Genomic DNA, 70,697 nt, shown 5'->3' with positions numbered 1-70,697 from the left:
AGTACCAATTTCCCATATAATTACACTACCCAGAAGTATAATTTTATCGGTGGCAAGAGAAAATGAGACGAGAAACAAAGACTGATAGCTGTTCCAAGGCAATAAACCAGCCCTGGGCGTTCAAGGAATGGAAGTGTTCTTCCTTAGGTTTATATGAAGATTATCATGCTTCATGCCAAGCTTCCTAATCAGAGAAAAATGTAAAGAATTAACATTCAAATGAATTGTAGCTCCAAAAGAGTACAAGCAAATTGAAAATCTGAAACAGTTTGTTCTTTTCCTCGTTTGAAATAGACAGAATTGATGACTTCATGATTGCACAAGGCAACCAGTATTACTGTAACCTTGGTAGCCAATCAACCAAATGGAACAACTTTTTGCTCTTTCTTCACGTCAATTTGTATGAAAATAAAGAAATGAGAAGCTTTATCACAAAGACAGTCAACAATAATAAGAGAAAGGAAGGTAAAGAAGGAAACTGTCTCAAATATGAGAAAACTAAGGTGTAAGAGAAATTCTTATATCGCAAATTATACAAGATAAACGTAAATACCAGAGTTTTGCAAAACCCTAAGTACAACAAAAATTTCAAGTACCAAAGCAAACAGAAAAGATTATCCATTTAGCAGTAGACCTTGTCATAAACAGGAATAAAATAGTATCCATTTGGAGCGCATTGTGTTCTGTCCTTCACCAAACCATCCAGAGTGCGAAGTTCAACCTAAAATGTTAAACAAGACAAGTCTCTTAGTTCACATATCAGTGTGCTAACATATAAAGCTAAGATTAAGAATTCACATAATAATGGAAAAGCAAATAACCACAAATGCTAACAAATGGTTTCAGCTACAATGCATCATTTCTTGACATTTATGTGTGTATATATGTGTGTGTGTGTGTGTGTGTTTGTAGATGATGATGATGTTGATAATATGTGGGCAAAGCAAGAATTGCAATATCAAATATGCCACCGTAATAGCACAGACTTGGTGGGTTTGCAGTTTAAATGCATCACACCACCTAAGGACAGTTTAAAGAAAGTAACAAGTTTACAGGTGCCCATAGATGGAAGGTGGAATCACATATACACTTTTATCATCATAATTATAATACAAAAGTTTGCATCGGACGCTTGCTAGCAATAAACCAACCTAAAGCATTTTCAGAAATCTCATTTGAAAAAGAAGAAAACGAAGCAAGTACTATGAATAGAAAAAGCAAATAAAGATGGAATTTGAATATATACCGTAATGTGAGAGTAGTCCAACTTCGGATCAGTGGGCTTCCTCAACTTGATTAGTGCCGCATTCGCCTGAATCAGCCATAATTTTCAACTTTTAAAATGAACCCAAAACTTCAAAAAGCACAAAAAAAAGAACAATAAATCAAAAAGTAATACAGGAGCCGCTACTCAAAAGACCACGATAAGAAATGGATAAATTTGCAGCAGTAGTAAGTGCCCGAGTTCAAAACGCCCATGAGATATTAAAACAATGGTGATAAATTTATATCGACGACTAGTAAAATTACAAATATACCAAAACGCCGGGGGGGGGGGGGGGGGGGGTTGTGTGTGTTGGGTGCAGATTAGAGAGTAAAGGACACCAAAGAAAATTTTTGAAACCTCGACAAATCCACCACAGCCTTGAATGGAATCAGCGAGATTAGCAGAAACTTGTGGGGCGACTGCTGCGGCAAGGAGGATCAGAACCATGCAAGAAGACAAAGCGTGGAAACAAAGCCCGGAAATCATGGTTGGGTGCGATCTGATTGTGGCTGCGATCTTGAAGTTCGGACTTGAGTCTATTTCCCTCCTTCACTAATCACTAATCACTAATCACTGCTACATCAAATTTCTTTCGTCTAATAATACTCCTTCCCTCTTCCCACTGATCTGACCTCACTCGCCCTGTGCAGCAAACCGGAAACTAGCACTGGAAACTACTAATACGGGAAACTGGGAAGGGGTTTTGTTTAAGGTTTTTCTCGTTTGTCGTAGGTGGGAGGGAAAAAAAAAAACTACTCCAGCCTACGGCCTGAAGATGGATAATACCCAAGAAGCAATCCTGAGCCTTAGTAGTTGGAGGGCAAAGGAAAAAATCATGACGACCTCCCTTTTTATTAACCGAATTAAATTAATAATTTTGATACGATAATATGATAATAAATTTTTAAGAAACCTCATCCATATCAAGGTAATAATTTTTTAAAAATCTTATAAAATCATTTGGTCGATTCATATTATAAATTAATAATTCATTGCAATTACATGTTATATTTTCTTGATCCCATTCATGTCACAAATTAATAATCCATTGCAATTACACGTCATGTGTTCCTAAATTATGAGAATTTGTTGATATTTATTTTTCTTAAAACTTACATGTATTTGAATCTCATCCCTCATTTTTTGTATTACATCTAAAAATTTCGAAGCAAAATAAATTATGAAGAGTTAATGAGGTTCTAAGTGATTCCCAGCTTCTCCTTTTATTAATAGAACACTAGGGGGAAAGCCTGCACAACGCGCGGGAGTTTAGTGCCTATAATTAAAGATGATTAATAATTATTATTTGGTATTTTGTAATATAAGAATTGAAGTATGACAATTTTAATATATGATATTAAACATAAAATTCATAAGTTACATATTGAGTTAAAAAATATACTAATATGTAATGAAACAGAATTATAAGATATGATCAACTACTTTGCACCTAACCTAGTAAAATAAAAGACCTACTTATATCTGCTCATGCACTTTATGGATATTAAAATTTGTTGTTTAGTTTAAATTTGATCTTAATATAAGGGCAGTCCATCACATTATCTTGTCATATAAGTGAGATTTGAACAATTAGCATATTTGAAGAAAATTATTGCTAGTGGAATTTCGGTTCTTGCAAGCCAAATTCTTGAATTTATATTGATTCCAATAACATATCATCATGAGACCTCCACATTCACCAATCAATCAATTATGATTTATTGTATAATTTAGAACATATAGTAAAGCATCTCCTTCTCGATAGGGATTACAATCACTACACATCAGTTTTTGATCTAGTTGCAAAGATACACAACAACTAACATGCTAATTTAGAGGAATAACCACATCAAATAAAGTACTAAAACATCTTAGACCACTCAATTCAAGAAAACAATTAAAAGTAATAAAGTACATACTTTAAATTTGCAACCAAATAGTTCTAAGTAGATAGCTAAACCTATTGGCAAATCAAATGAAGTGAAAAATTTGCCTAAATGGAATCATCAATAAAATAAAAAACAATTGAAATTATCATAACTAATAGTTAAAACAACAAAAGTAGATCCAATCTGCAAATGGAAAAATTTATGATGATAAACTTACTTTAAACCACAAATAATAATTAACAAATGTGATCTCCTCCCTATCATGCCTATCTAACATGGACAATTGAATTAAAACACTAAAAAATTATCGCACATACTACCATCAAGATTACAGATTTTTTACAACCAAAAAGTAGATTGGTTAAAGAAAACATACCTATTGAGATTTCTTACAACCAAAAAGTGGATTGGCTAAAGAAAATATACCTATTGAGAAAGGCGTTGCAAAATGGAGAAGAGGAGTAGCTAATGTAGCAACATCCGAATTTAATAGGCTACATGATTGTGGTGGAAAAAAGTTGTAAGTAAATGAAATGAATTTGAACATATGGGGGTAACGGCCAAGAAAGCAAACTTCTCTACTAATTGGCATTAATTGTGTCTTAATATTTATATATCATAAGTTTGCAAATAACTGATGAGAAATGCTTTAGGAAATTAAGAGACTTAGATGTTAATACAATTAAATGATTAGAAGGGTTTTTATGTAATTTCACTAAAACACAAGCTGAATTTAGTTATACCTAGTGTTCAATCGGATGTCTGTTACCCCTAGTTTTAAATGTCTAAAAGGACATCTAAGTAATTACAACAAAACTAAATTAGCTATAATGACTTGTATTCAATACTCCAATTGCACTTCAAATACTTTTACATTCCCAAAATAGCCTTACCCTTACGGTTGAAATCCAAAGAACATCTTTACTCTAAACTCATTCTTATATAGTATAAGGAATTCATATTTTTTGTAAAATAAATCAAAACTTTATTCTATGAAATGAGTGTTTCTTTGAATCATAAATACACTCTACAAATTAATAAACTATTAATTTATCAATTAATTGATACTTCTTTAAATTAATAGAATTTGTACGGTTTCAATGTTATTAATTTATAGAGGTTTTTGTTTACCATGTATGTTTTTTGTTCGACACCCTCGTACTTGTTAATTTGTTAATGACACCCCTTTTCCCAAAAAAAAAAAAAAAAAAGGAACACTCTTCTATTTTGTTGAAGCCATTATACATAATACTAATTCTTCTTTATTCGATTAAACAATGTAAAGTAGGAATTAGGATTGCAAACGAGTCAAATCAAATTTTGAACTTATCGAACCGAGTTGGACTTGTTAATGTACGAGTTCGAGGTCGTTGAGCCCAAAAAATGAAACTCGAGCTTGACTCGATTTAGAAAATGGAAAGTTCGAACTCAGACTCATTTCTGACTCATGAGCTTGGCTCGATTTTTAGCTCGCGAGCAGTTTGAGTTTTGCTCGACATTTTAGTTCGAAAGCAGCTTGAAGTAAGCTTGATTTTAATCAATGTAGGAACATTTTTGTAATTTCACATCAACTTGAGCAGCTCATTGAGCAATCAAACCTAACAAATAACTGTTCGAATTTGATTCGTATATATTAATGCTCGGTTCGAACTCGATATTGATTCAACTCTAACTTGAGCCGCTCGCGGAATGCATCCCTAGTAGGAATAGTTAGTTATATGTGCTTTCTATTCCTTTTTACGTGAAAGATGTAATGCAGCGGTAACGTACCACTCCATTCGGCAGTTAATAAGTAAACTCCTACCAAAGACTCGGACGATTCTAGTCAAACTGTTTTTTTTTTTTTTCAATTTAACCAAGTTTTTTGTAGTACTTGTCTTAACCAATCAAAGTATGGGGTTCGATTTTAACTCTCGCCCACTGATTCCTAACTTCTTCTCGTTTTGCTAGTTGGTGAGTACACAAAACGAATTAAGAGAGAGAAAAAATATATATCTACTTGTAAAATTACAGTACTATGTTTTCTTTCTTGGTTCATCTCTCTGGATAATTGGAACTCGTCTTGTAGAGAGTTTTGAACCCCTCATGGGCGATCAGAAATGGTCTGATCTAAGGACCATATTTGTGCATACTTGATCAGAAGAACGTAAAAAGAAATATTGTTTGTTTAATTAGGCGTACAGGAAACCCGTTTTCTTTTTTTTTTTTTTGGGCTTCGAGTGCTTTGTTTTCCTGTACGCCATTTTGATTTGTATTGCCATCATCATGCAAACCAAAATTCATGTATTGGGATTAGTATTGGCATGCACTTGTCTTCTTTTCCGTTCTTTAGATGCACAAGGCAAAGGCCCGAACGCACTGGTTCTCGATTGTGGCTCTTCTGATGGCGGCACCGATGCAGATGGTCGAAAATGGGAAGCAGATGCAAAATACCTCGTGAACAACAATGATAAATCCATCGCAACCAAGGCAGATAACCAAGACCCTTCGCTTCCTTCCGATGTCCCTTACATGACCGCTAGGATCTTCACGTCAGAAGCAATATACCAGTTTCCAGTTGCAAATGCTACCGATCGCGTTTTGCTCAGACTCCATTTCTACCCAGCTTCCTATCCAAATTTCAACATCTCCGACTCGTATTTCTCAGTCAGCGCAGGAGGAATCCAATTGTTAAGTAATTTTAGCGCGTTTATCACGGCTGAAGCTCTTTCACAAGGCTATCTTATTCGAGAGTACTTCTTGGCTCCCTCAAATTTGCCCACTCTCAACGTCACATTCAAGCCTTCAGATAAATCATTTGCTTTTGTCAATGGAATTGAAGTGATTTCGCCGCCGCAGGTATTCGATAAAGATCCCACGTTGGTAGGGGGTGGCCTCCAAGATGATAGTACCGATTTTGGATCAACCGATAACACCGTGCCCATAAGCACATCCAGCATGCAAACCATGTTCAGAATTAACGTCGGCGGACAATTTGTCTCCGCCAAAAATGATTCAGCCGGTCTAATGCGAAGTTGGTATGACGACACTCCTTACGTTTACGGTGGTGGACTTGGTGTTGCATTGGAGGCCAATGTTACAATTGAGTACAAAAACTTGCCGCCGTATATAGCGCCGTTGGATGTGTATGGTACTGCAAGATCCATGGGGCCTGATCCCAATGTCAATAAAGGATTCAACCTTACATGGGTATTTCAGGTTGAGTCTAATTTCTCATATCTGGTGAGATTCCATTGGTGCGATTGGGAGTTCGATAAGGTTAACCAGAGAATCTTTACAGTGCTTCTGAACAACAAAACCGCAGAGGAGGAAGCAGATATTTTTGGTTGGACGAAAGAAAAAGCTACTCCAATGAAAAGAGATTATGTGATATATGTTGATGGCAAACAAGGGAATGATGAGCTTTGGGTGGCACTTCACCCGCTTACTTCAACAGGATCAGAGTATATTGATGCTCTTCTCAATGGCTTAGAGATTTTCAAGCTCAGTGATGCAAAATCAAACTTGGCAGGCCCGAACCCTACCGTCTCAGATTTGATGAGAAAGCAGATTGAATCTGATCAAGCACCAAGGCCGTTTGCTGCGCCGAAGAAGTCATACTCCACTGCACTCATCGGTGGGGCCGCTGGAGGAGCTGCAGCATTCGGCGTAGCGGCTGCAATCGTTTTTCTTGCTCACAGCAGAAAGAAGAGATTTGTCGGAACGGACGTAGGTGTAACTAGTTGGCTACCAATATACGGGAATTCTCATTCTTCTGGGAGCAAATCGGGACGGAGTCACGGAAGCACTACTATTTCCTCAGATGCTGCGTGTAACTGTCGTTACTTCTCTCTTGCAGAGATCAAACAAGCCACCAAGAACTTCGATGAATCCAATGTGATTGGGGTTGGAGGCTTCGGGAAGGTCTACAAGGGAGTCATCGACAACGATACAAAAGTGGCAATCAAAAGATCGAACCCTTCTTCGGAACAAGGAGTTAATGAATTCCAAACTGAGATTGAGATGCTTTCAAAGCTCAGACACAGGCACTTAGTGTCTTTGATTGGATTCTGTGAAGAAAATAATGAGATGGTGTTGGTTTATGATTACATGGGCCTAGGAACAATGAGGGAGCATCTTTACAAGGGCAGCAAAACAGTAGTGTCCTGGAAGCAGAGATTAGAAATTTGCATTGGTGCGGCCAGAGGGCTTCATTACCTACACACAGGTGCAAAATACACCATCATACATAGAGACGTCAAGACCACAAACATACTTTTGGACGATAAGTGGGTTGCCAAGGTTTCAGACTTTGGGCTGTCAAAAACGGGACCTAACATGAACCAAGGCCATGTCAGCACGGTGGTGAAGGGTAGCTTTGGTTACCTAGATCCAGAATACTTCAGGAGGCAACAGTTGACGGAGAAGTCTGATGTGTATTCGTTTGGGGTGGTTCTGTTCGAAGCATTATGTGCAAGACCAGCCCTGAATCCGAGCCTTCCGAAGGAACAAGTGAGTCTAGCCGACTGGGCTATGCATTGCCACAGGAAAGGAACCCTGGAAGATATCGTCGACCCTCAGATCAAAGGAGAGATCTCCGCTGAATGCTTGAAGAAGTTTGCAGAGACGGCCGGAAAGTGTTTGGCGGACCACGGAGTTGATCGTCCCTCCATGGGTGATGTGTTGTGGAATCTCGAGTATGCGCTTCAGTTGCAAGAGAACCCCGATGGTTGTATCAAATCGTCAACTACTTCAGGAACAATACAAAGCTTGGATTCTGAAAGCAATCAAGTCATTGATCATAACGACTTCTTGGCCATGCATCGAAGCACTTTAAGCCTTGGAAGCGACGTTGACATGACAGAGAAGTCATCGGATGATAACAACGCTGATGACATATTTTCCCAGATCGTCAATCCCAAAGGTCGGTGAGAGAGAGATTTTCCCCACTTCCATGCTTTGTGATGAATCACTGCGTGAGAAATCTACCAACAATATTAGCATTTATAAGCAACAAATACAGTAGATGCAGTTACTACCATATATCACCATTCTTGTATTTTCTATTGCATGTAATGTAATTAATCACTTTATGTCTTTATTTTGTATGCTCTCCCACCCCTTTTCACCTCTAATTGTGAAGCACAAGATTCTAGCTCTGAACCTGCCTGAGAGCAGCAGCAGCAGGTGAGATACTTGAATGCAGTGTACGATATATACTATAGGAATGTATAGCATCTCATAACACGAAGAAGAACCAAGGACCCATTAATACGTGTGTGCTATATATTGAACTTTTCACTAGCTGTTTAATTTGTTTATGATACTCCCTCCTCCGGGTAACTATTCGTTTGGATTGGATTGGCGGATTTGACGAATGATTTGAAATTCACTCGAATCGCTTTAGTCGTTTGAATTACTTAAAAGACATTTGAATTTATAATTAATCAATTATCAAAATACACTTTTAAGTACAGCAATAATTGGGGATTTATAAACTCAAATATCTCTTGACTAATTTAAACAACTAAAGGGGTTTGAAAGGATTTTAAATCCTTCGATCCCAAAGCAGCCAATAATATATTTCTGCCCGATCATTTGCAATACTAGTCTTGCTTTTTATCCCCGGTGAACACGCCAAAAGTTACACGTTCAAAATGAGATATTTCTGTGAAAAGTACAAATAACACAATGGACGTAAGTCAATTTTATAGAACATTATTGGTATTTAGTTTAATTTTACCTAGGCTAAATAATTTCTTTTTAGCGGTACCTGAAAAAACAAACGAAATGACAGCCTCGTAGTTTAAAACCGTAAATTGTTTTAACTTATTTTGAAATTATAAAATTATGATCAGTTTGGTTTATTCATATTAAAGTTTTTCTTGGTTTGTTTCGAGTTTTTCGAGTGGAGCTTAAATACTTAAGGAACTTGAGATATTAATTGTTTATATTCTACTCATTGTATCCAACTGCACGAATTTGCTCAAAGACAAACAAATAACTGAGAATCTTGTGAAAAAGGATGAAGTAATCACGGAACGAGAGGAGTAACAAAATCTAGAGCATGAAGAAGATCCTATCACCAGAATATCATTCGCTTTCGCCTTGGTTTGTTTTGTTCATATATATTATATATATATATGTTAGTATCATTCTGCTCACCGAAATTCCGCCTAAAGAATGCAGACCCAAGGAATGGTGAGGATGCTTGTGCCGTTGGGCCTCTTCTTCTTTACAAATATGTATAAAAGAGGGAATGTCATGCCCGAAGAGTTTGTACTGTTGGTGATGTGGCAAAACGTGATTGGTTGGAGAGTGTTCGTCCAGCTTGATCTCCAATTGCTTTGCTTTCGGGTTTTGTTGTTTGATATTTAGTTCTCAGTAGATTGAGACTATAAGGCCTCGTTTTCATCATCAGCCTTTCTTTCTTGCTTTCTGCTATATATTTATATAATATAATAATAAATAATAATAACAGTATACACATGGACAGGAAGATTAGAAAAGTATTGCTACTGTGAGAGGCAGAGAGTGGTAAGAGTAGTTGTTATGAGCAGTTGTGACATGTCTTCTTGAATGATAAAGGTTAGGTGGTCATCGGCTGAATAAAGGGAAAGTGCAATGACATTTTTACCCTGATTATTATGTTGCTATTACGGATTCTGCACTAGAGGCCATGTTGTATTCAATGGCCTGTTAGTGTAAATTTTGCTTTGAAAACGCTGTGGACTGCTGACAAAGAATGACTTGCCACTCTTTCTTCTTTGCTTTCGGCTGATGATGATGGCGAGATTCATGACAAATTTTACGTACATTCTTGTTAGGTGGTCATCGGCTGAATAAAGGGAGAGTGCAATGACATTTTTACCCTGATTATTATGTTGCTATTACGGATTCTGCACTAGAGGTCATGTTGTATTCAATGGCCTGTTAGTGTAAATTTTGCTTTGAAAACGCTGTGGACTGCTGACAAAGAATGACTTGCCACTCTTTCTTGTTTGCTTTCGGCTGATGATGATCACCAGATTGATGACAAATTTTACGTACATTCTTGGTAAGGTCATCGCCATTTTCCCGTTGCACTTTGGAAGGCCTGCATTATGATCAGTGCTGTTTGTATTAGCCTTACTTGTTCTTCTCTTTTCTTTCATGAGCGATGAAGTAGTCTTTTTCCTGCTTATTTTCCTGACCTTCCTCTGTATTGTTTTGTTGCTGTTGTTTGGAAGCTTGCTTACATCTGTGCAACTTTCGCTTAGGTATTGGTACGTATGCTCTGCTGCATGTTATGAATTTCGTATTGGCTTTTCCTCTTTGTTTTGTTTCCTGTTCACGCTTCTTTTTTTCTCTTTCTCGCCATTTTATATTACGCTTGTATTTCTTTTTGGAATCTTTTTCTTTCTCTTGCTTACAAGATCCTCTGCTGTGCATGCCTTTTGAATCCTTCTGTTGTTTTGTAGCTTTTATTGTCTTCTTCGGATTCTCCTGTCAGTTCCTGCCTTTTTTGTTCAGGTTAACCTCTTTTTTGTTAGCTCCTCTCTAGTGTACTTTGTCTCATGTAACATTGTTGCTCACTTTTTTGTCTCTTGTTTTCACAGCAACCGCTTCTGTGTATCTCGTTGTTGCTACTTTATTAGCTGAGGTGTGGGTGCTTGCCTGTTTGTCTCAGGTGATGTTATTTCCCTTCTTCTCCTTTTTGTTTGACTTTCTCTTACTATGTTCCTGTACTGTTACCTTGCTTGCTTTTAGTGTGTGCTGCAATGTTTTTTTCCCCTCTTCTAATGAACCATGCAGTTCTTTCCTCTTCTCTTTTTGTTGCATGCTGCTGTTTTTGCGCTTCCTTTCGTCCATGATTTCCGTTTGCTTGTGCGCTTTCACTGCCACATTCTTGCTCTATGTTTTTATGCTCACCAGTTGTATGATATTGCGTTTTTGAGCCTTTATTTTTTTATTCCTTATTGCTAATCTTCGTCTTGCCATGTTTGCTTACTTAGTTACTGCTTCCTTCCTTAGTAATTGGAATTAGTTGCTTCTTCCTTACTTAATATCTGGAATTAGATGGATAGAAACGCCTTGCGCCGAAAAAAATATGCAGAAATGGAACCTGCCAAGAAAGCTGCATTTTTACGTTCTCTGCGAGAGGCTAGAGCCGAGAAGAAAAAACAAAAACTTACTCTCTCTCGCGTTCAAAACATTCCGCCTACTTGTGTGGTATCTGCTGTTAGTTTCTCGTATGGTCATGATAGACCTTCTGGTAGTGATGATCGAACTCGTTTGGTTTCTGGTGGCCTGGAACAACGAGATTGCTTGGTTCCAGTTGATAGTGTTATTACAGCCGGTGGAGAGTTGCGCTGCATTCCTCCTGATGTATCTAACTTTCTCAATGATGATACTTCACCATGTTCTTCTAAAAAAAAAAAAAAAACTTCCGTGTCTACACCGTCTCTTAATGAAGGTATTTTTTTTATTATCTTATTCTGCTGCTAGATTTGATTTTTCTCCTTTCGCGTTATTGCTACTTCTCTGCCTTCCTATTCCTATTGATTACTATACGCTCATACGGGTTATGTCCATTTTAGATTATAGCACCTTCGCCTTCTTCAGCTTATATTTCCCACAATTGACAATTCTATTTTCCAAATATTGGCCTCTTAGTAAAAAAACACATCGTGCATTACTAAGTACTTCCAAAGCTTCGACTTCCTTTTGGTGCAATCTGTCTTAAACGTTCCTTGTTCAGCTCTCTCTAGGCTATACCTTGTAGCCTGATTACTTGTTCCTTGGGCTCCTCAGCATATTTCCCCTGTTAGCTAAATGCACGTATATAGATCCCTGCCAACCTTTGCCAGTCGTCTTATTGAATTTTATTATCCACAGAGACCTCTTCTTTTCCAAGAAGGCAATTTAACCAGCCTACAGCGAACTCTGCTCGCCAGGGAAGGAAAAATAATAGGAATACTTCTCTTGATCTGCCATCTAGACTTTCTACACGTACCAAGAAACGTAGTAGTTCTTCCGCTCCGAGAACAGAGAATGCAGGTTCAGCATTGTTTCTTGCTTAACTTTGTCTATGTTTAGCCTGCATTCTACACTATTTATACACAGCCTTAACTCAGCCTGTCCATCGAACGCATGCAAAACTTTACAGGGAGAAAGCGGAGGCGTGGTCAGCCACAGCTTTCGCTCATAAACAAGATTCCTAATGTGTCTTTGCCTTTGCCTGATGCTCCTCATTGTGACCATTGTGGAGCAAAAAGATTCCATTTGGAACCTCCTAATTTTTGCTGCTCTGGAGGAGAAATTTCTGTTGTCGCTCCTCCTATGCCTTATGATTTGAAGCGCTTGTTCATTGGTAGCGATGAGGAAAGCTTCCATTTTAGAAATAATGCTCGCACTTACAACAATAACTTAGGCTTCACATCATTTGCTGCTAAATATGATTCTGAACTAACAAAGAACACAAAAGGTGTTTACACTTTTCGTGTTCAGGGTCAAGTTTATCATTTTCTTAATGGCCTTATTCAGTCAGACAATAGACCATCCGGCATTCAGATGTACTTCTTTGACACTGATGAAGAATTAGCAAAGAGGATTGCTGCCTCTGATAAGTTGCGAGAAAGCACATTAAGACTCCTTATGCGCATTCTTAGTGACAATCCTTATGCTAGGTTCTTCAAAAATCTTAGGCATGTTCCAAACATTGACAGCCTGAACATTGTACTTAATTGTTATCCCACCCTTGATCAGCGAGTCTATAACCTTCCTTGTGCGTCCCAAGTTGCAGCGATATGGACTGAAAATCAAGATGAAACAGGCCATACGGGAGCTCACATTCAGGTTTATACGCATTCAAATAGCAGCTATAGAATTAGACATTACTATGGTTGCTATGACCCATTGCAATACCCTATTCTGTTTCCCCGAGGTGAATGCGGATGGCACCCTGGAATTAAAAGAACTCGAAAAAGAAAGAGAAAAGAGGACTCCTGTGAGGAAAATATTGATATTCATCCTTCTTCGATTGATTCCGCATCAGCTTTAATAAATCGTGAACAAAGAGGCAAGTTTAATATTGCTGCTTCAAAACAGTTGAGTCCAGCCATTAGTTTTACATTGTAAAACATCATCAAACTAAATAATTGCTCACCCTTTTTTTCTAGCTGCTGATCGTGCAAAAACTGAAGAAGACACGGTGTCAGCTAGAGAATACTATTGTTACAGATTTCAGATCAGGGACGATGATCAATCAATGTTGTTACACTCACTTAGATTGCTGCAACAATATGCAGTAGATGCTTATGTTAAGATTGAGACGTCTAGGCTTGATTTTCATCGAAACCGACAAAACAACATTCGTTCTGAGGTTCTTCAAGGAGTTCTGGACAGTATTTCTATAGGCCAGACCAGTGCTTCTAAAGTTGGTCGTAGAACGATATTACCGGCTTCGTTTATAGGTGGCCCGAGGGACATGAGACGACGCTATCTTGATGCAATGTCCCTTGTGCAAAAGTATGGAAAACCAGACATTTTTCTTACTATGACCTGCAACCCAGCGTGGAAGGAAATTCAGGATAATTTACAGTACCACGAAAAACCTCAAGATAGACCGGATCTTCTAGCTAGAGTCTTTAGAGCCAAATTTGAATTGCTTAAATCTGAAGTTTTGAACAAGCAAATCTTTGGAGAAGTTGCAGCATGCGTCTATGTGATTGAGTTCCAAAAACGTGGCTTCCCACATGCGCATTTGCTGTTAATTTTGAAGCCTGAATACAAGCTCCTAAATCCAGAGTCATATGATAGAGTGGTCTGTGCTGAAATACCTGATCGTTCTAAGCATCCTCATCTATATTCCCTTGTTATAAAGCATATGATTCATGGCCCTTGTGGTGCTATGGATAAAACTTGTCCTTGTATGAAAGATGGTCATTGTAAAAGTCGCTATCCAAAGAGTTTTTGTGTCCAAACGAGTCATGCTGAAGATAGTTATCCGCAGTATAGAAGGAGGGATGATGGGAGAAAAATAAAAGTCCGAAGGCATACTCTCGATAACAGATGGGTCGTGTCTTATAGTCCCTATCTGTTAGCTACATTTGACTGCCATATGAATGTAGAAATTTGCTCGACTGTTAAATTGGTGAAGTACATGTATAAGTATGTTTTCAAAGGACATGACTCAATCAGCTTTAAGATCGTCTCGCAGCATGCTCCTGATGACACTGATGAAATAAAGGAATTTCAGCAAGGTAGATGGATTTCACCCCCTGAGGCATTCTGGCGCATTTTTGAATTCCGCTTAAGTGAAATAACTCCAGCGGTCTATACTCTTCAGATCCATCTGCCGGACCAACAGTTTGTTTCTTTCAACAAAAATTCAGACCTGTTGCAATTATTGAGAAAGGTTGATTTTTCCAAAACCATGTTGACTGAATTTTTTCATATGAACACAACAAATGTGGTTGCACAGAATCTTAGATGTCTTTACAGGGATTTCCCTCAATTTTTTGTTTGGTCTCCTAAATATAAGAAGTGGACTGAAAGGAAGCGTCGAAAAGTTATAGGTAGAATGGTTACTGTTAGTCCAGCAGATGGAGAAAGATACTACCTGAGACTTCTTCTAAATCATGTTCATGGTCCAACTTCCTTTGATGACATTTTGACGGTTGCTAATCAAAAGTTGAATTCCTTTAGGGAAGCTGCTCTAGCTTTAGGCCTTTTGCAATCCGATACTTATATAGAGGATACACTTCAGGAAGCTGCGACCTTCCAGATGCCGTCTTCCTTAAGATTGCTATTTGCCACTTTGCTTGTTCATTGTTCTCCAGTAAATCCTCGGTTGCTCTGGGAAAAATTCTGCCATGAACTCTCTGCAGATTATCAGCACCAATACTCATTTTCTACCCTTGCTTCTTCAGAGATCACCACAAGAGTCCTACAAGACATTAACAGCTCGTTGGAGCAGATGGGAAAGAAAATTACTGATTACCAATTACCTTTGAATGATTTCGATTCCCCTTCTCATGAACGATTGACAAAGGAGATCGAAAATGAAAGAGGTTTACATGTTACTTCAGAGGATCTGTTACTCTCTTTCAAATTAAACTGTGAACAGAAAAATGCTTATGACTTGATTCTTACTGCATGTTTTTCTCCTCACGGTGAAGCTTTCTTTATTGATGGCCCAGGAGGCACTGGCAAAACTTTCTTATATCGATCACTACTTGCTACATTAAGATCGCGGGGTTACATTGCCATTGCTGTAGCCACTTCTGGCATTGCAGCATCTATTCTTCCTGGAGGAAGAACAGCACACTCAAGATTTAAGATACCATTAGACTTTTCAAAGAATAAAACTTGCCAACTCAGCAAACAAAGTAGTGTTGCCAAGTTGCTTTTAGAGTGTAAACTTATCCTTTGGGAAGAAGCATCGATGGCTAAGCGAGAGACTATTGAAGCATTTGACGATCTGCTTAAAGACATAATGGATTCTGATTTGTCTTTTGGAGGAAAAGTTGTAGTTTTTGGTGGAGATTTTCGGCAAACTTTGCCAGTTATTGAGCGAGCAACAAAGCAAGTCCTCATAGAATCAAGCTTTCCTAACTCTGTTCTCTGGTCTCAATTACACAAGTTGAAACTCAGTCAAAATATGAGAGCCATGTTAGATCCTGCTTTTTCTGAGTTCTTATTAAGAGTAGGCGAGGGAAGAGAACTCGTAGATGCAAACGGCGAAATCACTTTATCACCTGATATAGTTATTCCATATTATGATAAAGAACAATCTTTAAACAGGTTAACAAGTTACATACACTTGCACCTTATCTATCTAATTCCTCTTTTTCTCTATGCCTTTTACTGATTACAGCTATTTATAATTCTAAGCAGGTTAGTTGAAAGTGTTTTTCCAGATTTGAAGCTATATTCTAGAGATCCTTATAGGATGATAAATAGATGCATCCTTGCTCCAAAAAATAGCTCAGTTGATGAGCTCAATGAGCTATTGATAAACAAATTTCCTGGAAATGTTCATGTTTATATCAGTTCAGATCATACTGTGGAGCAACGACACCAAGGCGACTATGAAGATTTTCTAAATTCTCAAAATCCGAAAGGGCTTCCTCCTCATAAGTTGCTGCTAAAAAAAAACTGTCCTATTATGCTTTTAAGGAATTTAAATCCTAATGAAGGATTGTGTAATGGCACAAGGTTGATATGTAGAGAACTTAGCTTGAATATCATTTCTGCAGAAATTGTGTTTGGCACTCATGCAGGGAAAAAAGTCTTCATCCCAAAAATACCTCTTCAGACCTCTGACAATGAAAGGAATGGGATTCCGTTCATAAGAACTCAATTTCCTGTCCGCCTTTGTTTTGCATTAACTATTAATAAAGCACAAGGACAAACTCTAGACTATGTTGGCCTTTACTTGCGTGAACCTGTTTTCTCCCACGGGCAACTATACGTCGCACTTTCTAGAGCTAGAACTGCTGCTGAACTTAAGGTTCTTCTTGTTCCTGGAACGTTTGATGAGAAAAAGATTGACTGCAAAACTAGGAATGTTGTCTTTAATGAAATTTTCCATTTGACTCAGCAGTAAAGAATCTGCCTCGTTTAACTATATATTGGAATGAGGTGCACATACAAATTTATTTCTCTTTGACCAATATACTGTTACACTTAACTTGCCTATTTGTATTTACTTATGTATATTTTGATCTTCATGCAGAATGACTAACTTACTGCCTATCCGAGATATTGTCCCTTTCATGAAGAATTGGAGTTGCATCATCACTGTTCAAGAAAAACAGCAAATCACTGACTCGAAGGGAACACCAACAAAGAAGCAAAAATTTATCTTCTATGATGCAGAGGTTAGTAAAGCTTTCTATCCATTTTCTCACGTTACCTTGTAATAACAAGATATTCTGTTTTTTAGGTAATTGTGAATTTACCAATTGTATCTCGCAGGGATCAAAAGTCGAAGCAATAATCTTCAATGCTGATATTGCTAAAATGAGTCCACTCTTACGTGTTTATAGAAAGTACAAGATCACAAATGCTGAAGTCAAACCTATCCCAGCAAAATTTCAGACAGCTGAGCTTACTATCCAATGGGTGATCAGCACTAAAACTGTCATTGAAGATATAAATGATGATGCTAATGAAATCATGCCCGTGAAATTCAGCTATACAAAATTTACTGATTTGATGCATTATATGGATGACAGAAATAAATCAGTTGGTAAATATCTGAGCAGATTCATATCGCTGTACTTACAATGTTATTACTGTTTCTTCCATTATACTGATTCTCTATTTACAGATGTGCTAGGAGTTGTGATTGCTGCTCTAGACAGGAAGACATTAAATAGAAACTCAAAAGAATCAAACGTTCAAAAATTTGTCCTTCTTGATGAACAGTGAGTATCTCATTTCTTATCCTTATCGTAAAGCCAAATTAAGTTATTACCTATTTATTACTTATATTAATAATTATTACAGATCACAGACTGTATTGCTGTCTTTATGGGATGATTTTCTTGCTAATGAAGGACAGGAACTACTGTCTAACCTTCACAGCTATCCTGTCATTATTGCACGGAGAATTAAAGTGAATAATTACAATGGTACTTTTTGCTTTTGTATTTTTTTATTATTTGTTCACATTGTCAAATATACCTTTCACAAGGTCTGTCGACATAACATTAATGATTTTTCTATAGGAGTTGCATTGGGTACTTGGTTTGATTCTGTCATACTTGTTGATCCGCCTATACAGGAAGCAAGGGAGCTAAAGAACTGGTATATCGTGCTTCGATATCCTGTCTCTATATCATAAAACATCAGCTGCACATGATTTACCCTTCTTACATTCTTTCTGCAATTTTTCCTTGTACAGGGCACTCAGAAATTCTAAAAAGTTGCAGCGATATGGACTGAAAATCAAGATGAAACAGGCCATACGGGAGCTCACATTCAGGTTTATACGCATTCAAATAGCAGCTATAGAATTAGACATTACTATGGTTGCTATGACCCATTGCAATACCCTATTCTGTTTCCCCGAGGTGAATGCGGATGGCACCCTGGAATTAAAAGAACTCGAAAAAGAAAGAGAAAAGAGGACTCCTGTGAGGAAAATATTGATATTCATCCTTCTTCGATTGATTCCGCATCAGCTTTAATAAATCGTGAACAAAGAGGCAAGTTTAATATTGCTGCTTCAAAACAGTTGAGTCCAGCCATTAGTTTTACATTGTAAAACATCATCAAACTAAATAATTGCTCACCCTTTTTTTCTAGCTGCTGATCGTGCAAAAACTGAAGAAGACACGGTGTCAGCTAGAGAATACTATTGTTACAGATTTCAGATCAGGGACGATGATCAATCAATGTTGTTACACTCACTTAGATTGCTGCAACAATATGCAGTAGATGCTTATGTTAAGATTGAGACGTCTAGGCTTGATTTTCATCGAAACCGACAAAACAACATTCGTTCTGAGGTTCTTCAAGGAGTTCTGGACAGTATTTCTATAGGCCAGACCAGTGCTTCTAAAGTTGGTCGTAGAACGATATTACCGGCTTCGTTTATAGGTGGCCCGAGGGACATGAGACGACGCTATCTTGATGCAATGTCCCTTGTGCAAAAGTATGGAAAACCAGACATTTTTCTTACTATGACCTGCAACCCAGCGTGGAAGGAAATTCAGGATAATTTACAGTACCACGAAAAACCTCAAGATAGACCGGATCTTCTAGCTAGAGTCTTTAGAGCCAAATTTGAATTGCTTAAATCTGAAGTTTTGAACAAGCAAATCTTTGGAGAAGTTGCAGCATGCGTCTATGTGATTGAGTTCCAAAAACGTGGCTTCCCACATGCGCATTTGCTGTTAATTTTGAAGCCTGAATACAAGCTCCTAAATCCAGAGTCATATGATAGAGTGGTCTGTGCTGAAATACCTGATCGTTCTAAGCATCCTCATCTATATTCCCTTGTTATAAAGCATATGATTCATGGCCCTTGTGGTGCTATGGATAAAACTTGTCCTTGTATGAAAGATGGTCATTGTAAAAGTCGCTATCCAAAGAGTTTTTGTGTCCAAACGAGTCATGCTGAAGATAGTTATCCGCAGTATAGAAGGAGGGATGATGGGAGAAAAATAAAAGTCCGAAGGCATACTCTCGATAACAGATGGGTCGTGTCTTATAGTCCCTATCTGTTAGCTACATTTGACTGCCATATGAATGTAGAAATTTGCTCGACTGTTAAATTGGTGAAGTACATGTATAAGTATGTTTTCAAAGGACATGACTCAATCAGCTTTAAGATCGTCTCGCAGCATGCTCCTGATGACACTGATGAAATAAAGGAATTTCAGCAAGGTAGATGGATTTCACCCCCTGAGGCATTCTGGCGCATTTTTGAATTCCGCTTAAGTGAAATAACTCCAGCGGTCTATACTCTTCAGATCCATCTGCCGGACCAACAGTTTGTTTCTTTCAACAAAAATTCAGACCTGTTGCAATTATTGAGAAAGGTTGATTTTTCCAAAACCATGTTGACTGAATTTTTTCATATGAACACAACAAATGTGGTTGCACAGAATCTTAGATGTCTTTACAGGGATTTCCCTCAATTTTTTGTTTGGTCTCCTAAATATAAGAAGTGGACTGAAAGGAAGCGTCGAAAAGTTATAGGTAGAATGGTTACTGTTAGTCCAGCAGATGGAGAAAGATACTACCTGAGACTTCTTCTAAATCATGTTCATGGTCCAACTTCCTTTGATGACATTTTGACGGTTGCTAATCAAAAGTTGAATTCCTTTAGGGAAGCTGCTCTAGCTTTAGGCCTTTTGCAATCCGATACTTATATAGAGGATACACTTCAGGAAGCTGCGACCTTCCAGATGCCGTCTTCCTTAAGATTGCTATTTGCCACTTTGCTTGTTCATTGTTCTCCAGTAAATCCTCGGTTGCTCTGGGAAAAATTCTGCCATGAACTCTCTGCAGATTATCAGCACCAATACTCATTTTCTACCCTTGCTTCTTCAGAGATCACCACAAGAGTCCTACAAGACATTAACAGCTCGTTGGAGCAGATGGGAAAGAAAATTACTGATTACCAATTACCTTTGAATGATTTCGATTCCCCTTCTCATGAACGATTGACAAAGGAGATCGAAAATGAAAGAGGTTTACATGTTACTTCAGAGGATCTGTTACTCTCTTTCAAATTAAACTGTGAACAGAAAAATGCTTATGACTTGATTCTTACTGCATGTTTTTCTCCTCACGGTGAAGCTTTCTTTATTGATGGCCCAGGAGGCACTGGCAAAACTTTCTTATATCGATCACTACTTGCTACATTAAGATCGCGGGGTTACATTGCCATTGCTGTAGCCACTTCTGGCATTGCAGCATCTATTCTTCCTGGAGGAAGAACAGCACACTCAAGATTTAAGATACCATTAGACTTTTCAAAGAATAAAACTTGCCAACTCAGCAAACAAAGTAGTGTTGCCAAGTTGCTTTTAGAGTGTAAACTTATCCTTTGGGACGAAGCATCGATGGCTAAGCGAGAGACTATTGAAGCATTTGACGATCTGCTTAAAGACATAATGGATTCTGATTTGTCTTTTGGAGGAAAAGTTATAGTTTTTGGTGGAGATTTTCGGCAAACTTTGCCAGTTATTGAGCGAGCAACAAAGCAAGTCCTCATAGAATCAAGCTTTCCTAACTCTGTTCTCTGGTCTCAATTACACAAGCTGAAACTCAGTCAAAATATGAGAGCCATGTTAGATCCTGCTTTTTCTGAGTTCTTATTAAGAGTAGGCGAGGGAAGAGAACTCGTAGATGCAAACGGCGAAATCACTTTATCACCTGATATAGTTATTCCATATTATGATAAAGAACAATCTTTAAACAGGTTAACAAGTTACATACACTTGCACCTTATCTATCTAATTCCTCTTTTTCTCTATGCCTTTTACTGATTACAGCTATTTATAATTCTAAGCAGGTTAGTTGAAAGTGTTTTTCCAGATTTGGAGCTATATTCTAGAGATCCTTATAGGATGATAAATAGATGCATCCTTGCTCCAAAAAATAGCTCAGTTGATGAGCTCAATGAGCTATTGATAAACAAATTTCCTGGAAATGTTCATGTTTATATCAGTTCAGATCGTACTGTGGAGCAACGACACCAAGGCGACTATGAAGATTTTCTAAATTCTCAAAATCCGAAAGGGCTTCCTCCTCATAAGTTGCTGCTAAAAAAAAACTGTCCTATTATGCTTTTAAGGAATTTAAATCCTAATGAAGGATTGTGTAATGGCACAAGGTTGATATGTAGAGAACTTAGCTTGAATATCATTTCTGCAGAAATTGTGTTTGGCACTCATGCAGGGAAAAAAGTCTTCATCCCAAAAATACCTCTTCAGACCTCTGACAATGAAAGGAATGGGATTCCGTTCATAAGAACTCAATTTCCTGTCCGCCTTTGTTTTGCATTAACTATTAATAAAGCACAAGGACAAACTCTAGACTATGTTGGCCTTTACTTGCGTGAACCTGTTTTCTCCCACGGGCAACTATACGTCGCACTTTCTAGAGCTAGAACTGCTGCTGAACTTAAGGTTCTTCTTGTTCCTGGAACGTTTGATGAGAAAAAGATTGACTGCAAAACTAGGAATGTTGTCTTTAATGAAATTTTCCATTTGACTCAGCAGTAAAGAATCTGCCTCGTTTAACTATATATTGGAATGAGGTGCACATACAAATTTATTTCTCTTTGACCAATATACTGTCACACTTAACTTGCCTATTTGTATTTACTTATGTATATTTTGATCTTCATGCAGAATGACTAACTTACTGCCTATCCGAGATATTGTCCCTTTCATGAAGAATTGGAGTTGCATCATCACTGTTCAAGAAAAACAGCAAATCACTGACTCGAAGGGAACACCAACAAAGAAGCAAAAATTTATCTTCTATGATGCAGAGGTTAGTAAAGCTTTCTATCCATTTTCTCACGTTACCTTGTAATAACAAGATATTCTGTTTTTTAGGTAATTGTGAATTTACCAATTGTATCTCGCAGGGATCAAAAGTCGAAGCAATAATCTTCAATGCTGATATTGCTAAAATGAGTCCACTCTTACGTGTTTATAGAAAGTACAAGATCACAAATGCTGAAGTCAAACCTATCCCAGCAAAATTTCAGACAGCTGAGCTTACTATCCAATGGGTGATCAGCACTAAAACTGTCATTGAAGATATAAATGATGATGCTAATGAAATCATGCCCGTGAAATTCAGCTATACAAAATTTACTGATTTGATGCATTATATGGATGACAGAAATAAATCAGTTGGTAAATATCTGAGCAGATTCATATCGCTGTACTTACAATGTTATTACTGTTTCTTCCATTATACTGATTCTCTATTTACAGATGTGCTAGGAGTTGTGATTGCTGCTCTAGACAGGAAGACATTAAATAGAAACTCAAAAGAATCAAACGTTCAAAAATTTGTCCTTCTTGATGAACAGTGAGTATCTCATTTCTTATCCTTATCGTAAAGCCAAATTAAGTTATTACCTATTTATTACTTATATTAATAATTATTACAGATCACAGACTGTATTGCTGTCTTTTTATGGGATGATTTTCTTGCTAATGAAGGACAGGAACTACTGTCTAACCTTCACAGCTATCCTGTCATTATTGCACGGAGAATTAAAGTGAATAATTACAATGGTACTTTTTGCTTTTGTATTTTTTTATTATTTGTTCACATTGTCAAATATACCTTTCACAAGGTCTGTCGACATAACATTAATGATTTTTCTATAGGAGTTGCATTGGGTACTTGGTTTGATTCTGTCATACTTGTTGATCCGCCTATACAGGAAGCAAGGGAGCTAAAGAACTGGTATATCGTGCTTCGATATCCTGTCTCTATATCATAAAACATCAGCTGCACATGATTTACCCTTCTTACATTCTTTCTGCAATTTTTCCTTGTACAGGGCACTCAGAAATTCTAAAATAATTGCAGATGTTCTTGACAAAAGAGATTACATGAAGTATAACCCTACAATTTCTCTCAAAGTTGATCAAAAAGCTACCTTGATTTGTAATGTTAATCCTTCACAGAAGGTGTTAAAACAACTTATCCCATTTTTCTTTACAATTTACTGTTGCCGTAGTTATATATTTTTTGCTTCTGGTTATTAATATTGCAGACAACTTGGGTGAGGGCACGCTTCTACTTTGAACACATATTCCAAAAATACTGGTATATGAGTTGTAAGAATTGCTATCGAGCCACTGCAGCAGATTATCAAGTTGAATTTACCTGCAACTCGTGCAAGGAGAAGCAACCAGCTGTACCAAGGTGACAGTTCATAAGTCATCACTGTGTAATTATTTCTGAATCCTCTATAACAATAAATTCGCCCATTACTAATACTTTCTATATTTATTATACTTCCAGATGTCGCTATGATGTTGATTTAGTTGATGACAGTGGAGCTATACCAGCTTCCATATTTGGAGAACTAGCTGAGAAACTTTTAACATTCACCTCCCTTGAAGCATTGCAGCATTTTAATGAGGTTTGTTTTGTTCCATAACACTTGTTCGCAGACCTTTTATAAAGTTGTTGATGTTTTTCCCCCTCCTTCTCAGAATGTTGAGCTCCCTCTTGAGCTTGTTCATGAACAGCTGAAATCAAAGACTTTTCTAATTCATATAAAACCAGTGCAAACGCAGCTAGCAGACGCTAGGCAACGTTACACAGTTATATACTACTATGAAACTGATGATGCTACCAGTTCAGCTCAGGTAACAAGCCAAACAAAGGATGCTTTACCATTGCTTAATGACCAGTCTGCAACAGTGCAGCTGATGGATGCAGGTAAGTACACGCAAACTCTGAACTTAATTTTAATTTCCTGTTTAATTATTTCTTGTTTAACTGTTTAGTTTTGCTGCAATTAATAGTCTTATTTTGCATTTATCTCATGTTTTGATTTTTCTTTAATAAATTGAGAAAAAAACACAAGAAAAGTCCACAAGAATACATGCATGTTAACTTTTTTATATTGTGATCCTTTCTCCCTCCGTATATCTTTACAAACCAAATCCAATTCAATTTTAAAGTTATATTCTGTTTATTGGTTTCACATACTACCTATAAGTATTACTTGTAGCTTTTCTCTTTTAGCTTTACTGTTGCCTTCTTAACATAGTTGATTATCCATTGAGCTTATATATCGTGCAGAGACATCCTCTTTGAATTGTATTTCAAATAGATATCTTTTTTCATTACTTTTCCATTACAATAGCTGTGACTTGTGTAGTTGCATTTACAGGTGTGCTTAACACTTATTACTAAAATCAGTTACGTATATCTCAATTTTGCAGCAGAACCAAAAAAAATTATGCTGTAATTTCCTTCACTACACTATTAAATTTTTTTTTTACCTTCCTGTGTTTCCTATATCAAGCTCCAAAAAGTTCTTGCTTCCAAATTACATTTGTTCAGTGGAAAGAATTCTCTGACACAGTAAAAAAAAAAAATAACTGCTGCAACCTTATATATTTGACCAAACTCTTAACTCTGATTTTTTTTAAACCATCTCACCTTCTATTCAAATTGTTGTATCAATTCCAGATTTTCACTTCTTTCTTTATTTATTTGCCTCAAATATTTTCTACACAATGCATTCAATGGAAAATAATATTGTTTCTTAGTGTTTATGTGGCATCATCCTGTACAAAAAACAAAAGCTTTTTATTTATCCAAGCTGTTCTTATGTTTTTAATACCTATTTTGTGTTCCACTTATTGGTGCTGATAATACAAAGGAAGACACTTAGATCATTCCCACTAGCTTTAACGCTGCTTTACTTTACTTGCTGTTTCTTAGCCAATTCTTTATTATGTAACTTGTTACAGAAGAAAATCCTGTTCCTTCAAAAATTCGAGTTCGACTTTCTGAAAAATTTGATGAACTGGACAAGCTAGCCAGCGACAATTCTCCAGATGAACCTAGCAACTCTGCCAAGAAATCGAAACTGACCTAGATCAGAGCTATTCATTTTTTGTCTTCGTAAGATAAATACGTCTTGCGAATGGTTTACACCGCTACAAACTTTGGCAAGTTTCTTACAGGGATTGTTATTTTGTTCATGAACCCTGTTGTTTTGTACGTATGTGTTAATCAACCAGCTTGTCTTGACTTATGTACTGACCTCAACGGGAAGCTTTATTTAGTATTAGTTGTATGTAAGGCTAATTCTTTTGCTATTATTTTGTAATGCTTCCCTTTTTAGTTCAGATTGCAGCTTCTATTGCTTATAACAATACCTTATTTGGTCACTGCTGTTATATAAAATGCAAGATTTACTTCTTACACAAAAAATTATTCCTCCTTCAAAGATTCGCAAGTGCCTTTCTCAAAAGTTTTATGAAATAGAGGAACTCAATGAAAACACCTTTCCGGATGAAACCAGCAACTCTGCCAAGAAATCAAAACTAGCCTAGATCAGAGCTATTCATTTTTTGTCTTCATCAGATAGGATGCATGTATCTTATGAATCATTCGCGCTGCTGCATTTTGCTAAATTTGTTCCAAGAATCATTAATTCCTTCATGAACTGTCTTCTTTTCTGTTTACGTACTTAATTTGCCAGGTTAAAGTATGAAAATGTGTGGCCAAAGCTAATAACTATAAAACGCATTCAGCTTGTGGTTGGATGATTGAGCTGAGTTTTTTTTTCAATTTTAAGTTGATTACATATCTTCACTTCACAGATATAACAAACAAATGATATCTATGCTTTTAGCTGGAGTGTTCCCGTTGTTTAAATGTCGGATACTCCATGAAAATGTTGTACTCAATAGCAAGAAAATCTTACCTAGTGGATCCTTCATATGATGATTTTCAGTACAGAGCACTTCATGTTTGAGGAGTGATCTGAAATGTGCCTTGATTCACAGAGTTCTTCTGATCAACGATGTCCTCTTTTTTTATGCAGCTTTTAGGACAAGTTTAGTTAACTGATAGCAACCTAATCCGCATAGTCCTCTTGCTCACTTGATTCTTTATCCTCGATCTTTGTAGTGCCTGAATTTCATTCGTGTTATTTATAAAGTAAACTAAACCTTTCAATTTTTCCGGAGCTATCAATATTTATCTTTATCATTTTTTAATAGCGTATTAGTCTACCTTCTGGCAACTGAGTCCTTAATCAGCCTTCACAGTCAACTTGTATACTGTACTGGCTCGAGCTTTGTTAAGCTAATTTGCAATTTACAATTTCCTCCTGTAAATACCTTTCTACTGCTAAGAAGTTAACTTTTCTGTGGGGGACTTATATGATCATTTGGCTAGCTAAAATCGTTTCCATTTTTTTATCACATACCTGTTTTAATGTTTTTTTTGCTATTTGCTTATTTCCTCGCATTGCTACAACTTTTTTTAACTGTTTTTTTCTTACGCAACTGAATGCAGTAAAGTTTTGAATGGAAGGTCCCCAGAAAAAACTGGCAACCAAGTTTCAAATCCTCTGAGGACTCCAGAGTCCCCTTGAATGCCTTTCCCTATGTTGTTTGATGCCATTCATATTACCTACTAGGTTGCAGTAATCCGGATATCAAAATAAACAAAACCATTATCATATGCTCTATTACAAAAAACCTTCTTCCAAAGTTTACATGCATTACAAGTGAAAGGCCAAGTAACTGTTAAGAAAAAAACTTCTCCAACGTAAAACGAAAAGTGCAAATAATATTAAGACATCAGAAAGCCCATCTCTTCAATAAATGCCCTGACACCCTCAACTACTAAAATACTCGTCCAACAAACAACCTATTATATTTCTTGTTGTGTAAACAACAGTAATTACTTAGTAGTATAAATATATAAAGCCTCTTCCACCTTCCATTCATTCTTTATATGTGCACATCAAAGACTACATTTCTCCCTGACTTCACCAATAGGTTTCTGCTACTAATCTCTTTTGTTACCACTCACAGCTCAAACTTTATTACTTCTGCTTCCTAAATAGTAGAACCTTCATGGCCGGAACATCTATGATTTCTGTGGATTCCTCTCACGTCACAGGCAATGCTCCACAAACATATTGCTTTCTTATGACATGCAAGAACAAAGGACAGGTAATAATAGTTGCCTCCCATTTAATATCTTTGTCATGATTCATTCTTGAATCTCCGTTTAAACATGAACTTTCTTTTTATGCAACATACAGCCATTACCTGTTGAATTTCACATATTGCTCACACAACACGATGACAATACGATCACCTTCAGACATGGCTTCCACAGATGGACTATCTCAGTCACAAATAACTCCTTTCAAGAAGGATGGATAGAATATTGTCACCAGAACATTATCAAAGAACATGATATGTTGTTCCTTCGCCATGCCGGAGATCTAATTTTCGATATTATTCATTTCTGTGAGCTGAAAAAACAAGTCTATCTCCCATGGACAGTTTCCCTACCAAATCTTTTGCATCAGCAGACTATAGGTTCACAAATTATGTTTCCCTTTCTAATTTAAAATTCTATATATACCACTTGCTATATCTTACAATATCATTCTTTCGTCTTATCAGATCCCACCTTCTTATCGCTTCATCAGCAACCTGTTTCGTCATCGCTCAGCCTAAATTTCTCTCAGGATTTATGCAATTCAATTTGCTTTTATCAACCATTTGACTCAGCATATCCAACTTCCTTGGTAACGATTTTTTTTACCTACCTTTTCTAAGTAGATTTCATCCAACAAAATAATTTGCTCTCCTTATTAAATGACTTACGTTCTTTTATTTGTAGAAACTCCCTCGATTTGTTAATCACTTTATAAATGGTCAGAGAACTCCAACTATAGTTCTCAAAACTGGCCATAGCATCACTGAGGTTGGAATAAAGGGCAATCGACTAAAACGAAATTGGAGGAAATTTGTTCTGGAGCATCATCTACAACATAATGACATGCTTGTCTTCATTCCAGAATCACAAACAAAGTTTGCCGTTTTAATCTTTGATAGTTATGGAGTTGAAAAACTTTTTCCTTGGTACAATATGTTTTCGCTTTATTTTTATGGTGGACGAATATCCACTTACATATCTAATGCTCAGTCAAATGTATAATCAACTTATTCTTAAAGTGTTTGTCCATAACAAAACTCCTTCGCTTTTCAATAGCATGCACGTACAACATTTTTTTTTGCACAAGAATATATTCCCCTGCTACAAAAGATGCTCAGATTCCTGACAATGAAATGACCTATCTTAACCAAGCATCACGCATGACCTAGCACTGATCAGCCTACCATGCCTTTCTCTACTGTTCATCTCTGCTTGAAAAACTACGGAGTTATTGACCAGGCAATTAAATCAACTCATATGCACTATGATTCAATTCTTAATCAACATTATCAGACATTTATCCTAAGTAACAAATATCAAGAACACCATAAATTTCTATTATAAGGACGCCAAAACTTTCAATAGCTTATCGTCTGAACCATGAAACATTGCCATTTCCTTCTACTCACTCTACCTATTTCGTGCGCTAAAAAAAAATAGCTAACTCCCTAGCTCCATAATGGTCACTAAAAGTTCATCGCAGCTACATCTAAACAGCAAAAAACCTGTTCCAAATAAAACTAATATGGAGAAGAACAAGTGTAACAGTCCAGCCATTTACGAAATATAAAAAAAAAAAGTGCAAAGTGACCAAAGATCGATGCGTGAATTCACGCACAGATGCTATCCAGTGTACTTCTGCAACTCTTACAACATAGTTTGAAAACCTTTACCAAGCTTCGCATCTGCTATTCTGTTACTTTCCTACAAAAAAAATTGCTTAAGGGATCCTCATCTTAGTTCTTCAATTCACATTAAAAAAATTACTCCAGGTACCATGATATCAACTTTAAAATTTATCCATACAAATATTCAAACACTCACGGACAATATTCCTGAACCACGAACAGTATTCAACCTTTTGAAAAAATATTAGAGCAAACAAAATCAACAGCGAATCTCTGAACATATTCCTTATATGAACATTTTGTACTTTTCCCTACCTAACAACGAATGCACGTGAACCTTTCAAATCCTGACCACTTTATTAGCAATAATAGTCCTTGCCACACCTCTCCAACTTTACCTATGGATAAAATTGCTACATGCATATCAATGTTATTTGATTCAATAATTTTATGTTTTACACTTATCTTAATCCGTCTGTGTTGAATTCATAACCATTTACATTTATATGCATTAGACAAATAAATACACAACAAAACAACAACCTTTCCCCTTATTCTCATCTCAAATTTCTTTCCTTTCACTTGAACTTACAAGCTTCCTTGCTGCTCGCCATACATTTACTTACTAACTATTAAACTGATACGCATCAAACTGCATATCCCTGCAGCTCATCTTCATCCATTCCTTATCTTCCAATTATATCCTTTCTGCAGCACTTTTAGATCATGGAACCTGCAATAATCCCTCTTTCCGCTGTTCATCCCGATTCATCAAACTGGACGGTTGCTCTCCAAGTTATCGAAGTTACTCATATAAAAAAGAATTCACATCTCCAGCAAAACTTTCGCACCTTTGTACTTGCCGATCCACAGGTAACACATACTTAATTTTTCTTTTTACCTCATACCTATTTACTTATATCATGATACCTTTTAATGATTGTTGATATCAGGGTGTAAAAGTTAATATGCATGTTATCGGGAACATGATTGATCGACTTGCTGGATTACTGCTACCATTCCAAAAATACTATATTTCCAGAGCTATTGTTTGCCAGTTACAAGATGCTTCTACTCTTACCGAATATCCATTTTACTGGATTGTTACTGAGACTACATCAATTCGCGAAATTCAACAGCTCAATTATCCTTCTCTTCCTTCATATTTTCGATTATATCCATTTACTATGCTACACCCCATCGCTGATACTGAACAATTAATAAGTAAGTTAATACTTATGCTCTACTTATTTTTTCCCACATTTTAATTCATGCACAATCCTTTATAATCTTAACACATTCACTTCTTTCGTTTTCCTAAGGTGTCATGGGAGTTATGCTTCGTGCTCTCCCTAACAAGATTATCCCTCTTGAAGGAGCACCATGTGTGGTTCGAGACTATGTCATAGTCAATGAAGAGTAAGACATTTCGTTACCAATCTAATTTCTGCTTCCACTTTCCTAAATCCTCCGCATTTCTAACAAATGATTCTCTTACTATTCATTTCCACAGCATGAAACCTTTGATACTAACTCTACGGGGTGAAATTGAAGAAAATTATGGCCCCACTATTGCAGCAACAGAAGACCCTTTTCCAATTATCATTGCCATAAGAGTCAAAGCTACAACGAATCATTGTAATCACATACTTCGACTCTATTATTTAAAGCATTTTCTAAACTTTTATCATTCCAAAAACCGCTACCGCCTTTACAATTTTTACCCTCTTCTTACCAATTTATCAGATTTAAGTCTCTCCACTGAATCTTCCTCAACAATTTTGGTAGCTCCGATCGCTGAACAAGCGATGCATTTAAAAAACTGGTAAAGGTTTTAATCACAATATGCATTATTATCGTCCTTATCATATAACAACTTACCTTTTTCCTTTTTATCATAGGCATCATACCCATGCTCATCTGCTAACACAAATGCTTAATGAAAGCAGTTACACTAACCCACGCATTCTTCTTCCTCCTGTAAACAATAATCAAATCACCCATATTGCTACCGTTCTTCAACAAGTAAGATTCCAAATTCAAATTTTAAATTTACATACAATATTCTTTACATTCATTTATCTTATTCCTTCTTTTTTTAAACACTGCCTCTTTTTTTTACCTTTTCTTTCTCAAAGGAACCAAAGACTGCCTGGATTCAAGGTGTTGTGGAGTTAGATTACATACCTCAAAAGTTAACTTATATAGCTTGTTCCCTTTGTCATTATCCAAGTAAACTTACAAGCAATTTGCCAGTTACATGTCCCCATTGCCACTCTACCGTAAACTTGGTTCCTAGGTAAACATTATTATTTACTCATCTTCCTTTCTTTCATGACCGCCTTTAATCAATTTCACTTTCTAACTCCAAAACGACCTACTTATTCATTGCAGAGCTCTCATTCCAATTTCACTCACTGATACAACTGGATCTTTATGTGCTACTGCTATAGATATTGAAGCAGAGAGACTAATTCAATATTCTATCGCCGAGCTATACTATTTACAGCAAGAGGTACCCACAGACACTTTTTTATGCTCAATATTTTCTTCCTTCTTTCTAAATTTTGTTACAATTTTCTTCCATTTATTTTTACAACAGAACATCAATCTTGCCCAATACCTTGCGCGCACTTTACAAGGGAAGCTGCTCATGTGCTATATTAAGCCCTCTCCTTCCAAATTTAAACTCGTCAGGCGTGCAGCCTATGAAATAATCACATCCTACTCAATCGACGAAGTCTTTAATGCTGAAAATATTAACATGAACAATCTTAACATCAATGACTAACCTTTTACTTATTTAACATGCATTCCTATCGACTTTAATCTGCTTTCTACTATGTGTATTTCATCACAATTGCTACAATCAGTAAGTATATTTACTATTTTATTCTGTTTAGCTTTATATTCCTCTTTTATTGCATACTTATTTATTTTACAGTCAAATTTCACCTCTACATTAAATGTCACCGATTATCCACATATTAAAACAAATATAATTGACCAAAACATTCAGATTAAAATATTTTATAGTTTCCAGATCGATTTTTACTCTACAAACAACTTTGCTTAAATGACATACCAACATTTAATAACTGCAAACCAAAAATCAATACATATATAAACATCTAAGTTTTTTTTACACATTTCTCGACAAGCCTCCCAATTACAAAACATTTCTCTGTAGCAAAGACGACTGCTAGCACTAGAACTAGCAGAATATTCCCGGCAGTACAACAAACAATGGACAATCATTTTCGAACTCCACCTCCACATCCACCTCCACCTCCACCGCTTCAAGCTCAAGTCCCTCTTCCACCGAAAGTAAATTGAGTAGGATCACTTGGCCCGGGAAAAGCTAGCACGGGTGGCTGAACAAGCTGCTCTTGATGTCGTGAGCAAAAAATCCAAAAAAAAAATTACCAAGAATGATCAAAAAATCCTACGATGTTATAAAAATCCAACCATATCTTTGATTGTGTTGCTATTCATCAGAGAAATCCAAGGACAAGAGAGAAAAATAACCTTTTACTTATTTAACATGCATTCCTATCGACCTCAATCTCTTTTCTACTATGTATATTTCATCACAATTGCTGCAAGCAGTAACTATATTTACTATTTCATTCTGTTTAGCTTTATATTCCTCTTTTATCGCATACTTATTTATTTTACAGTCAAATTTCACCTCTACATTAAATATCACCGATTATCCACATATTAAAACAAATTTAATTGACCAAAGCATTCAGATTAAAATATTGTATACATTCCAGATCGATTTTTACTCTACAAACAACTTAGCTTAAATGACATACCAGCAATTAATAACTGCAAACCAAAAATCAATACATATATAAACATCTAAATTTTTCTTACACATTTCTGGGCAATCCTTAAACTTCTACCGCGCGTAGCGCGGTACACTCCTCCTAGTTTTTGAATAAAAGGCCAAGTCCAGAGTCCAGACCCAATAATTCGTTTCTTCGCCTGTTGGTGGCGTTTCCAACGGTCACTGCCCGCAAAACTCGGTCCCGACTCAACACCATCATCATCATCATGACCAAGTCCCCAACTGACTCCCCTTCAACCCAAGACACCACCACTCGTACTTGTTCAACCCCTGACATCCCAATTGAGATCATCCCAGACGAAGAAATGGCCCTCATTGAAGCTGCTTTCGCCTCTGCAACTCGGACCATTTCCTCCTTGACTCGATTTCAAAGAAATATTACAGCTCCGCCTAATGATAATATACGGTCTATAAAGTCCATAACTTTATTGTCCAAAAAGCGGATTTCCAGATGTAGCCGAACTGGGTCTGACTCGGTGGCAGATATAGAGGACTCGGGTGGTGATGATGGGCTAACTCAGAAGAAGAAGAAGCAGAATCGAGTTCACGGCTCACTTTTGCATAAATTTAGGAGGAAAAGAGGCTTATCTGTTACTGATATTACTGCCGGGGTACATATCTCATTAATATTTTGTTCCCTTCGTCTTTTATAAATATTGATGCTTTTTTGCTATTCGGATTCGAAGAAGAAGGTTTGTAAAATTTCTGATTTTTTTGGGTGATGTTGATGCTGCATTGCTGCTGTTCTATGAATAGCGATTAACTCCAGTTGGCTTTTTTGGCTGATATTTTTAAGATAGAAGAAATAAACAATGCATTGTCAGTCCAATTTTAAGTAGTATTTAGTAGTACTACGTAGCTCAAATGAAGGCTTTCAATGATTTGGAATTTGGAGATTGTTGAATTTTGCAGCTGAGGAGGGGCAAATGGGATATACCTAGGAGTTTAGGACCTAACAGCTATTTTAGAGATCACAAAATTACTACATTTTAAAATTCATCGTGGGGAAATGTTGTGCTTGTGATGGTCCTGTTGCAACATCTGATTGAATCTGCTACTCGTAGAATCGAAATTGATATCGTGCGTGGACTTTCAGGAATGGTGTGAGAAACAAATGGAGTTTACTCTGAACCTTGGCAGAGCAAAATCAAATAAAGCTATGGAAGCTGGTATTGCTCGCCATGCAGCACTTGAAGAAGAGGTAGTCTACGATCTCCTAATGGACCTTACATATGGATAATGCCCATGACCTGTCAAGCTTCAACTTTTTAACCTTCCTATTCTAAGTTAGCCTTACCATCTTCCTTGTTTATATATGTCCAAACCCTGAAATCAATGTGTTTTTTGTTATGCTTCTGGTTAATTATGTTTGGATTTTAGCTGAATGAAATAGAGCACTATCAATTAGAGAACAGAATATTTTTCGTGGATAATTATCATTTTAGTCTTTATTTATTCAGATTGTTGCCTGACCTTCGATTGTATGGTTGCAGGTTGTCAAAAAGGTCAAAATCCATGCTGCATCCGTTGAAGACACATGGGCTGTGAAGTTTATGAATTTTATACTTGGGGCAAATCAGTTGCTATTTGATGGACTGACGCGTGAATTGCCTTTGTAAGATTCTCGTGTATTTTATGCATTTTATGATTTCTTCTGCCCCTTTCCTCTTGTGTGCATTCTCAGTTTCTTGCACACCAACACGTTTGCACAAACATGCACCTTGTTGTGTGCAAAGCTCATGCTTCCAGACACTGCATTTCATTTATTGGGTGATTCTGGAGTATAATAGGTCTTCTTGTGATCTGATGGCCTGGTAATACCACCAGAGTAAGCTTTGAAGAAGGTCTATGGATGGTGGGAGTAATTGATGAAATTCGAATGCCTGTTACAGAAACTGAAAGATATCCTACATTAGTTGATACAAAAACTCGTGCACGAGCAAAGCTTCCTACTGAAGCACAACAGAGAAATGGAAGGTACTATCAAGTGTGGTTTTTGGTCAGGTTGCTGAGGAAGATACCAGCTAATAGCATTGCTTCTTGAAATTGAAGCAATACATTTTTCTTGGAGATCAAACAAAAATGGTGATGAAGTGCATATTTCTTTTGACAGGCTTCAGTTGATGTGCTACAAGCGTCTGTGGGACAATTTAGTGGCTGATAAATTTCCTTCTGGACAGTTTTTTGATTTCTTTGCTTTGAATCCTCACGTCGTTCTTTCAGATGAGATCAGAGAGCACACAGCCAAATCAGGTTTTCCTGCAGATGTATGATGCTTTTCTTTCTTCGCCTTTGACTTACTTGATTTAGGAGTCCATTACATTGGGCATTTAACTACTTGATCTCACTAATTTAGACGAGAATTTTTCTCCATGCAAGCCTGTATGATGAAGTGACACATGTTGAAATGTTCTCTTCCAGGAACTTTCCTGCTCTATTTCTTGCTGCTGATATAGCATGTATATGAAGTGAGACGTTGATAAATTGGATAGTGTTCTAGTCCTGTAGTAAAATATCAATTTACATATCATTGTGGCTCAGTATAAGGGATTACCTGTAATATACCCATTTATGCACTTTGAGTGCTTATTTTTGTGTTTAATTGAACATCTTATCCTTTGCATTTATGCAGACTCTGAATGATTTGGTGGCATACTATCGAAATACTTGTTGTATGCTGCCTCCAGCTCAGGACCAACTGTTACTAAGGTTGGTTAAGGATTTCCATGTGTGTTGTTAGATAAGCGTTATATGGACTGCCGAATTTTTTCTCCATCTCCTAGCATGGCTTCTGGTGATGAATTTTAACCAATTTCAAAAGAAGACAGCACTGACGTTTCATATGATCTGTGCTCTTCATTTCCTTTTCATGTTTTCTGACCTCCTTCCCTCCACATCTTCCCCAAAATTTTCCACTTTCAGCATGTTTTACAACAATAAAGTCCATAGGTCTAGTTTCTGCCATTTGCCTATATTGATGAGTATTCTGAGCGCTAAGAAAAAAGATTTGAGGCCATGTCCACCCAGTGACCTTAGGCAGACTAAAAGTTTACAAGTGCTTTTCTTTTTCCTAGAAGATATTTCATTTGCCCTTTATCAAGTGCCTACTACTATATAGAAGAAGTTGAGACTAAAAACGAAGAGGGACTTGCAGAAATTAAGCTTGTCACTTATCCTCAACATTGTACAATTGATGTTCACTTGTTCCTTATCCAAAAGTTTGCCTTTTTTTATTTGTCTTTTTGGGTTAACGCTTTTAAAAGACTTTCATTTGGAAAACCACAAATCACTCAGGGCACTCTGCGGTAGTCCATTTTACACTAGCAAGAATATTGTCTTCTACAGGTATGAATACCAAGAAGATCAATCTTTAATCGGTGAAGATCAGTTTGCTTATGATGCTGATTGGCTCAATAATCAACTCAAGTCTTGTCTGGAGTTCTGGCGAGGGGAACGAGAACCCAGTTATGCTGCAGAAGAGGAGCGGTGGAAATGCAACTTCTGTAGTTTTTATTCCCAGTGTCCAGCAAACTCCAAACTTGATCCACCTAGCTAAAGAAGTAGCCGAAATATCAATTTTTTCACAAGGGTTGCATTCGATCAGATTTCAGATTCGAACTGGAATGCTTACTTTGAAGGAGCATGAATTTGCTGATGAGCTTCTTCGTGGTTCATTTGGCAGTTCTTGTCGGTCATCTCAAATTACTGATTTATTCATTCTTGTACTACTGTACTCTCAGTGCTGCTGAGGGATTTGATTATTCATTGTTGTAGCAAGAAAATGTCACTGATCTCCTTGATCGGTTATTTGTCATTGTTGTCCCACCCATTGTAGGATGGTGGGACGGGAATATTAAGCGGTTTGCTAACAGGATGGAATAATCGATGCTTACTGCATCAGAAAACCATTAATACACATATTTGGCTGCTATTTTCATTTCTTCCATTCTTTGTGCACTGAATTTATTTATTTATTTTTTATAGCCACTCTAGCTAAAGGGGCTAAATTTCCAGAAATTTTGGGGATACAAATTTTACCTGTTAGGATTTTATCAGAAGGAAATTTTAGGATCAAGATCAACAACTTTTACCATGATGACATTTTAATATCAAGTAGTACCAGAAAGTTACCTCTTAAAGGATACTTTGCCTTGGTGAGATATCATTAAGAGGTTGAGACTCGGGAAATTTTAATCCTCTTTCTCCTACGCTGTTTATTATAAATCCCCCACCCCTCCCCGTTAAAAAAAATTTTAAAAAAAGTTACCTTAGTATACATACAATTTTCAGTGATTAAGCATTGTTGAATGTAAATCAAATGAATTATCAGTTTCACCTGGAAACAATATTTTAGTCCCTTGGTAATAATAGTGATTTAAAAACTTACTAATACGACTAGTTAATTTTAGATGATCTTAAAACTTACGGATCAACGACGGATCATGAACATCGTCAAGCTTGATGAGTTGAAGTTTATGGGCCTATGGACTATCAAAATATGGACCTCAACATTAAATTTAAGCCCATTTTGCAACTTGTCAATCAAAAGTGCAGTCCAATTCATCACCTCCTCCAGTCTATACTGTCGAACTAAACTACTGGTATGCTACAATTCAGAGGAAGAGAGCTTCATTCCTGTTGTTGTGCAAAATCTGCTTCCTCAGAGGTTTGATCTTTCTTATCGTTACTCATGGTTGCTCCTCCTAATCCGTAGTCGATCTATTTATGCAACCGTGAATTCCACCTGCCTATGTATTGTTATTGAATCATGTTTTGATTCAATTGTTCTCTTTTTCGAAGCTTTGCTGTGAACCCTTCACCTTACCTTGCCACAAATTCAATATGTTTGAGTTTAATTGCTTCCAAGAATCGTATCACGAACTTCTGCTGTAGCTTTTAATATCCATATGTTGTTCATTTTGAGTTGGGCTGTGTTCATTTCACATTTTCATTATGCTTTCAGTACCAAGAAATCATGTCACAAAAATTCGGTCCAAGATGGTATCTTTGTGGCAAAATCTATCTGTTAGGGGATCAGAAGTTCATAGTTCTTACTTAAAGATTGCCCCACGTTTAGCATCCTTTTATAATCATTCAATAGTTACTCATTCTTTTCATCCCATTTCCAGTATATGGAATTTTAGATGCCATTCAGCTCCCATCCAGATTTCAATTGCTTCAAATCAAACACTCCTGGTTGCATTTTCCCTCTCACTTTTTTCTGTATATGGAACTTTCGATGCCATTCAGCTCCCATCCAGATTTCAATTGCTTCAAATCAAACACTCCTGGTTGCATTTTCCCTCTCACTTTTTCTGGTTTCTTTTTATTCAACAAGTCCGTATCCAATTCGACGCCTGAGGGGACCCCCTTCAAGATCTTTAAGGAGGAGAATGAGTAAGAGGGCAAAAGCTGCCGCAAAACCTGTTCTAGATGAAGCCCAATTTGAGAGGGCTATTTCTGGGCTCCCACCTAGGTTCACTCCCGAGGAACTTTGCAATGTCATAGTTTTAGAGAAGGACCCTTTAGTTTGTTTGGAGTTGTTTAATTGGGCTTCAAAACAGCATAGGTTTAGGCACAATGTTTCAAGTTTCCACATTACAATAAAGAAACTTGGTGCTGCGAAAATGTACCAAGAGATGGATGATGTTGTTAATCAAGTGCTTGCTATTCGTTCTATGGGTACGGAAGCTCTTTACAATACAATGATCTATTATTTTACAGAAGCTCGAAAATTGACTAGAGCAGTGAACATATATAATCACATGAGGGATATCGGAAAATTGGACTGCAGGCCTTCAATTACCACATTTAATATCCTTTTTGCAGCTTTATTGAGTAGGGGAAAGAACTCATACATAAATCACATGTATATGGAGACAACTAGATGCCTTTTCAGACAAATGATTGACGATGGGATTGAACCTGATATTTTCTCCTTGAATTCTATGATAAAGGGATATGTGCTTTCACTTCATGTTAATGATGCCCTCAGAGTATTTCATCAGATGGGAGTGGTCTATAAGTGCTTGCCTAATTCCTTTTCATATGATTACTTGATCCATGGGTTGTGTGCACAAGGAAGAACGAATAACGCCAGGGAGTTGTGTATGGAAATGAAGGAGAAAGGATTTGTCCCTAGTAGTAAATCATACAAATCAATTGTGAACTCCTTGGCTCTGAGTGGAGAAGTTGATGAAGCGGTGAAGTACTTGTGGGAGATGACTGAAAACCAAAGATCAGCTGATTTTATCACCTATAGGACCATACTTGATGAAACTTGTCGCCAAAGAGGGGCCGAAGATGCCAAGCATTTATTGCGAGAGTTACAAGAGAAGGGCCTGCTAGACGGGCATACTTGCAGGCAGCTTCTACATGAGGTTGAAGGAAATATCGGAAACTCACATTTCAGAACTCAATTCAGGTACCTCAATTTGTAGATTTTTCATTTTCCCAAGGATCTAAGAGGGAAAAATGCCTCGGCATCAACTCTAGGAGTAATATGCCAGCATGACCTGATACCTCTGCTTTCTTTTTGTCCTATCATTTTTAGGCTCTCATGGCATAAGACAATTCTGAACTTTGAACAAAGTTGCTTTCGTTATCTGTTTCTCTGTCTTGTTTAAAACGAACTGCCCAAGACGAGAGTTAGGGTTTTGAGTTGATTAGAGTTCTTAAACTATATCCATTTATGCTAAAGTTGAGCCATAACTACAAGGACTACTTAGAAAGTGCTTTCAGTAGGTTCTTTGACTACTTGGTTATATTTTTAACTCAGATAATACAAATGTAGTTTGTCGATAGGTTTACAGCTAAAATTGCTTTGTTGCTCAATTAAATCTTTTGCTGTTCTTGCAGCTAAGAGCGAGCGGTGGAATTTGTCTACTTCATATCCATGCTAAGCCACCAAAAATATGTGAGATCTATGGAAAAGGCTTTGCAATGGTCTTGTTAGCTTGCAAAAGAACCAATGTTCTTCAGATAAGTCCATGGTAATTTTGTTTTCCAGCCTTGAATGGTTTTCTAATGTTAATATCAACTTAGCGACATGGTTCATGTTTTTGTTTTCCAGCCTTAAATGGTTCTCTAATAATAACTTGAACCTGGTTCATGTTTACGATAACGAGCTTTGTTTGTTTATAATATACTGTGATGAAAAAGCTGGAGTCATTTAGAACTATGCGCTAGGGAAGTGACTGTCTCTAACAAGAGATTTTCACAAGAGGGAGATATCATTTATGGGGACAGTGAATAAATATGGATGTTGTGATGAAGTAGCCAAAATTAAGCAGACCTATGCAGGATTGTGAGAAATTGTTCATTGTGGCATTCCATAACAATGTAAGGTAAGTTAAGCCAATATCAGGTTGGCAGCGAAAAGTCAGTATTTGCTTGGCATTAGGCAGTGTTTAGTTGTTTTTCAAGTTCTGATGGACCACATTTGTCAGGATTGAGGAGTTTCTTCTAGTTGTTTAACTTATCCCTAATAAAACTATACAGAATAAATCATTACTTCATGCACTTCCAGAAGTCAAACCTATTCCGTGCTATTTCCCAGTGCTCCTTTTTCCCTTCCTTTCTAAAGAGTGTGGAACATCTATCTTACCCTGTTCTAAGAGAAGGAAAAGGAACATTAAAATGTTGGAAGACTTGAATAAATCTTCCGGTAGCAATTGGTGCCTAATGTTCAATGGTCTTGATTATTTGTTCTTGGTTTTCTAGGAATTCTTTACGTGGATAAGCATTCAGTTCTGGTCCATCTTCACTGATGACTAACTGGAGTTTGCCTGGAATCAAAATCAATGGCTGCAGATGTTGTGAGAAGATCAGTTGCTTGTCTGCGACAATTGAGATGCATATACTACTGATTGGGCCGGGAAAAGAAAAACATCAGTCTGCATTGCTGGAAAAGATTTTCTTTTTCTTTTAGGGAAGTGCCCAATTAAGTTTATAAATGTGTGGTGGCTTGGAGGTGACCAGATAACTACGCTGTAAATAAAGGGTTGTCTACTGCCAATGAGCACTGTTACTCATGATTAAACGAGCTGGCAAAATCTGAAATCTCTTGTAGAAAAAATAAATGGTAAAAAAGAGCACTTATGTTTCTAGTGTGAGGAGATGGCTTAGGTCTATGCCCAGCTTGCCACCTTAATATGATTTTCGGTGCGTTTGTTAAGCCTGGCTTGCTTTTCATTCTATATTATGGTATCATTTTCGTGAACCTGCTTTGTGAGTTGAGATGTATTACTTAATTACCATACTTAAGTTAGTAGACCTCATTTGGCATTGCTCCTCCTGTTTTGTTATGAGGGAGAATGATGACATTAGTCATAATTGCTTGGCAAAATGTGCCATTAAACTAGTTTAGGAAGTTAAATCAGAAACAAGTTTTCCAATGTGACTAAAAAGCAAGTCACAGTCTGTTGATGGGCCCAACAATTGTAATACTTTTGAATATCTTATTAAAGTTTATATGAAAGTTACCGTTTGCTCCCAAAAAAAAACTGAACAAATTGATTAAAATACTATCCTAAACACAAACTTACTGCCCTGTTACAGATGGATCAACTTTCAAGTGGCGTTTTTTTTTTTTTTTTTAATTAATGTAAATATTAAGACTACGATATGTAAAAACACAATTTCTTTTGTTACTTGTTGAAATTTGTGCCCACAACTTCAATTTTAGCCATCAAATTACAAATTACTTTATCTGAACCATTAATTGCATTCTGCAGCTACAGAAGATATTATGAATCCTGAAAACATCATTTAAATCCAAATCCGTATTGGGGGAAGGACACGCATTAGTAGTTCAAGAACTAGAGTACGAGTACGAGTAGGATTAGGATTTTTCGTAAATCTGATACATGAAGTGGTCTGATTCATATCATGTATTAGTATTTAGAAGAGTTAATAACGTTTTGCCCCCTGAATGTAAGGAGTAATAACACTTTGTTCCCGTCAATGAAGAAAAGGCACTTTACCCACTCAAGAATCTTTTGTTTGGTATTTATAGCAAGTATTCTTTTTCTTTTTTTTTTTTTTTTGTAAAAAGTAAGAAAATGAACTACTCATATATGTTGACAATTCCACCTCTATATTATCTTCAATCAAATTAATCTTTGTGGAAACAAAAAGTTATAACCTCCGCCTCCCTCCACCACTTCCCCTCAATTTCATATCATAGAATTGTCAACTGTCTATTTTTGGGAATACTTGACACAAGCTCCAACTGAAATATTCTCAAGTAGGCAAAGAGCTTATTGTTTTTCATTGAGGGGGCAAAATGTTATTACTAACCATATTTAGAATGCGAGCATAGAGACACAACAACGCCCCGGCTCATGAACATTAAACTGCAACTTATACGAAATTGTTGACCGTTTCTGGATTTCTGCTCCCTACCAAAAGATTTCCCACTCAAATAAAGCTAGGACCCTATAAAAAAAAAAAAAGAAAAAGAAAACAGAAGAGCAAAGAATTGTGAATCAAAATGCCGTGACAACTCCACAGACTGTCGATATTCCATGATCCATCCCTCCAACTGCAAAGCATGGTCTCCTTTCTCAAGTCCGTGAGAGTGGAAAGGATCTGAAATTTTGCATTTTTTTTTCTCTTATTTGCGGAGTCGAGGCATGTATAATTCCTATGGAACTGCAAATACAGACTACAAAACTGTATCAGCTCGGCTTATTATATACATGGAATCCGCCAAAAATGCTCAAAAGGCCACTTTGTACTCGGGTAACTGCATGGCCTAGATTATCTTGAAACATGGAACTTAAAAGAATTGTAGGACGCCAGTTATCGTGATGGGGGGATCAATCCCTACACGAGTAGCCTTCCCTTCCGTAACTAACTGTGGCAATGCGTTGGCATCTTTGGCTGCAACTCCTTCACCAGTCCATAATGTGACATGAGGCCACTGGTTTTTAGAAGTTATCTTTTCACCATTTACCGAGCCTGTGTGAGCTTCTAATGCTGCCAATTTCCCAGAAAATAGTAGCGCAGTTATATCCACAGGTACCTTTTGATTAAGAAACGAGCCATAATTTGCAACAGCAGTAACACCATGACTTCTCTTGTGAGCCAGCGTCACATGAGCTTTTGTGAGACTATCCTTCAGGTTTTTCTCCTTGAAGAAGGTTTCAACGTCAGGATCCTTCTCAGCTATCTGATTCAAGAAAGGAAACAATACAAATCTGTTATACTGATTTTCATCCCATAAATTCATCATAAGAGAAATGAGGGAAATGTGAAACCAAATCCTTGAGTAAACAAGAAAACAGCAAAGAAAGAAGTAAAACGTATTCAGCAATCACATTGCCAAATTTCCTGGCTCTTTTTTTCATTTCCTTTTTTTTAATTAAAAAGAAAAGGTAGTATGGGACTCAAAACCAGAAAAGGTTATCCATCCAGAATGAAATGTGAATGCCACCACGTTGATACTTGCTTAACCCTTCCCAGACCACGCTACAATACTTGCTTAACCCTTCCCAGACCACGCTACAAATTATAGACGTAAGAAGACCAAGACAAAAAGGTCCGTAGCTATTATCAACTGCACAGAGGACTTCAGAATCTCAAATTACGTATGCCACATGGTTCCTCATGAACTTCTAGAAGAGCAAGTGGAATGAGGCAAGACCTATCATGGGTCTGAAGGCTATTCAATTGCAAAAGGTTTTGAATCTTCATGGAAAAACAGAATTGGACTGGAGTTGGAGTATCCATAAAATTTAACGTTCTACTCAAGTGCTACAAGCCCAATTTATATCCAATTAAGTTCCCATCCTAAAGAACCAAAGATAGAATAAAGAAAATCTAACTAAATTTACTATGCTATGCAAGAGAAAACACTTGTTAACTCACCCTTTGGAGGAATTCATGGATTTCTGCAACAGGCAAACTCACAGCAGCGTATACAATAGCCCCAAGCCTTCTTTTCTCAATTACTGGTGCTGAATACTCACCCTTTGCAACTGCTTTTAGTTGTTCCAAGACTTGCTTGACAGCAAATTCAAATGGAACCTGAAAGAACATATAACGAGAAACCAACACAGTGAAATTAAGAACTTCACCCCACAAATGAAGGACAAGATGTTTGACCAGAGCAGATTTATTATGGTTGTTTTCCCCATTAATTATATATGTTCACATTTTAGTATGTACAAACCCGAGTGAGGGGGTTTGCTTTGGATTTGGTGTGGGCTTCAAGGTAAGGCTAGTTCAGCTAATTCTTGTGTAATAAGCATCCATGGCAAAAGCCTCCAAGCAAACCACTTATGCATCATATTGATCCTCAGTGCACCAAGTTCTTCAGGAAGAGGATATCACTAACTGATGTGCAAATGAAAATGATGATAGGATATTATACAAGCATCCAAACCAAATAGGCATTCACCTGCACCGAATCAAGGTACTCAGAATTGCTTGATAAAATCTCTCGCAATTCCTTCTCCCATTTAGTCCATTCTGTTGCATAGGTTCCTTTGGTTGACTCCAATCTGAAAGAAACACAGCTCTCGACTGAATCAATTGGGAAACCTCCTTTATTATGGTTCTCAGGACACAAATCCAGAACAAGATGGAAATCTGATTACCAACCTTCCATGCCTGATTGTGTGAAGCTTGTACAGGTTTATCCCCTCTTCCAAAACAGAACTCACAGAAACAGGTAGAGGAGACCTACAGGTAAAGGTAAGAAAGAAAGACACACTTGAAGCACATTAAATCAGAAGAAAATAAGATGACAAAATAAGCATGTCTCAATTTGTAGCCCTCAGGAAAGGAAGGAACTGATTATACCATTAAAGAAACCAAAGGGAGAATGGAAATAACATGTATATCAGAAAAAAACAAACGTTATAGACACAGTACCAACTTAACAATTTGTTCTGATATAATCCATACTGTAAATACTTCTATGATAATGAAATGAGTATCTTGATAGATCACAACCAAATTGCTCCTATTTCATTTCTAAGTTAGGGATGCTTTGAAATGCAAATATATTGGATGGAGTTGACAAGATTACAGAGTTAAAATCAAATATTTTCTTTACATTAGCGACGATTAGTAAGCCATAGTGTAGACAAAATTGACTATAGAAATTGGTGGGGGCACCAGAAAGTGGATAAGTCAACAGAAGCCCAAAAGTTTTAGTGGCAAGCATGTAAAGCTCTTTGTTTTTAAGAGACACTGTACACCATAACTATGTACACTAACCTGAAGTGTTGATAAATTACCTTTGCAGAAGAAGAGTGAGAAAGTAAAACTACAAATATGGTTCTAAACATCCACAACATTTGTCCTCGCCAGGAAGACTGATCCAATTTTAAGAAATTCAAAAGTTTAATGAAAGAGATCTTCAGAGTAGAACAGCAGACCTATTAGGCTTCAGTAAAGGCATCTTCACAAGAGAGCCAAAACGTTCAATTAACTCGGCCTCAAACTCCTTGCGGCTCTGATAAAGAGCAGACAATAAGATAAGGAAGAAATTTTAAATAAGCAACAACCAAAAAATGCGTGGAAAAACAACTACCTTGCCCTGGTAAAGGTGGTAAAACATCAGCAACACATAGCCAACATTTGGAGAGGACTTGTCAAGGTTCCCCTTCAAGTCCCAAAAAATAAATAAAATGTCAGCAACATTGTACTCGATTTCCTAGGAGGTGTGCATCATACAAACTATTGAAAACGATAGTGAGAAATACCGGATGATTAACACGGCGAAGCACTCGATGTATGAAAACAGCAAGTGCGTCAAGTGAAAATGGATTTGATTCGGTTCCTGTAGATTTAACCCATTAAGTTCTACATACATGCTACATGAAGCTAATTTACAAATCTAATTAATGAAAACTGGGAACAATTTTATTCTTGAATCCTAGCATATTACTTCACCAAGCAAATATAAAAGTAGACATCTGGAAGGATATTAAAATGTCATTTGAAAACAAATGTGAATCAGGAAGATTTTACAGAATTAACATATCATATGAATTACATATAAAACTGCCGCAGATCCCTGATACTATCTGCCAGAGCAATGAATGAAAAGATCCACAAATGAAAAAGTAAAGATTGCTGTTCGTATCATACCGGCGCAGGCCCTATGCATTTCTTAGACTTACAACCTTTATAATATGCAGCTATAACTTCACAAAAAACTCAATTAAAATAGAATTTCATAACCTTCTCTAGAAGACTAAACCCAGAAAACAATTAACCCAATCCATATTGCAGTCCTAAATGATTATGGTATAGGGAGATCGGCTCAGAAAATTAGCCAGAATGAACGAACACTTAGAACAAATAGGGCTTTAAAACACCACTCTCCTAACTATCCATTTATATATTACTTAAATTGGAGAGAATTCTACAGAAAACACAAGTACTCTGATGGTCAGACATTTCTGATGGTCATAAGCGAAAGCACTTGATGACCTAAGATGGTTGACTACCCATTTCTCTCTGTACTACACGAGCATGCTGCTTCTACACTAAGGAATCACATACATCCTTCTTGCACATGCATGTGAGCGTTTCCTACACGCTAGTGACAATCATGCAGCAAGTGCATAGTGGTTAGACATAGTAATTCCTACCCTTAGCTGCAATGATTGTTGACCGATAAGTCAAGAAATAACATTTAACAAATGAATCCAAGCAAATGTCAAAATTACACAACAGAGGAAAGGACAACATAAGAGTGCAAAATAGCAAAACAAATACTTTCAACAAACAAGCCATATATGCTCTAAAATAAAGTACACTCTGTGAGTGAGAATATAGAAGATCAAGAGAATGAAAGAAGATGCTAGAATAGGACCTTCTGAATCTGGTACGACCGGAACTGCAGAAGCTTTGGTGCGTCGGCACATGTCCTCAATCTGGAGAAATTAAATGAAACCTCATCAGGCAAAATCCAAAGAATAAATGAAAGCATAAAGGAGAACAGCAAGCCCTCCTTCCGCCGGCCCCAAAACACCCCAGTCCAAGATAATGGAGCACAGACCAAGAAGAAAAAGTCCCCACACCCAACTTCCTTTGAAGGAAAAAGTAGAAAAAACAGGAACATTGTGTGAAAAAACAGGATGCTAATAGGTGATACGTAGTTCAACAGGTATAAAACGAAAAGGATTGGAAAAAAGGAAAAAAATGAACAGTGAAATTTAGCAAATTTGGTCCATACAAGGCAAATTGTTAGTAGTCAGATTCATTAACAAACTCAAGGGAATGTGATCTCAACAAGTAACCTGTTTCCAAACTTCCTCGTTCGGTGCATTCTTGTCGGCAAGCATTATCGAATAAGGCTTTCTCCGGCGTTCATCAGCAACCTTCTGCCAATACCTACCTATTGAAATTTAATGCACCAAGAGTAAATACAGTATCAGAATCTAGAATGAGCAAGCCAATCTTATAATCAGATTTAAGAAGCAATCCAATCCCCGCTCTTTAAGGGAGGAGAAATAATATGGAAGTTGATTCAATTCTTGGAGTGGAATGATCACAAGAACGCAATGAGGCATGCAAAATGAGTACCCATATCATCTTGCCTTCCTCAACATTTCGCTGTCTATCCCCCTACGGTACATGTGCCCGTTAACCATCCACTAAATGAGGATTAGTGAGCTTTACTAGAATAAAATGTCCAATGGAAGTATCCCAAGATTTCAGTTTTCATCATTTTAATCTACTGTATTTCCAGTAAACTTCCTATTGGTACTGGTTTAGTAGTATAGCCAGCACATGATGTACCAATTGAAACCATGATCTCTGATGTCAGAGCAGAAGGTTCATCTCTAGTCATTTATAAGACATGCAATAAGCTGCAGCACGAAATCTTAAGCTTTGCAAGAGCTTTCTAAACAGGAAAGGTCTTAAAAATTGATAATCTCCCGATAGTTGCGATTGAACAACAAAAAATTCGAACAGAAAACCAATTCAATAACACTCTACAGATGAACCTGTATGTTTAAAATGCATCAGATATTTAGAATGTCATTGAGCTCATACCTTTTATAAGATCACCCATCAAAGTGTTAACTGGTCGGTCATCCTCAAGGACTCCAGGGGCATTTAAAATTTCCCTACAAAGCGCAGATTTTGCACAACCAGGTATTCCTGAAAGTCGAAAGCAGTTAGTCCATATAAGATTGATTTAGTGGGTGCATATCTTAGGTGGAGAGGGAAGAAAGAAAGAATGCATGACAAGCGAAAACATCTTCAATGGTATAATAATAACAATAAAAGAGATGTGTGCATATCAGGAAGTGTTATCCCTCAACCAACAGGTAAACTGATATGCAACGAGCATAAAGTGGAACACATACTTCAGATTAACATCATGTAACTTTCAGCAAATAGAAAAGTCAATAAAGAACGGCTTACACCACATAAGAAGTTTCAACTAGCATGTGATAGAAAAAGAAATCAGATTATACATCTAGTGGATTTCTAAGATATATAATTAACAAGTTCATGATCATCAGATGGAACATACTTCTATTCTCTTACCCTCCCTACCTAAATGGAACCAAAAGGAAATGAAGGAGCTCAATGATTGTCAACATTAAATAAGCATCAATATAATATTCAATCTAAACCCGATATATGTCAAAAAAAAAAGTCAATCCAGTGATCTCAAGATGAATAGGCTGGCCCACAATTTTCCCATCCAGCCATACCTGGAAAGAAGACAATGAGGCCCTCATCCTTGGCAACTCTGTCCTTAACTGTAGTTACTGGTCCTGCATCCCTCTCTTGCTCAAGGTCACCCTCTTCATCTCTTCCTCCCTCAATAATGGCCAAGAAGTCTTCTGATCTTACTAAGTTTCCAGCAGATCCTATCAAAGCTTGATTTTGTGGACTGCGCTTTGCATATTGCTCCAGAAAAGGCTCAGCCTCACTAAGGTATACAGAAGAAGACAGCATTTTGTGTCCATACTTTCTGCGTATGTATACTGCCCTGAGAAAGAGGTTAGATTATTAGATGCTTCACATAAAGAAATGTAAGTGATCATGAATGGAACCATGGAAATGATTCCAACATTACCATTCATCGAGCATTTTGCTCAATTCCCTTTGCTTTGTAGGTGAAGTATTCCATATCTTCATTTGTCTACAGAAACAGGAAATTATGAAATGAAAAGTAAGCAAAATATATCTGCTGTAACAGATTCTTTCTATTCTTATTGAGACCTTTAAGCTTCACCAAAATTTCATTTACCTCAAATAGTAGGCTTTGTAGGCAGATGGACCTTCTTTAAAGAGAATAGACAAGCCATTCCTGATCAAAAAGGTTCGCAACTGCACCATAAAGAATCAAATAAGAAACTAAAGAGTACTGCCATGAAATTAGTTAGTGTCCCACAAAAGAATGTTCATTTAAAAGTTCTTAGAGTTGAAAACAGAAGTTCTTTAAAATTTCCATGAAGTAGCAAAGGGAAAGTATATGAAATTTCCTTCATGTCATTAAAGTTGAAAAGTTCTTTAAGAATTAGGTAATTGGTTTTGAAAGCTGGTTATTTACATACTCCAAGGAACTAGAAGTTCAAAGAGAAAGTTATCCAAAACTGTGCTTACAAACCAAACATTCATTCCCTCACTTCAAAAATTCCTTGACTTTCCACTGTTCCTTCAATCAAAACAATGTCACAGTTTACACTAAATTTCATTCCTTGGCTTTCCACAGTTCCTTTGATCAAGCAATATCACAGTTTTACACTAAATTTCAGCAAATGAAATTTAAAAAAAAAAAAACCAAGTTAGAAGATGCATTGTAATTAGCACAGTAGAAGCCAACTGAGGAAAGGAAGAAAACAAATGTTGTATCTGTATACTTAATCTACAATTTGTACCATTGTACTTTCTATCTGAATATCTGTTGTTTCAATTTCAATCAACAAGCAAGATATAGTTAAATGATAGAATTAATGATCAACACTTGAGGAAGCTTTAACGGATAAAACAGAAAAAATTCACCACCAATGATATGATTAAAGGATCTGTAGCTCATTTTAAAGAGCATGCAACATGCTAGAAGCATTGGGAAACAAGTAGATTAACTAGAAATCTAGCTCCATAAAGCACCTCCAAGGTGTAATGCACCCAGGACTTCTCTGTCAATACCCGACATCCTTGACAGAAAGTTTTGACATGTGCACAGATCATCAAGTGTAATAAAGCATGCATCAACTAGAAATTTAGGACCCTAATTATCGCCCAAGTATTACTACATCCAAGGCAAGATATCTGAAACAGCCCTTGAAAAGATAACAGAAAAATCAAGGTAGTTGCAAATAGTAAGTGCACTGGAGTTGAATGCACAAAATTTCTAATGACTACAATAGGCACACATGAAGCAGAAAACCAAGCCTGACTAGGCTCAACCTAATAAGAATGGTGATGCATTTCAGTCAAGTAAAGAGGATCGCGGGGAATGTCAGTTGCAGTTTACCTTATATGTGAGAAATTTCAACTTGATCATCAGATTTGCATCTTCATCAGCTAAACTCTCATTTGTGAAAGTGCCATTATTCTCATCAACTTTTTTTGCACCCTTCTCCGTTCCAGCAATTTCAGCTGCCTTTTCCTTGTCTGCCTTGAATAAGTTTAAGTCGACAAAGAAACCTGTCAAAAAAATCACCAATTAGCATCCAACAGAGAAAAGTATGTCATTATTAGTCAAAAGGATATTCAATCGTACAGATAAGGAAGCTGAGAATTGCAAAACATCTACGAAAAAGAATGAAAAGCAGAGGAAGAAGAAAGGACTATAGCTGAATTACAAAGCTGATGGTACCAAAAGCAAAAATGGCTAAAGCTGGAATAGAGCTACAAGAAATAGACAAGCAAGCATCAATTTTCTGAAATTGGCTACCTCCTCCACTATTCTCAGCATTTGAAAGGATTAGAGAAGAAGAATGGATTTAATCCCTAGTGCAAATCCCACAAACTAACTGGAAGTCTACCATATGACCAATGGCACAGCTGAAACCAGTAAAAAAGCAAGCACAGCAGTGAGCTTACCTCGATAAAGTGGCCACAGTCCTGGTTTGTTCCTGAGACATGCACATCCCAACCCGTTATTTCAGTCAAAGAATGAAAAACTACAAAAATAGATTTAGCAGCAAAAGTAAAGTTATTTCCCATCATTAAGATATCAAGACAAATTAAGTAAAGACCTCATCTCTTTTTGATATCGCCGAAATGCTGAATCACTGTGTACATGGATCACCATTTTGAAATGAAGATTATTGCTAGAGACAGAGTTGATCTTTTGATAGTTATGGTACAATTTAAAAGCAGCTGGATAGCGTTTTTCGCGCATCAAGCGAATCATTTCCTGATTGAAATCATCAATCATAGAAATGTTTGGTAAGATCAATTGAATAAACTCTTGCAAGAAAATTTGACAGATTTTGCAAAATGAGTATATATAAACTGGGAAATGACAATAAAAGAATATCAAATGACAGAACCTCTTAAAGCAATCTCAACAGGCATTAAAAAACTCTTAGCTAAATTTGTTTGACTGATTTCATTTTTATCTGAAATAAAGACATTAAATCAAAGCAAGACTCTTGGTCTCTTACATCAAGCGCCTAAGAAAGGTTCCAAAAGCTCTCTTACTCCCACAGGCAATGAGGCTTTATTTGTAAAAGATCAGTGGCACAACTTATGTATGAGAATGTATAAATGAATACACCAAACATCTATGTGGAGATACATTGTTACACGACCGCATCATGCAAAACAATGCCATTAAAATGGAAGTTAAAGGGAGATACATAAAACACCACCTGCAACTTTATTGTAGAAAAATCAGCAGGCTGTGCTTGCAGGAACTTTGTAAGAGCCGAACGATCAACATTTCTTGAATGTGGGTCGGACCCTTCATTCCCAAACCAATCCAGATAGTTTGGGCAGAAGGAAGTGCCAACGCTCTGCAGAAGTGCCTTGATTTGCTGCAAGTCATGTAAGAAGCAAAATTGATAACACATCACGAGATACTTGTGTACCATAAAACTTCAAATGTTAGGAAAGCATGTTATCTGTTGAGGACGAAGGTTACCTGCTTCTCATCAGATCTATTTGCAGCACAAATTTCTCGCAGGCTAGCTCCTAAATCTTTTGCATCTGCCACCCGATACACAATCACATACAATTACTACACATGCTTAATTCACAATTACACAAACCATAAGTACGTCCCAGTAGTTTCCTTCCACCTCAGAACTAAAGAAGTATCAGAAAGAGAGAGAGAGAGAGAGAGAGCAAACACAAAAAGAAGAAAGCAAAGGCAATTTCAGTTTGACAGCAAAAGCAAGAACAAGCAATTGTCCAGATAATAATATTTCAAAAAAGCAAGTCCCATAATTCCAGTATTTTACAAATCATTTTACCATTCACGACAAAATATTTTAGACAGCAAACCCTTATTTGAACCTTTTCTGTTATCTCTTTAATGTAGATTTAGCATTACATGTGCAATCAGAGAGTGGAGCTTCATCCAAAGCAGGATCAACCATTAATGGTCTATAAACTCATTGAAAGGTGACTTTGAGTTCAATGGCTGAATACCCACTCAGTGACTCCTATAGCGTGACCATGTTCATCAATACTGAAGGTGAAAAAATAAACCTGTAAACATGTTTAGCAGTTTGGAAGTGGCTTAAAAAAAGGCCAAAAAAAAAGAGGTACAGCAGAGTGAATCGAGACATCTTAAATTTGTTGCTTAAGATACGATAGATACATATCACTTGCTCGAGCTATTTAATAGTAGCAAAACATAAGTTGAAATTTCCTGGATGGTAGGAAAGAAACTTCATTGACAATAATCTCTGGTCAACAGAGAGAAGCAACTCAGTGACAATTGCTTTTCCCTTCCTTTCTAACCCCTCAAGTTGAGTAGCACAAACAAAATCCCACGTGAAAGTTGTTTCACAACATCTAAAAACACTAGGCACACAGTCAATAGAGAAGATAATTCCAGATGGAAATTCTTTGAACTTCCACAAAGAGCTAATGAGGGCCAGCAAGATTTAAGCACTTGAACAACCAAAATTACAGAGATACAGCATGAAATTTTACCTAGATTCCTGTTACTTACAATAAGAAACTATGCCTTAAAAGCTTACACTAGTCTGTGCGTGATTTGAACTTCTTAAGCAAAGGAGATTGTTCACAAATTGCAACCAAAATTTTAAGGCAACCAAGAGAGAGAGAACATGTTTTTCACACAACAGAAAAGGGAAAATACTTTTTACCTTCATCCACAGTAGGTAAAGGAAAATCCCTTAGAACTTGTTCCATGTCTTTTGAACTTTCATGGCTTACTATGCGAGCCACAAGACCTTCTAAAATTTCGCCTTGTACCTTTATGTGGTCTATTGATCCTGCAGCCAGTGAAAGAGAAAGGGCAAAATTTTAGGAATAACAAAATACCTTGATAATTTACAGATGTCATAAAAGAAAGAAAACAACTCTGTCAATTTAAGAAAGGCTCTAACAATTACAGTAATTTCAAGGCAAGATGCCATGGGCATATATTTATATTAAAAAAAAACAAAAACAAAAGCATAAGAGAGTTGGAGGAATAAAGTCCACTAGCATTTAGTACAAACTATAGCTAGGAACCTTAGGCCAGCTTAAGACTTGATGCCTGTACTGTCTAAAAGATCTAATTTGCAATCAAAGCAGCACCAGCTGCATGCTACTAACAGAACCATACCGGCATACAGTGCTGGACCACATTAAAATTGAAAATGAAAAATAAAAAAGTTGACAAGAAAAGGTAGAATGATGGTGATGAGAAGAACTAGGTCTTAAATTACAACCCAATGATGGAGGACGAACAAGTGCAACTGTGCAAGCCTAATAACAAATATTCTGGAGAAAATGATAAGCATCCAGCTACGAAGAAGATAAAATATGACATCTGCCCACTAATTCTCTCTAAGTGCCTGTGTGGATGGATTGAACAACAGTCATTTTCATCTCGTAACATCAGCTATTAAGAGCCAAGATCAAGTGGTTAGACTAAGGCATCAGAAAATGGATATAAATCAGGTCTATGAGAATTGTAAACAATAAAAGTCTTAGCTCACCACGAAATCAAAAAGAGATTAGTAACTAAAAAAAGCAGGGTCATCAAGTAGAATATAAGGGACCACAATGTTTAAAAGGTTTGCAGAATGGTGATTCAGCAGTAGCTGTCAAGGTGGTTGGTTTATCTTGATTTGCATAGGATATCATAGAAAATACTAGAAAGCCAACATCAGGATATGCTGCTGGTTGTATAGCATGCCTAATGACAGTTAAGTAGCTGGTATACAGAAGAAGCACAGTGAGACAACCATGGCAATACTAGTAACCTGGTCCGATTCACAGACAAAAAAGAATTGCAGCCACCTGCAACTGTAATGTGCTATACCTGATCTATACTGAAACAACAAAGGTGCTAAAGCCAAATTTGGAGGACAAACAAGTTATCAAAACTTGAGCTTTCCATGGTTTCAACAAATCACATCAAATCAACAAGCTTTTGCTTTACAAATAAAGGCACTGTTCTCAAATAAACTTCACCTGGAACAGATATATCTGCAACTTCGTCAAGAGCCTGACAAACAGGAGATGCTGTTCCTTCTTCACACAATGCATCGTATGCAGCAAAAAAGGATGTCACCGACTTCCTATAGTATTGATGCAAAATATGTATGAGGGCAACAACTTTCATCTTAGATTGCCAAAAGTACTCCAACAAAAATAAATAATAAAGAATATTTTCTCCACTAGCTAGAAACAATTTCATTTAGTAAGATGCCTTGTAACTAGTTTACCAAAATACAAATAAAAAGGAAGAGTTAATCACAAAATAAGATGCAAGTACACTAAGACAAAATTTCTGCCAATTGCACTTGTTTAAGAATCACCAAGGAAATTTTGATCAATTATGTCAAATGATGATACAGCTATTCATGACCAAGCTCCTGTTTTGAATGCTTATACCGAATAGAAAAATCTTAAAATACACATAGATGAAAGAAGGGAGTGCATTAAGAACAGAAAATCAATAAACATAGACTTCCTCTAATCATAACCAATATAATGTTTGTAGTTCCAACCTCAGTACTGATTTCCAAACATTAAGAAGAGAAGAATTACAAAGACATCCTATTATAATGAAGAAAGTGCAACATCAATCAAACTGAAATCTACAACTACAGTTGTATTCTTTCTTAAAAACACACATAAAAGAGCAATACCTGGTGGAGAGCAACCAGACATGATTTGTTGGAAGACGCCACTTCCGGCAAAAAGCTATTATTTCTGGAGTAGAATAAAATTTTGGTCTCCCAATGCCCAATTCTGTGACTGCTGTCACAACCACTGCAAGACAAGATAGACGAGGCATACAAGCTGAAGCATGAGAACCAGACTTTCTGCCAAATCATATCCATCAAACTAATTATGAAAACCAAAACCTATGGCTCTGCGAAAACAGTTGCACAAAATTGGAGCTCTGCCAGACACTGGATAGTTTAACTGTTTACAATTCTAAGATCTATTAATTTGAAATGAATGGCAGGAAGGCAGCATTGATCAGCTAACAAGAACTAAGCCTGAAGTAACAATAACTTGAGTTACAGTAAGTGCCAAATACATATATAAACCCTCTTTGCTGGTTGAGAATGCCAAAAAAAAAAAAATAGCAAAATAATTGAAAAGTTTGGCCAGCATATGGTAGCACTTGTACCATCCTTCCATAACTACCATGACTGCAAAAACACAACTGAACAAGTTACCATTCTTGCAAAAATACATTAACTGTTGAACAAATTGCAACTACTTAAATGCTTCAATTTTTAGCAACCTTCAGAAAAAAGTGCGCCACCATACGTCAAGGTATTGTGTCCTTTCAGGTGTTATCATCCCTCAAAATAGAATAACCAAAAAAGTTTAATCTTCCATGACCCAGAAAAAGTGTATCTCAGCTTCAATCAGTCAACAGAAGGAAAAGAAAAAGAAACCAGAATATCTGACCACAAAATATACCACATTAATGTATAGTAGTTGATAATTTTCTTTTATGCCCTCACCATAATCTTCTCGAGGACGTTGTCCATGGTCTCCTAGTACAGCAGTTACCAGTTCCATTGATATGCACATGCGATTCCGCTGGAAAAAATTCAAAGAACAGAATTCATCAATTCATAAGGACAAACATATTGCTCAATTACTATAGCTATTGGGCATCATGTTATGTGCCACATGTATCGACAATGTAAATATGAAGATGTTTCAGAATGATTAGTGACAGGGTAAGTGATGCTCACATAATTACAAGATTCCAGTTCCACTTGCATATGCTTTATAAGATGAAATTTCTTGTTACTGCAGCAACGCCCCCCCCCCCCAACACACACACACAACAAAAAAAAAAAAAAAACCCCACCCCACAGCCCCTCAAAAAAATATTCAAAATCAGCCAATAACATCTTGGTCCATGAAGTAATGGTTCCTAGGATGAGCAATCAATACTATTCCTCATCTATAATCTAGCTACCATTTTACTCTTCTAGATTAGTATGGTGAGAGATTCAAAGCAATAAAGTCAAGCCTATCCCCCAGTTTATTCTCAAGATTCCACAGTGAAATACCAAAAGATAAGGGTTTCTAGTCTTCAAGAAACTGCATAAAAAATATGACGAAGACATGTAAAAACTACAAAAGCACATCAAAATCATAACATAAATGCCTTACTCAACCAAGATAGAAAGTTATCATTGAACAACTCCAAAAGACAACTCAAAACTAAAAGTTCCTCGCATCTGTGCTCCATCAAAGAAGGATCATTATTTTATTTCTTATGAGTAGGCTATTTGCACCTTATTTTCAGTGCATTAGGATTTTGATTTAATCTAAAAGTAATGACATCTAGATTTTGTTGCACAATGTCTAAAAAATAATTCTGTGGAAGTACATTGAGAAATTCATTGAACTCTGCTTGCTTCTTGGTTGCTTGAGCACCCCATGCCTTGTGAAAAGTCCTCCCAAGCACAAAAACACCAACAGCAGTGTAACTGCAGAAAATAAGAAAAGTGAAAACTTAAATAGAAAAGTCAAGCCATATAAATGACTGCTAGAATGATACACATCCAAGATTACTGACATTATACAGAAAAAGATGCATATTTTTATTCATGTAAACTTAAAAACAACTCCAGCAGGCTGGATGTTCTCAAATCTATTCCATTGTGATTACCAAATAATTCTCAGAAATAGTATAAACCTAGTGCACCAGAAATAACTTTAACTTTATCTTATTCATCAAACCATGTGGAATTCATCTTCCTAACCAATTGCACTACTGAACCAAGAATCCCCTGCCCAACATCCCAATAGAATAAATGAACTCCCAACCTCTACAAACGTGTTTCATTCAGTGATTGACTGAATCATCTGAATGCACTATAAAGCACATTATAAATTTTCACACAGGAGGAAATGACTGGTTGAACACCAAACCAATCATGCTAACGGTTCAAGAGAAGAGAAAACTGAATGTTATATTTGTTTAGCAGTTCCACCTTGACCTCCCCATAAAACTACCCCCACCCAAGTAACTCCACCCAAAACGAAGATCAACAATAGCAAAGAGGCATAAAATCTCTCAGTAGCATACCAGCAATGGAGCACAGTTCAGTAAATTAAGCAAACAAAAGCAAAAGCTCCATGAAATAAGGTAGGAAATGAATAGAGGATGCAATGGTTAATCATGAGCATACACGTTGCCAAAGCTGTTCTTAGCATATGCTCCTCCCTCATGTCCAGCATACATGAAAAGAGATCCAGAATGCTTGAGTGATACCTGTTGAAGGCATGAGAACGCTAGAGAAAATGAGAACAATGATAGTACACACATCAAAAGAAAAAATTGAGCTCCATTTCAGCACAACTGAAAGGAAATTATGGAACAAAAGGATTTGTAGAACAGAAAAGCTAAATTCGTACCTCCAATGTGGCCAAGCCTTTCGACACCATCTCTATCATTCTTACTCTAATCTGGAACACGAGAACAATCAAGATATAACTCAGAAGCCCACTAACAAGATTTAACTAATGCTCAAAAAAGCACAATAAGCTATACTTTGGAGACCAAATAATCGATAATATCCAATTGGTATGCGGACATTCCCCCAACCACATGACTAAAGGAAAAGCAGGAGAGAAAAACAAACCTCATGATCAGACTTCTCATTTTCAAATTTGGGGTAAAAGGTAGCTCTTATTTGCGCATGCGAGTATGTTGAATTGTCCACAGTGAAGTTGTCCAGTAAATTACCCTTAAACAATTTGCTCAAGACAGCATTATTTAATCCACCTGATGCTGCTTGAGCTTCACCCCCCTGAGCCGGACCCACCACTTGAGCAGCTGGTCCTTTTTCAACTTCTACAGCCGTTGCCCCACTTGTTGTTCCATATGACTTCGTCTCCCAAACGCCCTGTCTCGGATTGTTGTTCACCAATCCTACCCCGGCAAACTGTTGATCTGGGGGAGGAACACTGGACTCTCCATCATTTTGAGGAATGCTTAATGAACTAAATTTATCAGTCACAGCTTCCACACCTCCTACAGAAGAAACCTCTTTCGCAGTTGATGAAGGCCTGTCAGATTTTGGCTTCTCTATCCATCTTTGTCCTCTAGCTGCACTCCTTGGCTGCATTTTCATAAATCAGAACAATGAACAGACAAATAGTGCCAACCATTATAAGAAATTAGGAAAAACTTAAATGAGCATATCCAAAATACATAAGGATTTGGTTACCCTGTATTCTACATTTGTCCATAAAAGGTAGAACAGAGGATAAAAGGTATCTCTTAAAAGGTAGAACACAGGATAAAAGGTATCTCTTATCAAAGTTACTAGCAGAGAACCATAGCTACTATTTAGACGGCAAGCATTTCTAAACAAAATTAAGCTCAATAATGCTTACGTGTTCAAGTAGATGACAATGCTCATCTTCCACTGCGAGTACCATTTTTTCAATCCTTTTTCTGTTTCCTTCTTATAATCACTCTTATTGGTGACAGAAATAAGGAAAAGAAAAAATTATTCAACATTGCAAAACCGAAAAAAAAAAATTCAACATCCAATTTTGCTTCAACATCTTGACATTTTACCCGCAAGGAGAAAAAAGAAAACAATAGCCAGGGTTATAAAAATAAAAATAAAGTACCAAGTTGCTACAGATGCAGAAAATTAGAGCAAGAATAAATACTTAGATACCAAAAAGGGAAAAGAGATAGCATTTAAGTCCAAACTCTAAATTCCTATTTTCGATCTTTATAGCTCATGCAATCAAACAGTGACCAACTGCGAAAATGTTACATATTTAATCCAAAACACAGCACAAAAGTAGGGGCAAAAGCAGGTAAGAGAGGAAAGACTCGCATCGCCAGGTGGGCTGACAGCATTGCGAACACATCACATATCCATTAGACAGCTATAACTACCGTGTTCGCAGAATTTAATCAAGTCTTCTATAATTAAAAGAAAATATAACCAATTCATCAGATAAAATCACAACAAAAAATTGAAATAAAATACAGTCACGTAATATATGCCCATCTAAATAGAGAAGAAAAAGAAAACCTGTTTCCGTTGCATGGTGGAGTGAACCAGTGAGCTGCTGAAAGAGATGGAGCGAGACCGGAGAAGAAGAAAGCTTCTGGAAGAAATTAGATGATGAGGTGAAGAATGATAATGCGAAGAGGAAGAAGAACGAGAATAGAGTGCTAGAGTGAAACCAGAGAATATTCTCTGAGAAACCAGCCCCCTCGACAACATCCAAGTTTTCCAGATAGTACAACTTTGCTATAAATAGTAGGGAAGAAGAGTGGGGCGGTGAGTGGTAAAACTGCAATAGCTAAGAAATAGGACGTCAAATACTAATTTACGAGCACCGCGGACACCGCCTTAGACCGGCGTCGAATCAGAATCGTTCTACTGTGAGACACTGTAGAGTGAGGAAAAAAAAATAAGGTGCAGCGCAACTGCTCAAGGAAAGATTAATTAACTCTTGGTCGTAGAAGACTCGTTCATTCAGTCAATGGATTTGTTTGGATTGAAAATTATTTGTCAAAATTTATTTGCTTATAATATCAATTTAAAATATCGCGGTAGTCTGTAATCTATATCAGGTCGACGTATCGTGGTCATTTGCAGTTCACGCTTCCTCAGGTTAATATTTTATTTGTGTTTTTCTCATTTTTTACCTCGGGTTAACCTTCCAGGTCGTGGCCACATGATGACCAATTTCTTAATGGATATGTAGTCATAAAAAAAAAAAAAAAAATCCATGCGAAGGGTCTAGACATTAATTATTGTCAATTACTTTCTTAACTATCTAATCTCCCAGAATTCCTATTCGGGATAATAATAGTTCACAATAAGATATGCCTTGATTTTCAATATACCATTTTTGTCTTTTTGTTGTTAATCAGACAAATCTACCCCGTAATATGTCATTTTAAAAGTTTTCCTTTTTATCTCTACTTTTTTTCCTCTTTACCTTTTCTTCCCTTCTTTTGCCATTTTCTTCTTTCTCCTTACCGTATTTCGGTTGAAGGTGGCCCCTTCCACACTTGAAGGAAACTGAGTCTGACTATTTGAATAGGAGCAGGACGATTTGATTGACTGCACATTTTCATTTGATGAAAAAATGAATTAGTTGTGCTAACTTCTGATTCTAAATCTCAGAGCCTTCAGCTAATTTACTGCCTTTGCTTCCTATGAGCGTTTTGAGGCATGGGTTCTGCCTGCTTTTGTCAGCTCGCCAGGGACGCATTTGAAAGATCAATCAATGGCACAAGTATGGCTCTAACAGAATGATATAGATTGCCTCTCTTTCAGCTTCTTCCTTCCTGCGGTCGAATTCAACAACTTTACATTCCAGTGAGCAATCCATGTGCCAATGGAATGGAGATGTAATAATTTATAGTGGATATTATTGCAGTATGGTAAATGGTCTCCAAGTGAGTAATGTGCCTTAGCATATTCACAATATTTATGACTACCAATGTTTGCCGTGGCTCTGTTGCTCTAAGCTGGCAGCTTATTTTGTCAAACTATAAAAGTCTAAGGTGAAGAAACCCCCTAGCAGTTCACAATGTTAACTATCTCCTCTTTGCTGCAAAAAATTTCCATATTTCGGCGTGTAAACACTTACTGTCAACTAATGGCCTGTCTTTATGCTTCTAAATCAGAACTGTTAAAGCATACTTGAGGTACACTCTCTGTCGGCAAAAAACTCGTCTGGGGGATTTCACCAAGTACTTCCAGGCCTTCTGTGCCCGTGTCTTCGGTGTCTTTTATCGTAGGTGTTTGATCCACTTCTGGAGCCAGCGGACCTTGAGGGGTTCCAAAAACAGTGGTAAATATCTGTCTATGGCATTCACCGCAGAGATAAAAATAGGTGAAATGGCCCTCATATAAGAGCTTGTGCACCATGGCATCTGGTAGTACTCGCTGCACAAAATCGCTCATTGCTGGAGGGACAACCTTATCATCCATTCCCTGTTTGACGTTGGCAATTCAAGATGCAGCAAAAGAAAGTCGCCAGAATTAATATGGTGCTCAAGTTCTTGTTTTCAACAGAACAAGCATAAAATGGACATCTTGCCTTTGTACAGAAAATAGTTGTAATAAACAGAAATGACTTATTCGTTAAACAGTTTGAGAATTTGGCACGCCAATTGCCCAATGTCAAAGCAATCAGGGTACAGGAGACTGCAAAATTCAAAGAATTTGCTGATCATAGTCATCGTACTACAAAAAGCCTTCACAAGCAATTCGTTTAATGGACTTCTATCAACATGGTTTAAAATCTTATGACAAAATATACCAGTCACAACAGACATGAAGTCATCAATTGCATCAAAACAAAGGGAACTAAAATCCTCAGAAAACAGTCACATTCCTGAGATAGATGAGATTCTTTTCATGGTAAAGTCAATTAAAGCATACTTGAGTAGCAATGATGCAGACAATACACTCACCTGCCATATGTGAATTGGACCAAGGAATCCATTCATACTTTCATCTTCTTGTTCATATATGGATTTGAGCCAAACCAGAAAGCCTTTTCCCTTGTGTTTCTTTTTTACTTTGAGTTCAGTAAGTTTGAAACCCCAATTTGAAACCTGTAAGACGGCTTCCTGTACAAAAGGATTTGCATTCCCTTGTCGAACAGATTCTTCCACATCTCTTTGCCAGGACTCTTTGAACAGTGGATGCTCTATCAATGCTCTATCCTAGAAAGAGCCAAGATTTGAGTAAAGAATGTCCAAAAAGGAAGTAATTTACCCTCCTATGCAAATTTTGTTTGAATAGCATTATAGTATAAAAATTAAATCAATAAACAATTAATTTTATGGTTTCCATACTAAATCTTACCACTATTCTTCAATTAGTTTAACTAAAACAAATCTTGCAAACAAAAAGATGTCAATGCATTTCAAACATCATCAGAGTCAAAAACAGAAACCATAGTCAAGATTACTCACCCTATTTCCAAGTGCCAATGAAAGCCACTTGTCAATTTGACCATGTTTCCCAGACAGGAAGCTTCTACGATAGAAATAAGGGAGTAATCTTGGAAACTTTTTAGCTAACGTATACATTAGCTTCTTCTTTCCAGTCCATTTTGCCCACATTCTACGCCTCTCTTCCTTAGTCATACTTGGGTCATATGGATTTACCATCGGAGCAACCATGATAGCACCTTCACGTTAAAATCAAGGCAGGGTCAGAACCTCAGAACTGAGAAAGGAGGAAAGGCATTTAATTCATCTCTCATCATCAGGGTATGAGTATTGTTCTGGTGACCGTTCAAAGCAGCCATCAATACCCACTGGTACTCATGAAACATAGCATTTATCAGTACAATTCATGTTGGAATGTGCATACAGATGCAGAACCATGAAAAATAAAAAAAATAACAGCATAGGTAGACATTAAATTATGGATAAGCATCCAATGCTCCAATAATCTGGAAAAAACTAGCGATCTCTCCGGCTTCACATTAACCTTATTAGAACTGGGGTTACCTATGTAGTACCTTTGTCCATTCAGTCCTCTTGCAGGAAAAGTTGCCCACTACAGAAAAATTTATGCATCCTTAGGGTAGTGTAGGATAACACTAAATGACGAATAACTTTTCAATTTTTCTCTTCTGAAGATAAAATCATCTTCATGGCTGACTTCAAGAATTAAAAGTTCAAAATAGATAAGTACCCTTAAACAGAAATATGCAATTCATTGAGACCGTTCATGAAAGTATGCAAAAGTGCAAATTCTGTAACTTAAAGTCCAAAATTGACAAATCAGCCTACTTGAGCTTAAACCAGTTACTTCATAAGAGTAAACATGAGATCATGTTCAAACATCAATCAATCATGCAAAGGATGAACTGACCTGCCACCCTATCAGGAATGAATCGAAGGGCAGCCCAAGCATGTATGCTCCCACCAGAAAATGCCAACACCCAGAATTTGTCAGTGATATTCACACTATATGATAGATGTACCATATCCAGAGCCGATGATTCAAGGCCACGATCAGGATCAGGATCGCTTTCCCCAAATCCTGGAAGATCAAATGTCACAAGCCGAATACCGAATTCTTGCAGAAGGGAATCCCTAATACCTGGTATTCCTGACATAATAAAATTTTGGAAACAAACAAGTGAAATGTGAGGTTAAACCACTCTTTGCTCATCAGATCCTTGGTTAAGAATGTGTTGCTTCATCTCTATAGAATCTACCTGCCAAACGAGATGAAAGAAAAGAATGTGGCGCAATCACAGAATATCTAGCCTGGTCAGCAGGGACACCTTGCTCCTTATAAGCCAAATATCTACCGTTTGGAAGCAATATACGAGTAGCACTTGGAGGGTGTATGCACATTTTCTTCACCAATGGAGTAGAAGTGTCGTGATCAGTATTTACAATCAATACTGCAGATAGAAAGTGCAGTCAGAATGATCCAGCAGAAATAGGAAGAAGAATGAAAAGCAGGTGTGCACTAGGTTTCAGGATGAAAAAATTATCTTCATCGCCTCATTCGTTTGACAACTATATATATGATTGCTAACTGTGAAGTAGAATCTATGTTTAATTGCTAACCACCATTAGAATATATCAATCTCTGTTAATTGTAATTAGCACGTTTGAAAATTTTAATTGATTACCAAGTAGATATTAATATCCAAACTGCATTTCATCAATATAAATCAATCCTCAAGATGACAAGTTCTCCATGAATTTCTTTATCTCGCTCCAATATTCCTTAGGAAGGTAATCTCGGTTTTATTTCTCTGTTGATAGGCTTTGTTGTCCTGTCAAACTAAAATTCGAATCATCTGTAAACCTCAGCCAATCTTGCGTTTTATCTGTATACCTCAAACATGTACAAACCTGTGCTGTGCAGTCACATGCATGTCCTAAATCAAACTCAGCTGAGCAAAATCAGGATAAAATATAGCATGTCATCGCAAAACTTACAATTACGTGGATATGCTACATTACTTTCACAACTTAAATATTATTGTATATTATACTTGTTTACTCTGCTGATTTTGAAACAAAAGATAATTACAATCTCAAAACAATTTAAAGCAGAAAATCAATCAAAGAGAATCACTGTAAAACACTGTACCGGTAAAAGCGAGAAGTAAAACGAAAAGAATCACAGTCCACGATTGGACAGGATCGCGATCCTCGGGCAGATACTCATTCAAGAACCTTAATTTTCCACAGATTCTCTCACACGGTCCTCTCAACTTCTTCACAATCACAGAATCTTCCCTCACAATGCTCTGCTTCACTACGTCTCTCACTCCCTTCCCGAACTCCACACTCATCTCCGCAAATCCTTTGGCAAACTCCACCACGTGATACCTCCAGTCCTCCTCGGCCGCCTTCTTCGTGGCCGCCGCAGCAGTGCTCGTGGAATAGTATGATCGATGCGGTGGTCCGGTGTCGTCCTCCAGTCTCACGAACTCGTCTCCCCATGTTGACCTTGACTCATTGACTTCCGACATTCCCAAATTTTCAAAATTCCGGTACAATTCCAACTCAACTTCGCCGCTCCTGAATGGCGTAATCCTCACGCCTCCTCAAAAATTCATACTTTCCATCAGTGCGTGTAGTGTGTGTATTTGCTTATATAGAATTGTATCAGTATGAGATGTATATAATGACGGTGTGTATAGACATAGGTGGGGATGTATCTATATATGGAAATGCATATACCATATCAAAACAAAGGTGTCATTTTCTACTTTGCTGATTCTTTTTATCTTTAATTTTCGGTTTGTTTGTATAAGCCATTGGAGGGAGAGAGCCGGAGACTAGCAAGCCGTGGAGGCTTTTAACTGGGTTAGGAAAGCGGAGAATGGAGAGGGACTGGAGTGTTATTTGGAGAAAGTGTTGGGGTTAATGGAAAAAAGGGACAGAGTGAAGCTGGGGAGATAATGGAGAGTGGAGATGTGGCCACGTAAGTGAGGAGATGAGAGTGAGAGACAAAGGCAGTGACCCGGAGTGACAGCGGTTGTTGGTGGTGGTGGGGACGTGGTTAGTTAACGACTGTTACTTGAGATAGCCGGTTGCCCGCACCGGAATCTTAAATTTGGTACACATAAAAATTTGCCCACAAATCTACCATGATTAGGGTGATATAGTACTATCAAACGATGAGATTTTGTGCGTTTGGATTTTGGCCTCATTAGCTGTAAGTTGATATTTTGACATTGAGGACAACTTTCTAATAATTGATCAAGACTTGAACTTGAAGGATGAAATTAGACCAAACAAATTTGGTAAGATGCAATGGATCAGTATATTTTTCTAAATTGTCAGTGTATCACTTACAAATTTAGATGCATGACACATTATTTCAATTTGAATTTGAACACTAAATTTTACATATGTAACATGCATCTAAATCCTCTAGTATATACAGTTATAAAGGTAAATTTTGAAGTTTGAAAAGGTATTTTTTTAACATTACAGACCAGTACAAAAAAGAAATCAAGGAATGAACAGTTCAAAAATGTAAAATCCAGTGTGTTTAGATAGTAAATTATTTGGAATAATTTTTTTTTAAAAAAATATTATAACATTTTTTCTGACGTGATGTATGTAAAATAAAAATATGATTGAAAAATGCGTTGATAATGCAAGCAAATAAATTTATACTAATAAACCACTGACCAAACAAATTTGGAACGAATGGTGTGTGCTCCTTGTTGAGTGGCTATTGGTTTTCTAAATTTACTGAATTTGGCACTGTTATAATATTCAATTTTTAAGAACTAAAATCAGCATTTGTAAAAGTACAAATTACTCTTAGAGGCTTATAAGTTAAGATTCACCCGTTCACTGTGTCCGGATTGTACTTAGAAGAGAAAAAAGAGGCCAAGTTGAAAATTAGTCTCAAATTTTTATGCACATGGAAAGGTCGAGGAGTGGGCAAAAAGTCTTCGTCAGTCTTTCTACCATAAACTGTTGACATTGATGAGCGAGCATTTTAACAGGGACGCGTAAGCAGCTTTCGTTAGCAATTACTAATCCTTTCTTTCTCAGCAAAAGACAATAGATGTTAAGGTAAGGTACGCCCCCACCGTCACCGCCGGCATGCACATCAGCACATGCAGGAAGACAGCAGGTTTATTTATGGTAAGCGATGCCTGTCCGGGGTAAGCCAAGCAGGGGCGGCTGGACTGAATCATTGGAGGATTGTATAGGCAATTGTTTAGAGGTTGGCGTGAGATTTTAAAAAGAGGGCCGCATGCTGATGTTGCCAAATATCTAGACCTAATTCTTTTTGCATTATTCGTCAGTTACTAATCTAATCCTACTTATAAACAACAGGATTCATTACTAGGCCGATAATTGACTTCTAAAACTCCCATGGTTGGAAAAGAGAAATAGTAGTGTAGTGTAGTGTAGTCCCGTGGCCTAATAATTGCACGTGAATCTCAATACTTCCAACCCATAGTTTAGCCTGATTTGAGTGGCAGTGGTCCAAACTACAATGCCACTTGCCTAAATGATGCAATCCATGGACTGTAAGCATCAAAGAGAATTGCCAAAAAACAAGGGGTCGGGGTGTTGGGGGAAAAAGTACGAGGATGTGGCGCACGTACCGGTCAGGCCACCATGAACTCATTTCCATACTCAACAACTACGGAGCATTTCAGTTGCGAGAAAAGCAGAAAACATGATTGCTAATACAGAAAACCAACAACCCATTTTTTTTTTTTTCTTTCTGACATTTTCTTACGAAAGTAAGAATTTTTTGCAAATAAACCTAACTCCCGGCCCATTTAACTCTGTGAATTCCAATTTCTTTCTGCCGGTTGATATAGATAGTCACGTGACACACATTGCTCCAGTAATTGTTTACCTCCGGCATCATGATTCCTGACAGTGATTTGATAACTTGGATCTCCTGTATCACTACTTAATGCTTCGCCTCAGAAATCTAGCCACTACTTCTTTATGCCTAGAAGCCTGGAACTCCAACACCATTATCCACAGGCAATTGAGGCTGAGAAACAGTAGTGTAGTGCTTATGAACAATCATTACGTCATCCATATGCACCAAGTGTAAAAACCAGAAAGCAATCGCACGAAAGATGCATTATCTAAAGTTGGAGAACCCCACTTTTTGGAGTACAAAATACATCTTCAGTAGACATTCTTCAAATGCCCAAGTAATAATAAGCCGATTTGTTTTTCTTTTTATTCCTACGGATGAAGTCAAAAAGCTTAAGCAGAAGCCGAGTCTCCAATCAATTCTAGTATCCCCAGTAGTCGTTGCGGATTTCATCATCAAACTTCTTCCTGAGTTCTGGGTGCTTCTCAAAGTACTCGTCTGCTGTCATGGTACTGAGTTTCTTCTGTAAAAACCATTGTAGAAGATTTGATAAACGAGAAATAACGTACCATGCAAGCCTTTGCTTCCACAGAGCCAAGTAAGAAATCAAGTACTATGGAGAGAAAAGAGGAAGGGGTGGATCTGAAACAAAGAAAGTCCAACCTTCAGCTCTTGAACTTCAGCAATTTCCTTCTCCAGTCTTTCAGACTCTTGGAGTGATTGTTGCTCAGTGTCTTTGAGCTCCACCAACTGCAAGAAATGAGAGAATATGAAGTTCTTCTTTTACAGTGCTATCAAACATGCATATCAACACCCAATAACAATTTAACTTTTAACTGTATTTACTAATAAGAATCGACTTCAGCCATAACAATTTAACTCTTTCTCACCAAAGCATCAAATTTCGGCTTGTACTCTGGAGTAACCGTATCAACGTATTTTGGAATCTCAACGCCTAAAAAAAGAAAAAATCCATCAATAATTTTAGACCAAATCTCAGAAAAAAAATTGGTAATCAATATACTCTTGGTTTCCAAATGAAAACTATCTTTTGGTTAAAAACAAAAGCAGTACTACATTTTTTTATAACTCACATCAATACCCTCAACATGCAAACACATTTATTGGTAATAGAACTAGTTAGAGCCCATATGAGAGAGTGATGTCATTTCGTTTTCTACTTTTCAAATTCGAAGTTCCAAGGTTGATCTTTATCAAAATGACCGATACTGCATAAAGTAAATGCATGAACCTATGAACTAAGGTTGCCAGAAAGAAGCTAGGTAAGTAGATGGATCATACTCTCATATGCCTCTTTGTACATATCAACCAATTTAGATCCAATCCCCTTTCTGTAAAATTCCCAGTCTATGGGCTCTGGTTCCTGCATGATTTAGAAAGACAGCTGGACATTATTCTCACAGAAAACAACTAGTAGAATTATTAATTCAAGCTGATTAAGAAATTGGAACATATAACTATGAACAAGCTAATCATATAAACTCTTGCAGGAGAAGAATTTCATTAGTCTGCTTGATCTCGATACCATAAGATGAAGCAATCATGCAGGGTTTAGACGGTGACAAGTTAAATAAACCCACTGTCAACATACAACAAATTAATCTCCATACACAGAATTATTGATTACTTTGCATGCCACCTGTGAAGGTATTAGTTAACAAAGAAAGGAAAGAGTCTTCAAAATCCTCTCTGCAACACCCATTAACATGAAATTAAAAAATGCAAGAAGTTTTAAGCCACAGAGAATATGACATGGTGGAATTAACCACTGCTTATTAGTTGATAAAAAATGCCATGATGTCTGTGCTCTTCACTTTAGCATGTCAACTGTTTAAGTTTTAGCCAATGAAAATAAGAACTGTGGTACATCATGATTCTTTAGGTAAGAGCATGTGTTATTTTTTCACAATTATGTAAGCTGACTAGAAACACAAATTCCATTAAAAAACTTCGTTTGAGAAGCATGTGGTGCGCCACACATTCTTAAGCCCCAGAAGGCCTTATGAAACTTGAGTCAACAATAAAATGAAATGCCTTTCGTTCTCTTTGCATAAGCCTACAAAGATGGGGACATAAACCATAAGCAAAATGCCCTTGACACAGCCTACTATTATCTAAAAGCAGTCAGCGATGTGCACAATTTTTGTGTGATGAGTCATGGCAGTTCCAGTGCCCAGTATTTGTCCTTAATCTCTCAATAAAGTCCATTATGCTCACAACAATTTAGCCACTGAAGAAAGGTTGCTGTAAGGCATCCAAATGTAACAAAGATCAGTCCACCAATTCTAACCAATCCATATTTGTATAGGAAATCAAATTCACCAGAATCCACTATATTCATAAATTCAAAATAAGCAACCATATCAATCATCTTACCCACATACTATCCGTGAAGCATGGCAAACAAAAAATAGGGAAAAAAGAAAAGAAAATGAACAAAGAAAACTACATCCCATGCCTACTCAGTATTAAAATCACACAATATTTCAGCACAAAGAGAGAAAAATTCCAATAATCAATCCTTCTAAATCTATACCAACTCAATTTCAACACAACCGGAAGAAACCATCAACACCCCATCACCCAAAAAACTCCTCCAAATGAAACAATCAAATCAGCATCGACTTATTCATTCCATGCTACATCACATCAGAAACCCTAATAAGCTATGCAATCGCAGATCCGTACAGTACAAATCAGCCAAAATCTTAGGTTCACAAAATCCATCGATGTACTAGGAGAAGAAAAATCATACCTGGCTGAATTTAGTTTGCAGCTGGGAATTGACTTCGTCAAATGTACGGCGGAGATTGGCGAACTCCTTGCGAGCCTCATCGGAGACGATGAGCTTCGCCATGCCTTCCCAATCGATGGTCTTCCCGGCCTTGAAAGTCACATCGGCTATCTTCTTCGCCACTCCGTTCATTTTTTACACACTTTCACACACTACCGACGTGGACTATAACTCACTGATTCTCTCCGATTCAGCCACAAAAAAATGCAGAGATTGGAAATGTTGTTCTACCAGGCAATGCCTGTCTATAACCCTTTCACTTCGGCTAACAAAAGAATGATGGCGAGGACCAGGGCTTATACGATTTTTACCTTAACGGATTTACTTTACTAGTACCATACATTTTATCTTTCTAGTAGGCTAGTAGAGTTTTACCTTCATTTTTCTTTACCTTACCTTATTAACCCGATGGTAGGAAAAATAAAATTTGACTAATTTTACCTGCCCAGAGGTTTGATCAGATTACCGAATAAACCCTGTGGTTCAACCAAACTACAAAGAGACCCGTAAAGTTATAGGGGATAATTTTGGAAACCCGGTTCGTTATTTGACAATTTTACACAATTCCCTTGAAGTTTCAAAAATTACACATAGCTCCTTTCAACTTATCATTTGATAACAAA

General features: G+C 37.0%; 7 protein-coding genes across 9 annotated transcripts in view; 3 read left to right on the top strand and 4 right to left on the bottom strand.

Annotated features, from left to right (window-relative positions):
- The window catches only part of LOC113774885 (nodal modulator 3-like), an 18,025-nt gene extending 16,012 nt beyond the window's left edge, over positions 1-2,013 (bottom strand). Inside the window, exons 1-3 of the mRNA XM_027319540.1 lie at positions 1,625-2,013; positions 1,247-1,312; positions 635-721 (exon numbers count right to left, since the gene is read on the bottom strand). Of these exons, the coding sequence (XP_027175341.1) occupies positions 635-721; positions 1,247-1,312; positions 1,625-1,753 (282 nt within the window). The 5' untranslated portion in view covers positions 1,754-2,013. The remainder of the gene's footprint in view (positions 1-634; positions 722-1,246; positions 1,313-1,624) is intronic.
- Positions 2,014-5,421: 3,408 nt separating this feature from the next.
- LOC113750763 (receptor-like protein kinase ANXUR1) lies at positions 5,422-8,067 on the top strand. The gene has a single exon (XM_027294707.1). The coding sequence runs from the start codon at positions 5,422-5,424 to the stop codon at positions 8,065-8,067; it is 2,646 nt and encodes an 881-aa protein (XP_027150508.1).
- Positions 8,068-32,956: 24,889 nt separating this feature from the next.
- Positions 32,957-36,751, top strand: LOC113768625 (exonuclease V, chloroplastic). 2 transcript variants are annotated; one of them, XM_027313096.1, is made up of 7 exons: positions 32,957-33,416; positions 33,902-34,006; positions 34,299-34,420; positions 34,633-34,782; positions 34,919-35,072; positions 35,438-35,514; positions 36,151-36,751. In XM_027313096.1, exons 1-7 carry the CDS (start codon positions 33,012-33,014, stop codon positions 36,359-36,361), a joined length of 1,224 nt encoding a protein of 407 aa, XP_027168897.1. In that variant the 5' UTR covers positions 32,957-33,011; the 3' UTR covers positions 36,362-36,751. The 2 variants fall into 2 exon arrangements, with proteins under 2 accessions (XP_027168897.1, XP_027168965.1); XM_027313164.1 differs by lacking the exon at positions 34,633-34,782.
- Positions 36,752-38,103: 1,352 nt separating this feature from the next.
- LOC113779159 (pentatricopeptide repeat-containing protein At2g27800, mitochondrial) lies at positions 38,104-41,232 on the top strand. The gene is made up of 3 exons (XM_027324648.1): positions 38,104-39,229; positions 39,664-39,797; positions 40,618-41,232. The coding sequence occupies exons 1-2, from the start codon at positions 38,199-38,201 to the stop codon at positions 39,665-39,667; spliced, it is 1,035 nt and encodes a 344-aa protein (XP_027180449.1). The 5' UTR covers positions 38,104-38,198; the 3' UTR covers positions 39,668-39,797; positions 40,618-41,232.
- An 811-nt stretch (positions 41,233-42,043) lies between these two features.
- Positions 42,044-59,819, bottom strand: LOC113772100 (tRNA ligase 1). 2 transcript variants are annotated; one of them, XM_027317000.1, is made up of 27 exons: positions 59,472-59,819; positions 58,056-58,535; positions 57,829-57,879; positions 57,603-57,685; positions 56,798-56,897; positions 55,914-55,992; positions 55,080-55,203; positions 54,400-54,506; positions 53,082-53,210; positions 51,887-51,951; positions 51,615-51,779; positions 50,997-51,157; positions 50,842-50,873; positions 50,270-50,442; positions 49,040-49,119; positions 48,866-48,931; positions 48,498-48,778; positions 47,827-47,934; positions 47,067-47,164; positions 46,640-46,700; positions 45,522-45,598; positions 45,350-45,421; positions 45,195-45,271; positions 44,413-44,493; positions 44,210-44,312; positions 43,678-43,836; positions 42,044-42,979 (listed from the first exon to the last, which is right to left on the bottom strand). In XM_027317000.1, exons 1-27 carry the CDS (start codon positions 59,664-59,666, stop codon positions 42,587-42,589), a joined length of 3,600 nt encoding a protein of 1,199 aa, XP_027172801.1. In that variant the 5' UTR covers positions 59,667-59,819; the 3' UTR covers positions 42,044-42,586. The 2 variants fall into 2 exon arrangements, with proteins under 2 accessions (XP_027172801.1, XP_027173390.1); XM_027317589.1 differs by having other exon boundaries at positions 53,082-53,201.
- Positions 59,820-60,798: 979 nt separating this feature from the next.
- On the bottom strand, positions 60,799-65,280 carry LOC113774454. Its single transcript, XM_027319355.1, has 6 exons — positions 64,536-65,280; positions 63,643-63,834; positions 63,294-63,533; positions 62,384-62,601; positions 61,877-62,131; positions 60,799-61,394 (listed from the first exon to the last, which is right to left on the bottom strand). The coding sequence occupies exons 1-6, from the start codon at positions 64,918-64,920 to the stop codon at positions 61,068-61,070; spliced, it is 1,617 nt and encodes a 538-aa protein (XP_027175156.1). The 5' UTR covers positions 64,921-65,280; the 3' UTR covers positions 60,799-61,067.
- Positions 65,281-67,490: 2,210 nt separating this feature from the next.
- LOC113775321 (ATP synthase subunit d, mitochondrial) lies at positions 67,491-70,369 on the bottom strand. Its single transcript, XM_027320542.1, has 5 exons — positions 70,036-70,369; positions 68,562-68,643; positions 68,150-68,214; positions 67,923-68,009; positions 67,491-67,782 (listed from the first exon to the last, which is right to left on the bottom strand). The coding sequence occupies exons 1-5, from the start codon at positions 70,204-70,206 to the stop codon at positions 67,681-67,683; spliced, it is 507 nt and encodes a 168-aa protein (XP_027176343.1). The 5' UTR covers positions 70,207-70,369; the 3' UTR covers positions 67,491-67,680.
- Positions 70,370-70,697: the final 328 nt, after the last annotated feature.

The sequence above is a fragment of the Coffea eugenioides genome, chromosome 1, assembly GCF_003713205.1.
Source record: "Coffea eugenioides isolate CCC68of chromosome 1, Ceug_1.0, whole genome shotgun sequence".
Lineage (NCBI taxonomy): Eukaryota > Viridiplantae > Streptophyta > Magnoliopsida > Gentianales > Rubiaceae > Coffea > Coffea eugenioides.
This window is presented reverse-complemented; position numbering and strand designations above follow the sequence as displayed.

Bases quoted from the DNA above. Each gene is read 5' to 3' on its own strand.
- LOC113750763 (XM_027294707.1), top strand. From the start codon at position 5,422: ATGCAAACCAAAATTCATGTATTGGGATTAGTATTGGCATGCACTTGT.
- LOC113768625 (XM_027313096.1), top strand. From the start codon at position 33,012: ATGACCAAGTCCCCAACTGACTCCCCTTCAACCCAAGACACCACCACT. The intron at 34,421-34,632 runs GTAAGATTCTCG...TAATACCACCAG, and splicing joins CTGACGCGTGAATTGCCTTT to AGTAAGCTTTGAAGAAGGTC. The intron at 35,515-36,150 runs GTTGGTTAAGGA...TGTCTTCTACAG, and splicing joins CAGGACCAACTGTTACTAAG to GTATGAATACCAAGAAGATC.
- LOC113779159 (XM_027324648.1), top strand. From the start codon at position 38,199: ATGAGTAAGAGGGCAAAAGCTGCCGCAAAACCTGTTCTAGATGAAGCC.
- LOC113772100 (XM_027317000.1), bottom strand. From the start codon at position 59,666: ATGTTGTCGAGGGGGCTGGTTTCTCAGAGAATATTCTCTGGTTTCACT. The intron at 49,120-50,269 runs GTAAACTGCAAC...TTTATGGTGCAG, and splicing joins TGAAATTTCTCACATATAAG to TTGCGAACCTTTTTGATCAG. The intron at 47,165-47,826 runs GTATGAGCTCAA...AAATTTCAATAG, and splicing joins GATGGGTGATCTTATAAAAG to GTAGGTATTGGCAGAAGGTT.
- LOC113774454 (XM_027319355.1), bottom strand. From the start codon at position 64,920: ATGTCGGAAGTCAATGAGTCAAGGTCAACATGGGGAGACGAGTTCGTG. The intron at 63,534-63,642 runs GTAGATTCTATA...TTATTATGTCAG, and splicing joins TCTTTCATCTCGTTTGGCAG to GAATACCAGGTATTAGGGAT. The intron at 62,602-63,293 runs GTCAGTTCATCC...TTTAACGTGAAG, and splicing joins CATTCCTGATAGGGTGGCAG to GTGCTATCATGGTTGCTCCG.
- LOC113775321 (XM_027320542.1), bottom strand. From the start codon at position 70,206: ATGAACGGAGTGGCGAAGAAGATAGCCGATGTGACTTTCAAGGCCGGG. The intron at 68,644-70,035 runs GTATGATTTTTC...TAAATCATGCAG, and splicing joins TGCAAACTAAATTCAGCCAG to GAACCAGAGCCCATAGACTG. The intron at 68,215-68,561 runs GTATGATCCATC...TTCTTTTTTTAG, and splicing joins GTACAAAGAGGCATATGAGA to GCGTTGAGATTCCAAAATAC.